We start from the raw sequence: 72,089 nt of genomic DNA on the forward strand, positions 1-72,089 counted from the left end.
TGTGGTTCTGTTCGCCGAGCTGGGAATTTGTCTTGCAAACGTTTCGTCCCCTGTCTAGGTGACATTCTCAGCGCTTGGGAGCCTCCTGTGAAGCGCTTCTGTGCTGTTTTCTCCGGTATTTATATTGGCCTGTCTCTGCCGCTTCCGGTTGTCAGTTCGAGCTGTCCACTGCAGTGTCCGGTATATTGGGTCCAGGTCGATGTGTTTGTAGATAGAGTCTGTGAATGAGTACCATGCCTCTAGGAATTCCATGGCTGTTCTCTGTTGGCTTGCCCTGTAATGGTCGTGTTGTCCCAGTCGAATTCATGTTGCTTGTCGTCTCTGTGTGTGGCTACTAAGGATAGCTGGTCGTGTCGTTTCGTGGCTAGTTGGTGTTAGTGTATACAGATCGTTAACTGTCTTCCTGTTTGTCCTATGTAGTGTTTTCTGCAGTCCTTGCATGGGATGTGTACACTACATTAGTTTTGCTCATGTTGGATATCGGGTCCTTTGTTCTGGTGAGTTGTTGTCTGAGCGTGGCTGTTGGTTTGTGTGCTGTTATGAGTCCTCGTGGTCGCAGTAGTCTGGCTGTCAGTTCAGAAATGCTCCTGATGTATGGTACCACATGGGGATATGACTACAGTGTTTTTAAGGTTGTTGGTCTCCGACCGGTGCCTGCGTAGTCACCTTTGTGATTCGTTTATATGTATTTTGTCGATCACAAAGTAAGGTCGAACCTCCACGTGGTTCCCCCTGGTAACGGCTTGTATGAGGAAGCTCTTGCCGGGAAGGCGATTTTAAATTGTTTTGTGGTTGTTTTAGTCTGGTCTTATCAGTGTTTTTACCATCGATTTTATCTTTGGTCTTAACTTGATTTCACCAGTGCTATACGCCACTGGCTGATTTTATTGTTTTCTCCATCGTTTGAGCATTACTCAGACCAGGCCGGCTAATACGACCTCCAGAAAAGATAAGAGACGGCTGGTGACCATTCAGTCTGGTTGAAACCAAATTTGGCAGAGGCGATTATGGCCAATTCCAAAATTTCTAGTTGAGTGGGAGACCGGGAAAATAACCGCCCCCCACGGTTGCTTTTGGCGGCTCCATGCGCTAAATGTATGAGCCAAAAACGGACTGGGCAATCCGTCTTGACTCAGACTCAGACGGAAGAGACCATAAGAATTATTCCGGCAAGGCTGTCCTCGGGAAGGCACGAGGGAGCTGTTAACATTGTCCAGAATAATCAGGACAGAATTCGAAGGGAAGGGCATGTAGAGGAGGCCCCTCGACAGCCAAGTCCTTTTAACAGCCGGATGATTTTAAATTCAAATTTTAAAGGGCCATTTGTTTTTAGTCGATGTGGAGATTTAGAGAGCAATGAGGAGAGGTACAAAGGAAGAATTATTCACCCGGTAATTAAAGAAACAGATAAACTAGAGTTAATAACTAAATACCCTAAAAAAGATTTTAAATGTAATTATTGTAATAATATCTACAATACCACAGGGGTGTTTAGGAAACACTTGAAAATATGCAAGGGAATTAAATCAGTGAGGATTAGGTGCAGTAAATGCGATTGGGAAGGGAACTATCAGGCGGTAGCGTGCCAATATCCAAAATGTAAGATGAGTGATAATGTTAGTAGTAGTAGTAATCGTACCAGTAATAGTAATGAAGGAGGTGGATTAGAAAAATCATACCAGTGTGAAGGATGCCCGTTAAAATTTAAATCAGCCAGAGGGTTGGGGCAACACGAAAGACATGCTCAACCCATCTTGAGAAATGAGAGAAGGAAAGAAGGGAAGACGAGGAGTAAGGATAAGATAGATAAGAGAGAGGGAAACAAGAGGGGAGTATGGTCTAAGGAAGAGGTGGAAAAGTTGCAACAACTAGAAGTAGAATTTAGTGGCTGTAAGAATATTAATAAAAGTATTGCAGAGAGAATCGGTTCCAAAACCGCTAAACAAATTTCGGATAAAAGGAGATTATTGAATAAGAAGAATAAAACTAGCGATAATAATACGGGTATAGAATTAGAAATGATCTTTAATAGTAATGACAATAATGAAATGCAAGATAGCGATCTGGGGTCAGATAGGTTGTTGGAGGAATTAAGATTGAATGAACAGAGGGACCAGGAGAACGCTAATATTATGGATTGTCAAGATTATAATGGTAGGTCGATATTAGAATTGATAAAAATAATTGAAGATGACCTGGGTAAGAATAAAGGTGTTAATAAGGATCAGGAGAATATTATGGGTGTAAGAATGAATAAAGTAAGAAAGAAAAAGGACGATGGGACAGGTAAGAAGGTAACTCATATTAAAAGAGTAAGTTTTAAGCTAAGGGATAGTGGGCAAAGAAAGAAGAAGGAAAACAAAGCTAAGAAAAGATATAGTAAAAAGAAGGGAGAATTTAAAGAAATGCAAGTTCTATATAAAACTAAGAGGCAGTATTTAGCAAGAACCCTAATGGGGGGGCCCAGTTAAGAGTGAATGCCCCCTGAGCAAGGTAGAGTTAGAGGAATATTTTAAGGAAAGACTAACAAATTTGAATGAAAAGAATAATTTAAGGGATTTTGCTAAATATAAAAATCAAAGTGAGGGTTCCTTGAGTGGCATTCTGACTGGTTCTGTGACGGTGGAAGACGTGGATCTGGCCATGAACGTGAAAACCGCTGCAGGGCCGGACAGGGTAACACAAAGAAATAATTAAGATATTTAATAAGGATAATTTATTATTTCCTCGACTATTTACAATTTGGATAAAAACCAGTAAAATTGCAGATCACTTTAAAATAAGTAGAACGGTTCTGATTCCTAAGGTGAGCACAGAAGATGAGATAAAAGATATAAAAAATTGGAGGCCGATTATTATAGGGCCAATTATGTTTAGAATTTTTACAAAAATCGTTGCGAATAGACTTAGTAAAGTCGTAAATCTGAATAAAAGGCAGAAAGGATTTATGACTGGCGTAGCAGGATGTGAGGAGAACATAAAAATCCTGGAAAATATTATGAAAGGTGCTAAAAAGAATAAGAGGAATTTAGCTGTGGTTTTTGTAGATTTAGTGAAAGCCTTTGATACCGTCGGTCATAGATTAATTATTACAGCATTGAAAAGATTCCAGCTCCCGCAAATTTTTATTATACGAATTACAAACTTATATGAGAATAATTTTACTCAGGTGGAAGGTTTTAAATGCAAAACCATTCAAATTTGTTAGTTTTTACTTAAAATATTCCTCTAACTCTACCTTGCTCAGGGGACATTCACTCTTAACTGGGGGCCCCCATTAGGGTTCTTGCTAAATACTGCCTCTTAGTTTTATATAGAACTTGCATTTCTTTAAATTCTCCCTTCTTTTTACTATATCTTTTCTTAGCTTTGTTTCCTTCTTCTTTCTTTGCCCACTATCCCTTAGCTTAAAACTTACTCTTTTAATATGAGTTACCTTCTTACCTGTCCCATCGTCCTTTTTTCTTTCCTAAATTATCCATTCTTACACCCATAATATTCTCCTGATCCTTATTAATACCTTTATTCTTACCCAGGTCATCTTCAATTGTTTTTATCAATTCTAATATCGACCTACCATTATAATCTTGACAATCCATAATATTAGCGTTCTCCTGGTCCCTCTGTTCATTCAATCTTTCTTCCTCCAACAACCAATCTGACCCCAGATCGCTATCTTGCATTTCATTATTGTCATTACTATTAAAGATCATTTCTAATTCTATACCCGTATTATTATCGCTAGTTTTATTCTTCTTATTCAATAATCTCCTTTTATCCGAAATTTGTTTAGCGGTTTTGGAACCGATTCTCTCTGCAATACTTTTATTAATATTCTTACAGCCACTAAATTCTACTTCTAGTTGTTGCAACTTTTCCACCTCTTCCTTAGACCATACTCCCCTCTTGTTTCCCTCTCTCTTATCTATCTTATCCGTACTCTCCGGCTTCCCTTCTTTCCTTCTCTCATTTCTCAAGATGGTTTGAGCATGTCTTTCGTGTTGCCCGAACCCTTTGGCTGATTTAAATTTTAACGGGCATCCCTTACACTGGTATGATTTTTCTAATCCACCTCCTTCATTACTATTACTGGTACTATTACTACTACTACTAACATTATCACTCATCTTACATTTTGGATATTGGCACGCTACCGCCTGATAGTTCCCTTCCCAATCGCATTTACTGAACCTAATCCTCACTGACTTAATTCCCTTGCATATTTTCAAGTGTTTCCTAAACATCCCTGTGGTATTGTAGATATTATTACAAGAATTACATTTAAAATCTTTTTTAGGGTATTTAGTTATTAACTCTAGTTTATCTGTTTCTTTAATTACCGGGTGAATAATTCTTCCTTTGTACCTCTCCTCATTGCTCTCTAAAACTCCACATCGACTAAAAACAAATGGCCCTTTAAAATTTGAATTTAAAATCATCCGGCTGTTAAATGGACTTGGCTGTCGAGGGGCCTCCTCTACAAGCCCTTCCCTTTGAATTCTGTCCTGATTATTCTGGACAATGTTAACAGCTCCCTCGTGCCTGCCCGAGGATAGCCTTGCCAGAATAATTCTTATGGTCTCTTCCGTCTGAGTCTGAGTCGAGACGGATTGCCCAGTCCGTTTTTGGCTCCTACATTTAGCACATGGAGCCGCCAAAAGCAACCGTGCGGGGCTGTTATTTTCCCGGTCCCTCACCCAACCAGAAATTTTGGAATTGGCCATAATCGCCTCTGCCAAATTTGGTTTCAACCAGACTGAATGGTCACCAGCCGTCTCGTATCTCTTCTGGAGATCGTCGTGGACGGCCTGGTCTGAGTAATGCTCAAACGATGGAGAAAACAATAAAATCAGCCAGTGGCGTATAGCACTGGTGAAATCAAGTTAAGACCAAAGATAAAATCGATGGTAAAAACACTGATAAGACCAGACTAAAACAACCACAAAACAATTTAAAATCACCTTCCCGGCAAGAGCTTCCTAATACAGGTCGTTACCAGGGGGAACCACGTGGAGGTTCGACCTTACTTTGTGATCGACAAAATACATATAAACGAATCACAAAGGTGACTACGCAGGCACCGGTCGGAGACCAACAACCTTAAAAACACTGTAGTCACATCCCCATGTGGTACCATACATCAGGAGCATTTCTGAACTGACAGCCAGACTACTGCGACCACGAGGACTCATAACAGCACACAAACCAACAGCCACGCTCAGACAACAACTCACCAGAACAAAGGACCCGATACCTAACATGAGCAAAACTAATGTAGTGCACAAAATCCCATGCAAGGACTGCAGAAAACACTACATAGGACAAACAGGAAGACAGTTAACGATCCGTATACACGAACACCAACTAGCCACGAAACGACACGACCAGCTATCCTTAGTAGCCACACACACAGACGACAAGCAACATGAATTCGACTGGGACAACACGACCATTATAGGGCAAGCCAACAGGGAACAGCCATGGAATTCCTAGAGGCATGGCACTCATCCACAGACTCTATCAACAAACACTTCGACCTGGACCCAATATACCGGACACTGCAGTGGACAGCTCGAACTGACAACCGGAAGCGGCAGAGACAGGCCAATATAAATACCGGAGAAAACAGCACAGAAGCGCTTCACAGGAGGCTCCCAAGCACTGAGTATGTCACCTAGACAGGGGACGAAACGTTTGCAAGACAAATTCCCAGCTCGGCGAACAGAACCACAACAACGAGCACCCGAGCTACAAATCTTCTACCAAACTTTGAACATAGGTCTATTGGGAAAAAAAAAGGGCGCCCAAGAGGCGATGCATGTCGGCACGCACCGCAGCGACCGAGGCAGGATCTCCTCCACTATGTCGCCCGCTGAGTATCACGAGGCATGCAGCAGCTTTGCCCGAGGAAAAGCAGAGGCGGAAACGGGACCAGCAATCGGTTCGGCAGCGTCACTGACCCGTGCACGTGGCGGAGTGTCGGCGAGCGGACTTCTGCGAGGAGTCGGGGGCTGCAATAGCCAGAGCTGACGGCCGCCCGGCCCTGCCACTGCCAACGTCGGACAGGAAACGCGGCAACGTGGGCTGAGAAAGAGAATAGATGGAGGAACAGAGGGATGGAGAGTAGAGGGTGTGGGGGAGAGAGAAAATGCATGGGGAGTCAGAAGATGGGAAGAGGGACTGGACAGGGATGCAGAGGATGGGGGTGAGAGAAAGAAAGAGAGAGAGAATGGAAGGTGTGCCGGGGGCGGCGAGGGAATGGACAAGGGTGCCGTGGGTGGCACGGGGGAATGGAGAGGGCGGAGCCATGAATGGCGGGGGAGAATGGATGGGGGTCCCGTGGGAGCTACAGGGGAGAATGGGCAGGTCGTGCATGGTTGGTGGGGGAGAATGGACAGGGGATGCAGTGGGTGGCGGGGAGAATGGACTGGATGCTGTGGGTGGCGGGGAGAATGGTCAGGGGGCACTGTGGGTGGCGAGTAGAATATAAGGGGATGCTGTGGGTGGCAGAGAGAAAGGACAGTTGCACTGTGGTTGGCAGGGTTTAAGGCCAAAGGCACTGTGGTGGTGGAGGAATGGACAGGTAGTGCTGTGGGGATGTTTGGGTCTTGGAGGGAGATGGTGGTGTTGAAAGCATCCCACTCACTCCCAGCATCCCCTTCTCTGCACACATGCGGTGCACATTTTTGTGAGTCTGGATGGGATACTGTTTGGAGGGTCAGTGTTGACTCGATGGGCCAAATGGCCTGCTCCCACACTGTCGGGATTCTATGATTAGGAGAGCTGTCAAACCAACAACTTCTAATTGGTGAAGTAAAAGACCAGCAGCCAATCTTAAAGCAGTTTTCCATTTATTCACTCAAATTGCCCTTTCAATTGAATTCCTTGAATTTAATGTGTTCCGTTGTAGTTTAATTATGATCCATGAAAAGCAACATCCAGTCACATCTGAGGGAAGAACCAACTCAACAGACTGAACAAGTGTAACAACTCTTCTGTATGCACTTTAGATGTGACATCCTCTCCCTCTCTCTCTCTGTTTACCCAACGGGATTACCAGGGCTAGAATTATCACTCTCAAAATATAATTGCTGATCTACTGTTGCTTCTGCTGCTTAACATAAGGATTTAAAAGCTGCTAGCCTGATCTCACAGGAAGCACAAAAACAGACTGTTCACTTGTGCCTGCGCAGAGATAAAACTTCATTTGGAATACATCACAAAATAACAACAAGTGCCAATCCCTCAACCCTGTGTTACATATGGAGGGAGGGGAGGGGAAGTAAAGTGTTTTACTCTCAGATGTTAGCGGGCAGGACAAAGTTTCAGCCAGTGGTAAGTTAAAATTAAACCCTGTGCTGTTTTCTGTTATAAAAACTCAAACCACATGGATTTGGTGGGATTAAAAAATGAAGGAAAGGGAGCTTGCAAAGTTTCCAAGCCCCCACAACACGCACACACAATTCCCTCTGCTTAGCTGGAGACAGTGCTGCCCCCCTCTGTTTAGGAGTAAACTCTGCAAAGGTGGTGGTATTGACAGTGAGGAGGATGGTCTCTGGCCACAGTTTGATCCCAATCAGCTGGTAAATGGGGCAGAGAGATGGAATTTAATCTCCAGGCATTCTGGGAAATGTAATAATGGAGGAAAGTAATCAATAAATAGTAGGTCCCTACAGAGTGCTGAGGAACAAAGGAACCTTGCTGTCCAAGTCCAGAGATCCCCGAAGGTATCAGTACAGATAAAACTAGGGAGTGAGGAAGGCATAGATTTGTATTTTTTTTTCATACAGAGGGCGGTGCGTGTGTGGAATGGGTTGCCAGAGGAAGTGATGGAAGCTGGTACCATTATAACATTTAAAAGGCATCTGGCTGGGTATATGTATTGGAAGGGTTGGGAGAGATATGGGTCAAATACTGGCAAATAGTTCACAAGATTAATCTAGGGTTTCCAGTCAGCATCGGTGAGCTGGACTGCAGAGTCTGTTTCTGTGCTGTATGACTTTACCCGCCTAATTCAATGCAAGTTTCCGCAACATGTCTGCAGCTTTATGCTTTTAGACATTAACAATGTTTCTGAATATATCATTTCAGCTGTTCTCAATTTTAAAATCAGCCATTTCTTGTGCACCCCTGTCTTCCAGGTTGATTCATCACCATCCATTCTCTATCTTTCCCGAGAAGGGATTGATACAGCAATCAAAGAGGGCTCGAGATACGAGAAAGGATTGGGGGGGGGGGGAATGGACAGGGGCACAGAGGCTGGGGGAGAAGAGAGAGAGAGAGAATGGATAGGGGAGCAAAGGGTAGGGAGAGAGAGAGAGAAAATGGACAGGGGACAGAGAGTGGAGGGGATCAGAAAGACTTGGGGACAGTGATTGGGGGGCAGAAAATGAGGGGGAGAGAGAGAGAATGGCTGGGCATTGAGATTTGGTGAGTGCAGACTGTGAGGAGAGAGAGAATGCATGGGGACAGTGGGTTGGGGAAGTGACAGCACCAATCCCACCTTACCCAGGAATGGTGTCAGTGTTCCATGAACTGGAACCCACTCCATTAACAGCAGACTTGGGGGCAATCGTTTCTCAATAGACACATGGCTAAGACGGTAGATTCATATAATCCCTACTGGCCATTCGGCCCATAAAGTTCAGACTGACCTTCCAAACACCCACTTTCCCCATAGTTAACCCACCCTAGGTTGCAGATCCCTGGACACGTCAGCATGGCCAATCCACCCTAAACTTCAGATGGTTAGACTGTCGGAGGAAACTGGACCACCCAGAGTTCACCCATGCAGACGCAAAGGTGAGAACATGCCAAAGTTCACACAGAGAGCTGCATGAGAGTGGAATTGAACCCAAGTCCGTGGAACTGTGAGGCAGAGTGCTAACCACTGAGCCACCATACCACCCAGAGCTTTGAAGTTCTGCTATGTCTTTGTAGCTTCTGACTTCTCATTAGCCTCTCCTCCTGACATTGTTAGACCACTCCTGCTGCAACCTCTCTTTTCCATTTCTCCAGCCCTGAGCACACCAGTTCCCAAATCCTGGCACCAGGCAATCTGGTCTTCTGCTGCCAACTGCAGAGAATGGTGACAATCCCTGCCACTATTCTCTCCCTGACCACCACTGCCCCCTCCCCAACATTGTTCTTAATCCCAAGACGCAGCCAGTTAGCTCCTCACTCGTGCAGACCTCTCTCAGATCCCCTTTATCTGTCTGACCTGTGCTGACACCCTCCTGACCCTGTCCACTGACCCAGTCAGAAGGCTTTGTCTGTCGAGGAATAACCATCTCCCAGAATAAAGTGTCCAGTTCACTTTCCCCTTTTCCCCGATACATATCTGCAGCCCGGCTTCCAGCTGAATCTTTCTGAGCCGAAGGTCCTCCAGCCTGTGGTTGCCGTGGATCACAGCATCCAGAGCATCTCAACTTCTGCAAATCGAAAGACAAGCCAACCCTTGGAAGAGAAGGGGGAGAAACAGAACAGACATGAACGTGAAATTTTTGTTGTGCGATTACTTCCTTTAAGCATGAATAGAGGCTAGCAGCCGTCCGTGAGCTTGTGGCGCAATGGTAGCGCGTCTGACTCTAAATCAAAAAGTTGCGCGTTCAAATCAAGTCAGGCTCACTGCGATCAACTTCTTACATTTCAAATCAAGAAAGGAGTACGTTCTTTCCGTATATCGGTCGTGTCAAATCTTCTTTGCGGTAACTTTCGATCACACGTGAATCTTTGCTGTCAGTTTGATTTGTGAACACTGTGTCAGGGAGGTGGTGTGCCCATTGTTTGGGTAAATGCTCAGCTCCCCGCAATGTGAGAAGTAAAATACAGACTGTTCGTTCAGTTGGTGACGGCGGGGTTTGAATAACATTATACCGATATTTTTACAACATAATCTAGAGATTGCCATCCATGTTTTAGTCACATCAAACTGCCAGACAATGCTGTTATGGCCTCAGTAAACTATAATAACGTGAAGATCGCTGGGATGATTTTCTACATCCGACTGCAATATAAACACAGATCATTGCTTCCAGTTTTGGTGGAACAAAAGACATCGTATTGGTAGATAACTACAGTTAGTGCAAACACAGCTAGCCATCGATAAATATTAATTCTATTCACTTCAATGGCCAAATTTCAATTCAGAAACCAAGTGCACTCGGCTGCTTGTAACATAGACAACATGACAAAATGGCTCATAGGAGGAGAAATGGGACATTGAGGAGAAGTGAAATGTTTGCTTTTGGTCATCTCCACAATTGTTAGAAAAACAGGTTGAAAGGATTCTTAAAAGGTGGCTGAAGGAGTGGTGTGGGATAACACTTCAGACAGCGCAAAGGGGAAGACCACTTTCTAGTGGAAGAAAAAGACATTCCTTATTTCTGAAAGAACTGGGAAACAGAAGAGGGAATGGAATCTGACTGGGAAGCTATTTCCTATTTGTTGAGGATGTTGCTTCATCACAGTCTTGGTTTAGAGCATAAGCTCTTCATCAGGAATAAAGGGTGGCCCAAGGGGGCTGAGAGATAAATGGGAAGGAAGTGGGGCTGGAGGGAAGGCAGCTGGGAGTGCAACAGGTAGATGGAGGTAGGAATTGATGGTGATAGGTCAGAGATGAGGCTGGAGCAAATAGGTGAGAAGCAAGGTGGACAGGTATGACAGGTCAAGAGGTTGGTGTCGAATTGGAAGGTTGGCTCTGGGACAAGGTGAGGGAGAGGAAATAAGGAAACTGATGAAATCTGCATTGATACCATGTGGTTGGAGGGTCCTAAAGCAGACGTTGACGTGTTTTTCCTACAAGTATCGGGTAAGCAAGTGTTTGGCAGTGGAGGAGGCCCAGGACTTGCATGTCCTTGGCGGAATGGGAGGGGAGTTAAAGTGTTCAGCCACAGGGCGGTGTGTCGGTTAGATTTAGAGTCTCAGAGTTGTTCCCTGAAATATTCGGTTAGTTGGCGTCCAGTTTCCCCAATTTTGATGAGACCATATTGCGAGCAATGGATATAATCTTATTAATAGATTGCATAAGTCTTAGCCTGCCAGAATTATTTTCTTTAATTAAATTAAAGAAAATTTTTATTCAATTGGATGACTGCATGAAACGGTTTGTTGGTCAGATTTGAATCATCACTCCCAAATGAGACGATGCCATGAATATCAGTGAACTGCTCTTTTTGTTAAAAACCACAAGTTCTTGATTTATTTTCACAACTTACTGGTATTCACACCTGCACATTCAATGTCAAACTCTGACATCAGAAATTAAATTACAGCATTAATTTTGACTTGAAATATTCGAACAAACAAATTAATAGCACACAGTGGATCGCAAGTCTGATCAATATGAAATTAAATTTGACCAAAAAAATATAAAATCAAGATGGGAGATAAGAAATGGGGGAAGAGCAGAAGGCAAGAAATGCAGCATCATAGAAAGTGCTCCTCCAGAGAGTGCATTTTACCAACTCCCACTGCTAAATATAAACACTCTGATATGATCCTCCTGTTTTAATGTAAACCATCGCCCCATACAGTAGGTACCATTTAAATGAGTTAAAAATACAAGCCTTGAGCAAATCCAGCTTCCAGCCTTACCACCCGCTTCTTGGAGCTTGGACCTTCCTCCAGCACCGGGGGGTTGTTGAACTCCTGGGCTCCAGCAGCCACGCCTCCACTGAAGAAGCTTTGGGAAGCAGATGCGAAGGCAAGATGCAGAACAGAGAACATTTGTATATGAAAGCAGCTTACAGAGACATTGAGCAATAGCATCACATGGTTTTTACCCATCGACCTCTGGGTTATCTACTCGGCACACTAACGCAGCACTACTCTACTTCCGTGCTCCCAGCAGCTGGATTGTCGATCAGTTTAAAGTAGGTCCTATATCTCTGATTACATCGGTACACAAGGCAGTGAAGAAAGGTTTCAGCACACTGGCCTTCATCAGTTCGGGAATTGAGTATAGATGTTGGCAAGTTATGTTGTAGTTATACAGGACGTTGATGAGGCTGCACCTGGAATATTGTGATCAGTTTTGGTTCCTCTGGTGTTCTGACTTCTGACTTCTCCAACTCTGGGTTTGTGTTGAACTTGATGGGATACTTTGCCCAACTCAGCATGTTTAAACAGTATCTCTCAGAGGGATTCATCTGAAACTTTTCAGGAGGTGAGCTCAACAAGATTGAACAAGTTGCTTGGACTCTATTTTAAATTTACATCAGGACCAGTATTCAGAGACACGTACAGCATGGAAACAGACCCTTCGGTCCAACTTGTCCATGCTGACCTGATATCCTAAATTAATCTACTCCCATTTGACAGCACCTGACCCATATACTCTGGCAGCTCATTTCATATATGTACCACCCTCTGAATGAAGAAGTTGTCCCTTTAATATGTTTCGCCTCTTACCCTAAACTTATGCCCTCTCGTTCTGGACTCCCCCACCCCAAGGAAAGGACATTGTCTATTACACTGTCCATGCCCTTCATGATTGTATAACCGCTATTAGGTCACTTCTCTGCCTCCGATGCTCCAGTGAAAACAACCCCACGCTATTCAGCCTCTCCCTGTAGCTCAAACCCTCCAACCCCCACCAACATTCCTGTATATCGTTTCTCATGGAGAAGTCAACGTTTCAGTCCTGAAGAAGGGTTAATACCCAAAACGCTGACTACTCCACATTCTGGTGCTGCCTGTCTTGCTGTATTCTCCCAACCTCGGGTTGCAATATGTAGTGGCTCAGTAGTTACCACTGCAGCCTCACAGTGGCAGGGACCCACGTTTGATTCCAGCCTTGGGTGGCTGTCTGTGAGGAATTTGCACTTTCTCCCATTGTCTGCGTGGATTTTCTCTGGGTGATCCTGTTTTCTTCCAAATTCCAAAGATGTGCAGGTCATGTGGACTGGTCATGCTTAATTGCCCAGAGAGGTAGGTACATTAGTCAGAGGGAAATGGGTCTGGATGGGTTACTCTTCGGGGGGTCGGTGTGGACTTGATGGGACGAATGGCCTGTTTCTGCAGTGTCGCTAATCTCATCCAATACCTTTGTTACTAACGAATGGCTGAGTAGGCCGAATGGACTAACTTCTGCTCCGATGGTCTTGCGGTCTTAGGTTTCTCTGGATCATTTCATTGGCAATGTGCAGTCCCGGGCTCAATGAGCAGCAGTGTCCACTGAAGGCAAAGCTCATAGGATCGTAGATCTCCCACAATGTGGAAACAAGTCCTTCAGCTGAACACATCTGCACTGATCTTCCGAAGACTAACCCACTCAGATCAATTTTCCTACCCTCCACAAATTGCACACAGAGCCCCAAGCGTGGAAGTATTCCTGGGTTCCTGGTGCCATGAGGCAGCAGTGCTAACCCTGAGCCACCATGGAGTTGTGAATGTGGGGTGTAGGGGAGGCAATTGCAGTCCAGCAGAAAAGAAAAACAGCCCACCTACTCTCCCACTGCACCCACTGTCAGAACTGGCAGGAGGTTCAGTCCTGGGAGGTGACCGAAGGCAGCATCAATGGTAGGATCTGATTGCTGGGAGCGCTGGTGCCCCCGCTGGGGCTTCTGCAAGTTGTTGGAAAACATGAACCTCTTCCCACACTCGGGCCAGCTGGAGGGCATCTTCCCGGTGTGGGCACATTGGTGATTCAGTAGGGCGGAGGAATTGCTGTAGGCCTTCCTGCACTTCGGGGAGCAGAATGGCCTCCCCCCTCCGCCACTGCCCCCCCCCCACCCCCCCCACCCCCCACAACATCCCCGTGTGGTCCAGCTGGTGATTCAGCAGTGTGGAGGAGCAGGTAAAGACCTTCCCACATTCGGGGCAGGAGAACAGCTTCTCCCCGGTGTGGATGGACTGGTGCCTCAGCAGGGCAGAGGAATTGCTGACGGCCTTCCTGCACATAGGGCAACTGAACGACCTCTCTACCATTTGGACACACCAATGGGCCAGTACGTCAGAGGAAAGAGCAATGCCCCTCCTGCAGTTGGGGCAGAAGAACGGCCTCTCAGTGTGGACCCACTGGTGTCTCAGCAGGTGGGAAAAACATCTGAAGGCCATCTCGCACTTGGGGCCGGAGAACAGCCTTCCCCGGTGTGGACCAACTGGTGCGTCAGCAGGGCAGAGGAATCACTGAAGGCCTTCCAACACTCAGGGCAGCAGAAGAGCCTCTTCCCCTCTGTGGACCCATTTGTGCTTCAGAACCCTTTCAAATTTCACAATATCCTTCTGATTGGAGGGAGACCAGAATTGCACACAATATTCTAAAAGTGGTCTCACCAATGTCCTGTACAGCCACAACATAACTTCCCAACTCCAATACTCAGTCAGAGAATTGCGAAAGCTTTCAAAACCCACAAAAAATCAAACAGGAAAGAATGGAGGTTCAAACCAAATTTTTGAGAGTGAGCTTGGAAGCATCAATGAGAAATCGGCGGCCTGGGTTTATTGGGGACCTGTTCTCCTTAAATGCACTATATACGTATTTCTCTTGTGGTCTTCGTAGATTCTCTGTGCTGCAGTGTGTCGTGGCTCGTTGAAATAATGTCCTGATGCAGCTTCTTTTGTGGGTGTTGGGATGATTGCTTCTGTGGTTAAGTATTTGGTTTTTGTGTGTTGTTTTTCTGTAGATGCTAGTTTGAAGTTCCCCATTGACTGTTCGCTGTACTGTGACATCTAAGAATGGCAGTTTATTGTTGTTCTCCTCCTTTTCAAACTAGGAGCCCCCCTCAGGCCATAGTCTCACGACTTGGAACACCAATATACAGACTAGTCAAAGGCCTCCACTGAGGAATAAAACACCAAGTCGAAGATTCATGCCACTCTATTTACTCCATCCAAGTATTCCTGAACACCAAATACACGAAGATAGAAGAGGATGGAATAATGTTGTCCTTTGACATAACAGCCCTGTTCACATCCATTAACATCAACGTGACCAAAGAAAACTGAAGACACTACTCGAACAACTAAAGACAAAAACACAGAACCAACTTCAGCAGCAAAGATAGCACTGTCAACCTCGTGGAACTGTGCCTTACCACCCACTTTATATTCAGTAACAAGCCCAACAAACAAATCAACGAAATACCCATGAAACACTTCTGTCATCAAAAAATGAAACAAATTAGAGTAAACCTACAACAGCATCAACAATCTCCTTACTGGCATAGAATTCACAAAAGAGGAGAACACAACAAAGTGCCATTTCTAGATGTCACAGTAGAGCGAACAGTCAATGATAAATTCAAAACAGCCTCTACAGGAAAACACCACAAGCGAACGAAGTACTCAGCGACAGAAGTAATCATCCCTGCATATGCAAACAAATCTAAACGAGAGCACTATTTCAACGAACCACTGCACACTGCAGCACCCAGTGCCTGCAAAGACCAATAAGTAACTGTACAGCGCATTTCGGGAAAATAGGTAGCCAAAAAAGACACTAAAATTTGCTTCCTTGACCGGGAATTGAACCCGGGCCGCAGCGGTGAAAGCGCCGAATCCTAACCACAAGACGACCAGGGAGACATGGGAGAAGCTTGACAGCTCTACTGAAAATTGCTTTCCTGCCCAGAAATCGAACCCGGGTCACAGTCGTTCGAAGACTTCCACCAAAGTCATTTCTTGATTCCATTGCTCCCAATGCGGTCTCCTCTACAGTGGGGAGACTGGAGCCCCGTCGCAGTGTCAAGTCACAGCGTTTGAGGGAACATCTCCAGGACACCCGCAACAATCAACCCCATCGCCCTGTGGCTGAACATTTCAACCTCCCCTCCCACTCTGCCTGGGACATGCAGGACCTGGGCCGCCTCCATCGCCGCTCCCTCACCACCCAATGCCTGGAGGAAGAACGCCCCAACTTCTGCCTCGGATACATTCAACCCCAGGACATCAATGTGGACTGTACCAGTTTCCTCATTTCCCCTCCCCCCCACCTTACCTCAGTTCCAACCTTCCAGCTGAGCGCTGTCCTCATGACCTGTCCTACCTGCCAATCTCCCTTCCCACCAATCCGCTCCACCCTCCTCTCTGACCTGTCACCTCCGTCCCCACCCCCATTCACCTATTGTACTCTTTGCTACCTTCGTCCCAGCACCCCCCAATTTATCTCGCCACCCCTGGAAGCGTCCTGCCTCTATTCCTGATGAAGGGCTTTTGCCCGAAACGTCGATTTTCCTGCTCCTCGGAAGCAGTCTGACCTGCTGTGCTTTTCCCTCACCACTCTGATCGAAACTCTGGTTTCCAGCCTCTGCAGTCCTCACTTTTGCCTACCCAATAAACCCAGTGTGCCAATTTCACATCAACAAACTGACACAAGCAGACACAACGTCTACAAAACCCTCGCACATTACTTTACATTAAAGACATCTGGGAAATGATGTCCAGACAACTCAACCCTCTCAGCATCATGGTAGCCCACAAACTTACCTACACACTTAAACAGCGGCTAATGAACCTGAAATACCCGATACAAACAACCAGCAAACAAATGTTATTTACAAAATAACATACAAGGAAATATATACTTGAACTCTGCCACACAGTTCTCTGTGGCAAGAAATGCTGGGATGACATAAGGAAGATTTGTTTTAGGCAAAACGAATCGGCACTGACTGGACAGCCATTCAAAATCAACGCTGTAAGCCCAGGATGGAAGACCCGAAGGGATGAACAGTTTTCTTATTTCCTGAAGATATACAAAGCTGAGACTGGGTTTTGGTGTTTGTTCCCTTTCCACTCCCAACAGCCGCAGTGGTTGGGGCGGTGAGTTGGGAAAAGTAAAATGTGCCCATGAGCAGTGTGTGGGTCTATTTCAGCTTCCTCTCCTCTGACAGCGCTATGACTTGACTCGTGATGTTCTCAGGGACACTTACTGACGCGAGAGAGTGAAAAGAGTCACGTTCCTGCAGATCAGGAATTCAAACCGTATGCCGGCTTCAGGACAATGAGAAAGATTAATTGGGGTGTGTGAAGAAGCTGTGAGCTGCATTTCAAACAGGTAGGTGGAGTCAGATGCGTCATCCATTGCCTCTGTCACTGTGCGGATCTGACGTCACCATGGTTCAGAGTTTTGACGTTAACACGGACATGCGCAGCAATGGGAACATTCACAATAGGAACAGCCAAAGATAATCACCGTCACTGCTTCCCTTCCATCGTCCCAACTTTGTGAAGCAGTATCTTTCACTGGCAAATAAAACACCTTTGTCCTCAGGTGCCTGCTTAACTTCGATCACGATTTCAAGCACCTCACTGTTCAAGTCTCACTTCCAAACTCTTGGCTCATCGCCTCAAAAGCAACTCTGTGGGTATCTGCTTTTTTTACACGTTGACAGACAGTGGGCTACAGATTCCCGACCAGTCCCAATGTGATTGAAATACTTCAAACACTCCACTGATTTGCTTCTTTAAAAAAACCGTGGAGCAATCTCCCTTTCTTTTTGACGTTGTTTCTCAACTGTAGTCGGCAGGGTTCACACCTGCGTGGGGAAACCGCAATGGATTTCATGTCCATCGCATTCACCACTCGGCCCATCAATACAGAACCACAATGACAGCTTCATTTCCCAGGTCTCTCTGCCTGTGGAGCTGAGAAAGTGTGAATCATTGCAGAGTTTGTTTGAATCCAATCACTTCACAGGTTTTGAAAGGGTTAAATATCTGCAAATGGCGAGTCTACGTGTTCCATCCCGAAAGATGAAATGGATGCTCAGTTGAAAACAAAAACAGAAATTACAGGAGCAACTTAGCAGGTCAGGCAGCATCTGTGGAAAGAGAATCAGAGACAACATTTCAGAACTCGTTTTTTACCTCATCCAGGTCCAGCCAAACCTGCTGAGTTTCTCCAGCAGTTTCGCTTTCTGTCTCGGATTCTCAGCATCCGCAGTTCTTCACGTTAGAAATTCAAACAATTCAGAAACCCCTTTGTGCTAACTCAGTGGAGAAGATTTCCGTTTGGGAAACATTTTCCTGAAACGATTAAAAACGTGCACTTTCGGAGCCAAGAAAGCAGTCGGAGCAAGAACAGGAAACACACCGTCCCTGGGTGATTTCGAACCACCAACCCTTCGGTTAACAGCCGAACGCGCTGACCAATTGCGCCACAGAGACAGACCCGAAAGCCACCCGCACAGTGTCTTTGAGGAATCTACTAATCAATTCATAATTCAACCCGCCCCGCCCAAAATTACCATTGTCTTCTATCAGTTTTACTTTTCCATAATAAAGACTTGGACATTCATAGTGGAGACATGGGTAAAGCCTGATCCCACCATCTGCAGGCACATCCATGTCACGAGGAACGAGCTCTCCTACACCGGGGCCATCGCCCTCCGAGCATTTCAGTGTTTTGCCTCTTCCCGAATTTTCTCATTGGCCCCGAGCCGAGAATGGGTTTGAATTCCTCATGTGCAGAGAATTCTTTCAATGTCTCAGACCAGTTCATGTCCCGAGAATATCAGAGTCAATCAGCCTCTTAAACAAGGGGACGGTGTCTGGACTGTCTCTGCTCTGTCGGACAGTTCATCCTTCATTCTCCTCTAATTCCACTTCCCAAAAAGTTTCGAAAGATTCACAAAGCTGGAGACTGGGATTTATGCTTTACTTCCTGAACATTTTTCCACCTGCTAACTGACGATATTTTGCCAAAACCTCTTCCCCATTGTAACACATGCATCATGTCCAGGGATGAGCAATTTTCATTTTGGAGCAAAGAAGGTTAACTGGATATTTCCAGGGGCTGTTGTCAATGATGGGAGAAGACGTGGTGGGAATGGGCAGATTAATGATCAGAAGAACCTATTGCCACTGACTAGGGTCAGTTACCAGAGGACAGGGATTGCAGTTCTTTAATGGAAAGCAACATTTGTGTCGAACAAACACAGCGAATACTGCAGAAAGCCAACGGGTCGAGCAGCATCTGTGGAAAGGTGAACAGAGCCGACGTTTTGAGTGTGCTACGGGTTTTGTTCAGAACTCAGTCTTTTGCCTCTTCCCGAAGTCGGTCAGGTCTGTGTCTCAATTGGCAACACATGGCAAGTGCAGTGCCGCAATGTGAAGTTATAAACTTTGGTATTTAAAAAAAAACAGTGCATTGTTTAAATGATGATATATTGGAATGTGGAGAAAGTGTGGACTAGAGGTGAATGTTGAAAAATGTGGCACTGGAAAAGCACAACAAGTCAGGCAGCATCTGAGGAGCAGGACAGTGAACATTTCGGGCACAAGCCCTTCATCAAGGAATGATGTATGGATGTACAAAGGGGTCTCAGTGTCCCGCCACCCCAGTCAATGCCAGTTGTAGGGCAGATGCAGCAGGCAATGAGCAAGGCAAGTGGTCTATTACGAAGAGGAATTGAGTTCAGAAGTGGGGTCATTGAACATATTCAAGGCAAAGTTCATCTGAGTTTTGAACAACAAAGAAATGGATGGTTATGGGGGGAGGTAAGAAAATGGTTTTAAGACCAGTACAGGTCAGTCACAGAGTCAGACAGCATTGAACAGACCCTTCATCCAACTAGTGCATGCTGAGGCCTTCAGCTATTCCTCCGTCCTACTGACCCACCTCCGGGTCCACATATTAGAGAAGCCCTTCAGCTGCTCCAAGTACGGGAAGGCCTTCAACGATACCTCTGCCCTGCTGAGTCAACAGCGGGTCCACAACGGGGAGAGCCCGTTCTCCTGCCTCAAGTGTGGGAAGGGTTTTACCCAGGCATCCCACCTTCGGGTCCATACAGGGTAGAGGCCCTTCCCCTGCCCAGAGTGCGGGAAGGCCCTCAGCAATTCCTCCCACCTGCTGAGGCACAGGTGGGGCCATACCGGGGAAAGACCGTTCACCTGCCCCGAGTGGAAGCGGAGGTTCTCATCATTGTGCACCACACCAGTGCTCCCAACAATCTGATTCTGATGGTGAAGCTGCTCTGGGTCACTGAGAGGACTGAACCTCTGCACATTCTGACAGTGCTTATAGTGGGAGAGACGGTCGGTTTTTTTGGTTTTATGCCGTCGTGCTCCCCCACCCCTGCAACTTTGCTTCCATTGGGCACTGTTCCCCGTTGAGACCAGGAGCTGTTCACTCTAGATTCTACTGTCCAGTTAAAGAACTGTTGGCTCTTTCTGGGAATGAGTCCCAGCCTGTAAGAAATGGCTGAATACTGGTGTGTGTATTCACATTCATCAGTGATTTTGAAATTAGATTTACAGTTACGTGTCTGTGAAACAGTCATAGTCCAAAGATTGCACAAAGGCTTGGCAATCCATTGTTGGAAACTGTTTGCTTGAATTGGTAAGTTTAAAAAACATTCTTTCTTAATTTGGCGCTTAAGTCTCTGTCTCTGAGATGGTGGGGGACTTGATCAAAGGGTTTAAATAATTGCTATTAATGAGATTATCTTCTTTAACTTTGGCCTAGAAAATTTGCCATATTTATAATTGTTGTTTTTTGCTTAAATTATAATGTTGATGTGCAAAATCTGTTCTTCATCAAGTCTGTTTCGGGACAGTTGAGAAATTGAGGGACATTGCATGATTTAATTTCACTGTGTTGTGAATCTGGTGACAGTGACACTCATTTGTATTGGGTTGCTTACCCTCAGTTGTAGTGTATTCCACTCCAACTATTCACTATGGTAGTGAGTTCCGCAGTCTCTCCACACTCTGAGGTTTTTCATGAAATCCTTAGTAGAGAATTGTAAGGGAAAATGTTGACGAGGGCAGAATGTAGGGTCTTAACTGCAAATACCAGGAAGACATTCGACAAAGTAAAAACATGACAATGTAGAGACGAATAAAGAACTTTGACAGCAGTGAGGAGGTCACACGTCAGAGTTCAAGATAATGGTCTTGACAAAAAGAAAAAAGTACTCTGCAGATATTGGATATTGTAATTAAGCAAGTTTCAAGATGCTGCAGTTGGTTGAATACGATAATAAGAGATGAAATAACCAAAACCACTCATGTAATTTGATGTTGGTAACCATAAAGCAAGTGCATACTATTGATTGATATAGGCCAATTGCGTGCAAGTAGGCCATTCAGCCCATCGAGTCAACATTGACTGACCGTCCCACCCAGACCCAGTTCGTTACCCTATCCCTGTAACCCTGCATCTCCCATGGTCAAACTACCCTCAACTGAACGTCCTTTGGACTGTGGGAGGAGGCCAGAGCACCACAGGAAGCCAACGCAGATACAAGGGGAGAATGTGCAAACTCCACACAGAGAGTCGGTCCGAGGGTGGGATCAAATCCAGGTCACTGATGCCGTGAGGCAGCAGTGCTAACCACCGTGCCACCACCACATGCTGCTCTCTAAAGAAGTGAATTTCAAAGACTCGGGAACACTTGTGAGAAAAACAAAACTCTCCTATCTTAAATGAGAGACTAATCTCTGGCTGGAATTGAGTTGACATTAGATTTACATTAAGTCCTCTCCAGATGTTATACAGCTACATCGGATCATCTGTTTCTTCTAAACTCAAACTTATACAAGCCCAGCCCATCCCCTTGTCCCCGATTATAAGTTGAGTAAATGAGCGACCCTCGACCTCATTGCCATGACAAAGGATGCCCTCAATCCAAGTTGACCTTAACTCTCTAACCTCTTGACCCCCACGCCACAATGTGGTCAACCGCAACTCAGGCCTGAACGAGAGCAGAGGATCTGAATAGACAGCAGTGAGGTGGACGTTGCATTCCCAGAGAATATTGTTCAAGTGTGAAAATTATTCAGCTCACATTCGGATCACTGCAGGGACTCTGTCTCCTGTCATTTAAATGTCTTTGATTCCAATAACAGTCTAGTTTTGTTGTACATTGTGTGTGTTTTATCTGTGTGTCACGACATGATTTTCTGTTGCTGTCATTCCCATTAGGATGTGTGAATTCAATACCAGATAATACTTCAGTTCGGAATTTTCCTTGAGGATTGGTGTAGGACGAAACCAGTGTCAGTCAGAATGGAAGAAGCTCTCCTGTTTATTTAACCCTTTGCTGTCCTTCTCCTGGGAATGTATGAATGGGGGAGTAAAGAGGAAGTTTTACTCTGTATCTAACCCAATGCAATCTCTGTCTTGGCAGTGTTTGTTGGGGACAGTGTTAAGGTAGCTTCACTTGCAATTGAAGAGTAGAGGAAGCTTTACTCTGATTGTCATCCCATGCTGTCCTTGTCCTGAGAGGTTTAGATGGCATCTATAATTGAAGTGAATGCAGACTTGGCTGTGGGAGTGGAGGGTACTTCTACCTGAGCACACCCAACTTTGAGATTGCTGTGCTGATCAAGACAATCTCAGACACCTTCATGCACTTTTCCAACCAACCACAGGGTGGTTAAGGATGGGTATAAATGCTGGCATTGCCAGCGATGCCCACACCCCATGCATGAATAAATACTTTCTGTTTAAAAGTTATATTCACGTTAAAAACACTCTAATGTACGATTACTTACATGGAAAATTCCTGTCTGCTGGAATTTCATTTTAAAACATAGGAATGTGTCAACCATGTAGAAATATAACAAGAACAACAAATGGAGAATTTAACAGGTAATAAGCATGACCAGAATGCTGAGTCAGCTTGACCCCCAAGGCTGAGAGAGTTCTCCCAGATGTTGAAGTCACACCAGTGCCTTTTACTCTTGCAGCTTCCCCAAAAGATTTTCCCTGATGTACGATCATTCAATGACCCGAAGTACTAACTGTTTTTATCTCCATAACTGGTGCCAGACTTGCTGATTAATTCGAGCCCTTCTGCTCTACCCTTTTATGGGATTTGAGCTTCCCTTCGTCAGTGTAATGAAGAACTGCAGATGATGGAGATCTGAAACACAAAAATGCGTCAATTGCTGGAGAAACTCAATAGGACAGTCAGCACATGTGGAGAGAGAAGCAGAGTTAGCATTTCAAGTGCTGTGACCCTTCTTCACAACTGTTCTGGACTCAAGCCAGGATATTGTCTTTGTTTCTTTCTCTCTCTCTCCACCAGTGTTGCCAGACTGGCTGAGTTTCTACAGTAATTTCTGTTATGACACTTTCACAAGGTTGATGTTTGTTATCCATCCCTAAGTGAAAGGTGTCTTGCTTGTGCCAATTCAGAGGGCAGTTTAAGAGTCAACCCATGTTGCTGTGGGTCTGGAGTCACATGTAAGTTCGACCATGCAAGGATGGCAGTTTCCCTCCTGAAATGACATTGGTGAACATGGGTTTTTAGGACAATTGACGTCAGTGCCATCGATACCATACTGAGACTAACTTTGTGTTCCCCATTTATGATTTGAATTATTCACATCTTACCTCTTGCTGTGGTGGGATTTGTACTCATGTTCCCTGGATTAATCATCCTGCGACATTAGGACTACACTGTTGTTCCAATTCTTTGCTATTTTGTGTTTGCTGTTCACGTCTTTGTCCTCTGATGTTTGGGAAATTGAACCTGTTTAAAAGATTGCCCTGAACTTGTCCCTTTGACCAAGTCTTTGGTCACCTGTCCTAATCAGTGCTCCGGTCTTGTGATGTTTAAAGGAATTCTCATTATGTTCATGTGAAGGACTTTGACATTGTTAAGTGTACCACAGGTATTACTTTAATGCAGCTTGTGTCCCTATCTAAATATCTGAAAGTACACGGTCATATTTTAAATGTAGAAGACAAAACTGAGGATGATTTCTTTTCTTTCTGAGGGTTGTGTGTCTTCTTCAAAAGGCAGTGGGTTCAAAATCTTTAAGACAGAGGTAGATAGGTTCTTGATAACCAAGTGGATGAAAGATTGTCGGGGATGTGTTGGAATGTAGAGTTGAGGTTGAATTCAGATCAGCCATGATCTTATTGAAGTCTCGAAGTGCCGGTGGCCTCCTCCCGCCCATTATATGTTTGTGTCAAGCAGTCTGTGTCTCCCCTCTTATAGCTATGAACTGGGTAGTTCCTTTCCAATATTGCCCCTTGTAGAAAGTTAATTTCACACCGATGGCCCCCTATTGGGAACAGGTACATTGTAGCAATTGCAGTATTTGTTGTTTTAATTTTGTTGCTTCTTACTCAGTGTTGCTGAGAATCTTCTAAATAAAAACCAAAACACTTCTATTATTATCGCACCAATGGAAATGTTGATTTGAATGTAACATTGTTGAATTAGCCATTCACATCTCTTCCAGAATTTTGTGTTTAAAGACCTCGAGTCTGGTTTCCACCCCTGAAACAGTTCTTATCATGGTCATATTTGACATGCTTTCTAACGGTGATAGGGATGAACATTTCCTCGTCGACCTGAGGACAGCCTTGATCAGAGTTAATGACAGTACTGATCCTCTACAGCATCACTCTATCCTCTGGGAGGGCCCGCTTTTAGCGTCTTCCGTTCTGACTTGTTTAACCGGAGCTGCTGGTGCTGGCATCTGTACTGATGATATCCAACTGTGCCTGAACACCACTTCTCTCCCGACTCCTCTGTCATTCATAATTTACCAATAATTTCCTCTGAATGCCTGCCCAATTTCCAGCATTGGATAACCATAAACATCTTAGAAGCAAAGAGGTGCTTCTGCAGCTGTACAGGGCCCTGGTGAGACCACACCTGGAGTACTGTGTACAGTTCTGGTCTCCAAATTTGAGGAAAGACATTCTGGCTATTGAGGGAGTGCAGCGTAGGTTCACGAGGTCAATTCCTGGAATGGCAGGATTGCCTTACACGGAAAGACTGAAGCGACTGGGCTTGTATACCCTTGAGTTTAGAAGACTGAGAGGGGATCTGATTGAAACGTATAGGCTTATGAAAGGACTGGACACTCTGGCAGGAGGGAACATATTTCCGTTGATGGGGGAGTGCCGAACCAGAGGACACAACTTAAAAATACGGGGTAGACCATTTAGGACAGAGATGAGGAGAAACTACTTCACCCAGAGAGTGGTGGCTGTGTGGAATGCTCTGCCCCAGAGGGCAGTGGAGGCCCAGTCTCTGGATTCTTTTAAGAAAGAATTGGATAGAGCTCTTAAAGATAGTGGAGTCAAGGGGTATGGAGATAAGGCTGGAACAGGATACTAATTAGGAATGATCAGCCATGATCATATTGAATGGCGGTGCAGGCTCGAAGGGCAGAATGGCCTACTCCTGCATCTATTGTCTATTGTCTATTGTCTCTTGTCTATTCCCTTAGTTAAATATTGTGAAGTGTGAAGCCATTGTTTTAGTCCCCAAGTTCGAACTGAGACCCCGTTCCGCCCCCCCGTCCCTCCCCCGCCCGAGTAACTCTGTTGACAGTCTTCGTGTCACTTTAAAACTAGGATCGATAGATTCGTGAAGAGTCGGGGGATGAACAGTTGCAAGAAAAGGGCAGGAAAGTGAATGTGGGGAATGCCAGATCACCCAGAATCCTACTGAATGGAGAAGCAGGCTCAAGGGGCTGAATGGCATATTCCTGTTCCTACTTCTTCTGGTTCCCGAGCCCTTACCTCTGATACAGGACACCGACTTCAGTATGTGCCATTACTGAGAGTGCTGATGTTCCCTTGTGTAATATCAACAACTGAGCAGCTGCTGAAACCTCTTGCTCCTTTGTTACCTCCAAACACAATGAGCCAATGTGTTCAGGGGAGGCGATGGCCGACTTTATTGTCACCAGACTATTCACCCAGGTCATGTTCTGGGGACCTGGGTTCAAAACCTGCCACGGCAGATGGTGGAATCTGAATTCAATATAAATCTGGAATTCAGAGTCTAATGATGAAATCGTTGTGGTTTGTTGTAAAAACTTATCTGGTTTCCTGCTGTCCGAACCTGGTCTGATCTACATGTGATTCAGATTCACTGTCAGCTGGTTGAATCTTCACTGCCCTCTCAATCAAAACCTCCACTATAACCTCCCTACTCTTATACTCTATTTAAAGGCCAATCTCCCTTTTGCCTTCCCTATTAGTCACTGTGTTTCCAGAAGCAGGATTGTGGATCAGTTTAAAGTAGGTCCTATATCTCTGATTACATCGGTACACAGGGCAGTGACGAAAGGTTTCAGCACACTGGCCTTCATCAGTTAGGGAATTGAGTATAGATGTTGGCAAGTTATGTTGTAGTTATACAGGACGTTGATGAGGCTGCACCTGGAATATTGTGATCAGTTTTGGTCCCCTTGGTGTTCTGACTTCTGACTTCTTCAACTCTGGGTTTGTGTTGAACTTGATGGGATACTTTGTCCAAATCAACATGTTTAAACAGGGATTCATTTGAAACTTTTCAGGAGGTGAGCTCAACATTATTGAACTATTCAAAATTACTTGAACTCTATTTTAAACTTACATCAGGACCAGTAGTCAGAGACACATGCATCATGGAAACAGACTCTTTGGTCCAACTTGTCATGCTGACCTGATATCCTAAACTAATCTAATCCCATTTGACAACATCTGACCCAAATCCTGTGGCACCTCATTTCATTTCAGTACCACCCTCTGCATGAAGAAGATGCCCTTTAATATATTTTGCCTCTCACCCTAAACCTATGCCCTCTAGTTCTGGACTCCCCCATCCCAGGGAAAAGACCTTGTCTATTACCCTGTCCATGCCCCTCATGATTTTGTAACCTCTATTAAGTACCTCCTCTGCTTCTGATGGTCCAGTGAAAACAGTCGCAGCCTATTCAGCCTCTCCCTGTAGCTCAAACCCTCCAATCCCCAGCAACAATCCCGTAAATCGTTTCTCAAAGAGAAGTCAACGTTTCAGTCCTGAAGAAGGGTTAATACCCAAAACGCTGACTACTCCACATCCTGGTGCTGCCTGGCTTGCTGTATTCTCCCAACCTCCTGCTTGCCAACTTGGGGTTGCAATATGTAGTGGCTCAGTGTTTACCACTGCAGCCTCAAAGCGCCAGGGACCCAGGTTTGATTCCAGCCTTGGCTGACTGTCTGTGTTGAGTTTGCACATTCTCCCAGTGTCTGCGTGAGTTTTCACTGGGTGATCCTGTTTTCTTCCATAGTCGAAAGTTATTCAGGTCATGTTGATTGGTCATGCTTAATTACCCATAGAGTTCGGTGTATCAGTCAGAGGGAAATGGGTCTGGTTGGGATACTCTTCGGAGGGTCGATGTGGACTTGTTGGGACAAATCGCCTGTTTCCACACTATAGCTAATCTCATCTGCACTATCTTTTGTCACTAACGAATGGCAGCGTCGACTCGACAGGCCGAATGGCCTAACTTCTGCTCCGTTGGTCTTGCGGTCTTAGGTTTCTCTGGATCATTTCATTTGGCAATGTGCAGTCCCTGGCTCAATGAGCAGCAGCTTCCAATGAAAACAAAGCTCATATGATGGTTGAACTCCTCCAGAGTGGAAACAGGTCCTTCAGCCCAACACATCAGCACTGATTCTACGAAGGGGAACCCACTCAGATCCATTTTCCTACCCTCCATAAATTGCACACAGACCCCCAAGGGTGGAAGTATTCCTGGGTTCCTGGTGCCATGAGGCAGCAGTGCTAACCGTGAGCCACCATGAAGTTGTGGTTGTGGGGTGTAGGGGAGGCAATTGCAGTCCAGCAGAAAACAAAAACAGCCCACCTACTCTCCTACTGTACCCACTGTCAGAACTGGCAGGAGGTTCAGTCCTTTGGGGTGACTGAAGGGAACGTCACTGGTGGGATCTGATTGCTGGGAGCGCTGGTGCCCCCGCTGGTGCTTCCGCAAGTTGCAGGAAAATATGAACCTCTTCCCACACTCAGGCCAGCTGAAGGGCCTCTCCTCGGTGTGGACACACTGGTGCTTCAGCAGGGAGGAGGAATTGCTGAAGGACTTCCCGCACTCAGGGCAGCCGAAAGGCCTCCCCCCCTCTGCCCCCATCCCCCCATGTGGACCAGCTGGTGATTCAGCAGTGTGGAGGAGCGGGTAAAGCCCTTCCCACACTCGGGAAGGAGAATGGCATCTCTCCGGTGTGGACGGACTGGTGCATCAGCAGGGCTGAGGAATTGATGAAGGCCTTCCTGCACTTAGGCAACTGAACGGCCTCTCCCCCATGTGGACCCACCAATGGGCCAGCAGGTCGGAAGAGAGAGCAAGCCCTTCCTGCACTCGGGGCAGAAGAACGGCTTCTCCTCAGTGTGGACCCACTGGTGTCTCAGCAGGTGGGAAGAACTGCTGAAGGCCATCTCGCACTTGGGGCCGGAGAACAGCCTTCCCCGGTGTGGACCAACTGGTGCGTCAGCAGGGCAGAGGAATCACTGAAGGCCTTCCCACACTCAGGGCAGCAGAAGGGCCTCTTCATCTCTGTGGACCCATTGGTGCTTCAGAACCTTCTCAAATTTCACAATATCCTTCTGATAGGAAGGAGACCAGAATTGCACACAATATTCCAAAAGTGTTCTAAAAAATGTCCTGTACAGCCACAACATTACCTCCCAACTCCAATACTCAGTCAGAGGATTGGGAAAGCATTCAAAACCCACACAAAACAAACAGGAAAGAATGGAGGGACAAACCGATTTTTTAAAGTCAGCTTGAAAGCATCAATTAGAAACCGGTGGACTGCGTTTATTGGGTCGCCGTTCTCCTTCAATACACTATATGCGTATTTTTCTTGTGCTCTTCGTAGTTTCTCTGTGCTGCGGTGTGTAGTGGCTCGCTGAAATAATGTCCTGATGAAGCTTCGTTTGTGGGTGTTGTTATGATTGCTTCTGTGGTTAAGTACTTGGTTTGTGTGAGTTGGTTTTCCATAGATGCCAGTTTGAAGCTCCCCATTGACTGTTCGCTGTACTGTGGCATCTTGGAATGGCACTTTGTTGTTGTTCTCCTCCTCTTTAAATCAGGAGCCCCCCTCAGGCCATAGTCTCACGACTTGGAACACCAATATACAGACTTGTCAAAGGCCTCCACTGAGGACTAAAACCCCAAGTCGAAGATTCACACCACTCCATTTACTCCATCCAAGAATTCCTGAACACCAAAGACACTGAGATAGAAGAGGATGGAATAATGTTGTCCTTTGACATACCAGCCCTGTTCACATCCATTAACATCAACGTGGCCAAAGAAAACTGAAGACACTACTCGAAGAACCAAAGACACAAACACCAAACAGCACTAACTCCATTAGCAAAGATAACACTGTCAAGCTCGTGGAGCTGTGCTTTACCACCCACTTCATATTCAGTAACAAGCCCTTCCAAACAAATCAATGAAATACCCATGATACCACCAGCAGCATCAGGATTCCGAGCAGAAGCAATAATGCAGAGACTCGAACAAATAGCCATTCCAACGATCCAACCCAAACTTTGAGTCCGGTACAGCGATGACACATTTGTCATCAAAAAATGAAACGAATTAGAGGAAACCTACAACACCATCAACAATCTCCTTACTGGCATAAAATTCACAAAAGAGGAGAACAACAACAAAGTGCCATTTCTAGATGTCACAGTACAGCGAACAGTCAATGGTAAATTCAAAACAGCGTCGACAGGAAAACAACGCACGCGAACCAAGAACTTCACTGCAGAAGCAATCATCCCGACACACACTAACAAATCTGCATCAGGACACTATTTCAACGAGCCACTGCACGCTGCAGCACCCAGGAACTACGAAGATCAATTTAAAAAAAACTGGACAGAGCATTTAAGAAGAACAGGAATCCGATAAACCCCCTGAACATAGCTTCCCTGACCGGGAATCGAACCCGGGCCGCGGCGGTGAGAGCGCCGAATCCTAACCACTAGACGACCAGGGAGATGCGGACATGCCTTGACAGCTCTCCTGAAAATTTCTTACCTGCCCGGAAATCGAATCCGGGCCGTGGTAGGTAGAAGGTTTTCACCTGTGTATCCAACAATGTCATTTCTTGTATCCATTGCTCCCGATGCGGTCTCCTCTACATTGGGGAGACTGGAGACTCCTCGCAGAGTCAAGTCACAGCGCTTGAGGGAAAATCTCCATGACACCCGCACCAATCAACCCCATCGCCCTATGGCCCAACGTTTCAAACCCCCTCCCACTCTGCAGAGGAAATGCAGGTCCTGAGCCTCCTCCATCGCCGCTCCCTCCCCACCCGATGCCTGGAGGATGAACGCCTCATCTTCCGCTTGGGGTAAATTCAACCCCAGGCCATCAATGTGGACTTCATCAGTTTCCTCATTTCCCCTGCCCCCACCTTACCTCAGTTCCAACCTTCCATCTCAGCGCTGTCCTCATGACCTCGCCTACCTGCCAATCTCCCTTCCCACCTAGCCGCTTCACCCTCTTCTCTGATCTGTCACCTTCATCCCCACCCCCATTCATCTATTGTACTTTTCGCTACCTTCGGCCCAGCACACCCCACCCCCAATTCTTCGCTCCACCCTGGAGGAGTCCTGCCTCTATTCTTGATGAAGGGCTTTTGCCCGAAACGCCGATTTTCCTGCTCCTCGGAAGCTGTCTTACCTGCTGTGCTTTTCTAGCACCACTCTGATCTAAACTCTGGTTTCCTGCATCTGCAGTCCTCACTTTTGCCGACCCAATAAACCCAGTGTGCCAATTTCACATCAACAAACGGACACAAGCAGACACAACGTCTGCAGAAACCCTAGCCACATTACTTTACATTAAAGACATTTGGGAAATGATGTCCGGACAACTCAACCCTCTCAGCATCATGGTGGCCCACAAATTTACCAACACACTTAAACAGGGGCTAATGAACCTGAAATACCCTATTCAAACAACCTGAAAAGTTTGTTGTTGACAAAATACCATACAAGGAAATATATACAAAATACCATGCAAGGAAATATATACATGAACTATACCACACAGATCTCTGTGGCAAGAAATGCTGGGATGAGATAAGGAATATTTTTCTCAGCCAAAACGAATCGGCACTGACTGGACAGCCATTTAAAATCAACGCTGTCTGCCCAGGATGGAAGACCCGAAGGGATGGACAGTTTTCTTATTTCGTGAAGACTTACAAAGCTGAGACTGGGTTTTTGTGTTTGTTCCCTTTACACTCCCAAGAGCCGCAGTGGTTGAAGCGATGTGTTGGGAAAATGAAATATGCCCGTGAGCAGTGTGTGGGGTCTTTCAGCTTCCCCTCCTCTGACAGCGCTGTGACTTGACTCTGATGTTCTCAGGGACACTTACTGACACGAGACAGTAAAAAGATTCTCATTCCTGCAGATTAGGAAACGTAAACATACGCCGGTTTCAGGACAATGAGAAAGATTAATTGGGATGTGTGAAGAAGCTGTGAGCTGCATTTGAAACAAGTAGGTGGAGTCAGATACGTCATCCATTTCAAGCCCTCCACTGATTTGCATCTTTAAAAAAACCGTGGAGCAATCTCCCTTTCTTTCTGACGACAGTTCTCAACTGTCGTCAGCAGGGTTCACAATTGCGTGGGGGAACCGCAATGGATTTCATGCCCATCGCATTCACCACTCGGCACACCAATACAGAACCACACTGACAGCTTCATTTCCCAGGTCTCTCTGCCTGTGGAGCTGAGAAAGAGTGAATCATTCCAGAGTTTGTTTGATTTCAATCACTTCACAGGTTTCGAAAGGGTTAAACATCTGCAATTGGCGAGTCTGAGTGTTTCATCCCGAAAGTTGAAATGGACGTTCAGTGAAAAACAAAATCAGAAATTGCAGGACCAACTCAGCAGGTCAGGCAGCATCTGTGGAAAGAAAATCTGAGACGACATTTCAGAACTCTTTTTTTTCTCATCCAGCGACAGCCAAACCTGCTGAGTTTCTCCAGCAGTTTCTTTTTCTGTCTCAGATTCTCAGAATCCGTAGTCCTTTACGTTAGATGTTCAATCAATTCAGAAATCCCTTTGTACTTCCTCAGTGGAGAAGATTTCCTTTTGGGAAACATGTTCCTGACACCATTAAAAACGTGCACCTTCGCAGCCAAGAAAGTGGTCGGAGCGAGAACAACAAACCCGTCCCAGGGGGTTCTGGAACCACCAACTTTGCAGTTAACATCCGAACGGGCTAATTAATGGCGATGCAGAGACAATCAAACACGCAGCTTGCACAGTCTCTTAGAAGAGGCTATTAGCCAATTCATAACTGAGCCTCCCGTGCCCAGAATTATCATTGTCCTCTGTAGTTTTACTTTTGTATAATAAAGCCTGGGCCATTCATTGTGAAGACATGGGGACAGTCTGATCCCACCATCTGCAGGCACATCCATGTCACGAGGAACGAGCTCTCCGACACCGGGGCCATCACCCTCCGAACCTTTCAGTGTTTTGCCTCTTCCCGAATTTTCTAATTGGCCCCGAGCCGAGAATGGGTTTGAATTCCTGATGTGCAGAGAATTCTTTCAATGTCTCAGACCAGTTCATGTCCCGAGAATATCAGAGTCAATCTCCCGACCTCTTAAACAAGGGGACAATGTCTGAACTGTCTCTGCTCAGTCGAACAGTTCATCCTTCATTCTCCTCTAATTCCATTTCCCAAAGAGTTTCGAAAGATTCACAAAGCTGGAGACTGGGATTTCTGTTTTACTTCCTGAACATTTTTCCACCTGCTAACTGACAATATTTTGCCAAAACCTCTTCCCCATTGTAACACTTGCATCATGTCCAGGGATGAGGAATTGCCATTTTGTGGAGACATTCCCAAGTTTGGGAATGTTCGCTTTGGAGCAAAGAAGGCTAACTGGAGATTTCCAGGGGCTGTTGGCAATGATGGGAGAAGAAGTGGTGGGAATGGGCAGATTAATGATCAGAAGAACCTATTGCCACTGACTCGGGTCTGTTACCAGAGGACAGTGATTAAAGTTCTTTAATGGAAAGCAGCATTTGTGCAGAACAAACACAGTGAATACTGCAGAAAGCCAACGGGTCGAGCAGCAACTGTGGAAAGGTAAACAAAGCTGACGTTTTGAGTGTGTTACGGTTTTTGTTCAGAACTCGAGTTTCCTGCATGGCAATAAATTCCCATTCGTGAGAAAACGTGGCTTTATTGAAAAGGGTTTTGTGAATTTTGAGCGATATTGCAACCAACAGGTAGTTAATTAAAATCGCCAGCGAAGAAAGCACATTCAGCAGGATTCCAACCTGGGCGGGGAATCCCAAAGAATGTCTAAGGCGGCAACGTAAATGTTCGGCCACAACTAGAGGCCCCAAGTTATGGTCTAAATTTCTCATGGAATGGGTCCAATAGGAAAGGTGAGTATTGGGCTTGTCATGGCCGCGTCTTAACCCCAATGCTCCCTGTTCTCCTGGATTTGATCAGAACAGAGGAGGCTGATGGGGAATTTACCTGAACTGCACACATTGATGAGAGATAGAGCGGGTGGAAAAGATCAATTTCCAAGTTAAGAGAGATTAATAATCAGGGCCGAAAATAAGGTGCCACTTCAAGAAATTTGGGGTTCATTCAGGAAAGCTAAAGTCGAATTGTTCACAGAAAATTGTGATGAAAGTCTCTCGAATTATTTTGATGGGAAGTGTTGATGATGCTAATACAATCGATAGGATGAACGTATATTGATAAATGTATTTGGTGACAGTCCTGTTCTAGCCCTGTGAGCGAAACCTGGATCTGAAGGAGTAGAAGGGACATTAACAACATCGATCTGAAATTGGACACGTGACAAGAAACAGAGCCATCATTAACAGTTCGCTTTTGAACTGTAGGAGGTTTCCAGTGAAATTATCTTTAGGCTTGAGATCTGCAAGATCAAGCTAATTTAGGTAAAACACGGAAATGTTGTTCTCATTAGCAGAGAGTGAAAGGATTGCGAGACACAAATTAAACATCTTCAGCAAGTGATACAGGGGACTGGGAAGATAAGTATCATAAACTGTGAAAAACAAAGTTCTGGAGCACAACACTTACATTCAAAGATCGAAAACTTCCAGGTCCTGATTAATCAAGTGTCACTCTCAGATTGTATTGTGGGGCTTTTCTGCAAAACATCCACTTGCAAAGTTCTCCAAAAAGAGTGACAATCCTCATTCCTGTCAGTCCAGGATAGAAAATCCGAAGTAATGAACACATTTCTTATTTTCTGAAGATTCACAAAGCTGAGACTGGATTTTGGTGTTTGTTTCCTTTCCACTCCCAGGAGCCGCAGTGGTTGGGGTGGTGAGTTGGAGAAAGTGAATTGTGCCCATGAGCAGCCTATGGGGCTATTTCAGCTTACCCTCCTCTGACAGCGGTGTGACTTTACTCTGATATTCTCAGGGACATTTACTAACGCGAAACCGTGAAAAGAGTCTCGTTCCTGCAGATCAGGAATTCAAACCGTATGCCGGCTTCAGGACAATGAGAAAGATTAATTGGGGTGTGTGAAGAAGCTGTGAGCTGCATTTCAAACAGGTAGCTGTGGTTAGATGCGTCCACCATTGCGCCCCTGGCACTGTGCGTACCTGACGCCACCATGCTGCAGAGTTTTGACGTGAACATGGACATGGGCAGCAATGGGAACATTCACAATGTGAACAACCAAAGATAATCAACGTCACTGCTTCCCTTCCATAGTCCCAACTTTGTGAAGCAGTGTCTTTCACTGGCAAATAAAACACATTAATCCTCAGGTGCCTGCTTCATTTCGATCACATTTCAAACCCCTCACTGTTCTAGTCTCATTTCCAAACTCTTGGCTCATCACCTCAAAAGTAGCTCTGTGGGTATCTGTTCCACTCTGACAGGCAGTGGGTTGCAGATCCCTACCAGTCCCAATGTGAGTGAAATATTTCAACCCCCTCCACTGATTTGAATCTTAAAGAAGAAACCGGGGAACAGTCTCCCTTTCTTTTTGACCACATTTCTCATTTGTCGTCGGCAGGGTTCACAACTGCGTGGGGAAACCGCAATGGATTTCATGTCCATCGCATTCACCACTCCGCCCACCAATACAGAACCACACTGACAGCTTCATTTCCCAGATCTCTCTGCCTGTGAAGCTGAGAAAGAGTGGATTATTGCTGGGTTTGTTTGAATCCAATCACTTCACATGTTTCGAAAGGATTAAACATCTGCACATGGCGAGTCTGGTTGTTTCATCCCGAAAGATGAAATGAACTTTCAGTTAAAAACAAAACCAGAAATTGCAGGAGCAACTCAGCAGTTCAGGCACCATCGGTGGAAAGAGAATCAGAGACAATATTTCAGAACTCTGTTTTCTCCCACAGGTACTGCCACACCTGCTGAGTTTCTCCAGCAGTTCCTCTTTCTGTCTCGGATTCTCAGCATCCGCAGTCCTTTACGTTAGAAATTAAATCAATTCAGCCTCATGTGCAGGAATGAGAATCCTTTCAATTTCCCAAAAAAATGACAGAGATTTCAAGGCATTTGGAAAAAAAGTAAAAGTGACATTAGGAAGAACATTTTCGCACAGGGAGTGGTTAGGATCCGTAAATCCCTGTCTGACCGTGACAAAGAGGCAGATTCACGAACACAAAAGGGAATCCGGTGGTCATGTTCAAAGTAACAATGTGGAGATTTACAGGGAGAACCCAAGAGAATGATACGAATAGAGACTCTCATTTACTTGCTGTGTCGAACCAGCAGAGCTAAGGTGGGCCTACAAATGCGCTGTGACACGTGTTGTGATTCAGAATTAACTCACAGTTCGACCAATACAAGGTAGGAATTTAGAAAAATTTTGTACTTACACAATCTCCTCACGTCAGCGCAACAGCAAAATAGTTTAATTATCCGCCAGTCGAAAGAGCCCTGTTCCTGGATTTGGGACAAACAGCTGGCTCAGGGATACCAGTCCACATTGCTCTCTTTGCCGCCAGTTCAGAGGGAGAACATTGGAGGGCCAAAGGAGTGTAGGACGGTGACTAACGTAATGGAGACTGTTCCTGGTTCACAATAAGTGGTGTGTAACAGCAGACTATGTGATAACAAGGCCTCGTGTGGGTGTGGTAGGCGTCAAAGGCACGGGGGAGTTCGGGTCCAAACAGTATTGAACTCGATGTTGAAGACTGGATGGTTATAGGATCTACAAGTTTAAAATGAGGCGTTGCCCTTCAATCTGGAGCTTCGCTTTCATGGAACACTGTTACATGCCTGACACAGAGATGTTGGCCAGGGAACAGGGTGGCGTGTTAAAGTGACAGGCAACCAGATGCTCAAGACCTTTTTTTGCGGGAAGAACCAAAATGTTCTGCGAAGCAGTCACCCAGTTTATGCTTCATGCTACTTTGGGGAAACCACACTATGAGCAACGAATGCAGTAGACTAGGTTTTTGCAAATGTGCAGGTAAATGGGTAGGTGTTACACATTCGGCGGTTCCAGCGGAAAGTGCCTTGGGACAATGGGAGGTGGGTGTGGGGTGTTGCGAGTGAAGGAAGAGTGGACCCGAGGTGTAAGCCCTGACGACTTACCTCCTCTCATATATAAATCCGTGAAGTTGGAAGAACATTCCATGGAATGATTCAGTACTACGTGGCTCATGAACTAATTCATATTCATGTTCCGGGGCCAGTATCATTATTGCGTCACAGCAGCTGCAGGCCATCACTGGGAGCCCGCCCTATGACGTCACGGTACGGCTGGAAGCCCCCGGGACAGTTTATCAAAGAAACCTCCCTGTGGTTCAGGGCAACCCTGCATCGGGAAGCATTGGGATGGACAACCACTATCAGTTAACATGGGGAACACATCTCCACATTACGCAGCCTCGAGGCAAACTTCCCTTCCTTCTACTTAAAGTTCAAAAGCCCTCAGACCGAAATTCGCCTGGTCAGTTTGGACGAATTTCTTCCAGGTGTTCGCTAAATATATCTATGAGCACTTTGTTAAAGTTTGAATTTTGCTAGTGTTGAAATTTTGTGCTTTTGAGTGAATTCACAGTTCGAAAAAACAGAATGTGGGAATTTAGACAGAGTTTATATTTGCACGACGGCGATATGTCTGTAGGTGCATGATGGGAGCATCACCCAAAAGGGAAACCATCTCTCCTATTCAGTCAATGTCGTCTTTAGCAGCTTTCCCGTATAACGGCGCTCTGTTCTGCACCTCGCCTTCTCATCTCTTTCCCAAAAAAACTTCGACATAAATATTTCACATTGATACACAGGCCCAGTATGCACAATTGAGATGACACCCTCGTGGAGGTCTGAGTGGTCTTCTGTTGTTCTCTGTACCCTATGTTGAGGAGGGCAATGCTTGTCATGGGCCACTCCGGTGTCAGAGAAAGGTTTATAAACAAAACGGTTTAATTTTCTGCTAGTAGAGATGGTCCGGTACCTGGGTCCAGGACAAACGGCAGCAGGGTGACAGAATGAGAAGCAATTGTTCTGGAAACTCTTCGCCACTTGCAATTTTCAGAGCAATGTCAAGTGTATTTCACACTGAGCAAGACTCAGCTGGTTAAAGAGGTGGAGCGGGGCTGCTTGTGTGATCTCAGTGTGGCTCGTTGGTCTCGGGGTATGATTTTCGCGTTGGGTCTTCTACTACGAAGACTTGCGCGAAATCCCGGACGAGCCCAGATTTTCTGGCTTGTGCAAGAGTGCCCGGTTAACTTTCTCAAAAAGCACATTCGCTAAAGTCGGTGCTTTTGCCCGAAACGTTAATTTCACTACTCCTCGGATGCTGCCTGAACTGCTGTGTTTGTCCAGCACCACTAATCCAGAATCTGGTTTCCAGCTTCTGCAGTCATTGATTTTACCTGCTTGGAGTCCGAATTGGGCAGAAAACAAGGAAGTGAAATGATGGAATATTGCGTTGACGTGAGTGGTGCCGTGTTTAAGGAATGTCAGCAATGAAGCAATATTGGAAAATTAGGACACCTCTCCTCGGAGAACAGAAGTTTGAATTCTGGCCTGATGGAAGTTTTCCAAATCATGCGAAGTCTTGACAGAGAAAGTAATGTAGTCAAAATGCTCCCACGCCTGAAAGGGTTGGCAGAGTATTAAAATCATGAGGAAAATAACCAAAAGTGACATTAGGAAGAATGCTTTCGTACAGGGAGTAGTTGGTGTCAGTAAATCCCGAACTGACACTGACAAAGAGGCAGATTCATTGGACGCAAACAGGAATTCGGTGGTCATGTTTAAAGTAACAATGTGTAGAATTACATGGAGAAGGCAAGAGACACATGTTTACTTACTGTGTCGAACCAGCAGAGCGAGGTGGCCCGCATGGCCTCTGTCTGCGTTGTGTAACATGTTGTGATTCAGAATGAAATCACAGTTCAACCAACAGAATGTGGGAGTTTAGAAAACAAGTTTATATTTGCACAGCCTCCATACGTCTGCGCAACAGCATATGATACGACAGCGGTGGAGATCTTCAACATCAGTGTCGAAGGGACCTGTGGATAGCACTCGGCGCGTGGGTGCAGAGTGGCGCAGCAGTAGTGTGCTGGGATAGCCATGGGCACACGTATGGGCCCAAGCTATGCCTGTCTCATTGTTAGCTACGTAGAACAGTTGATCTTCCATAATTCCACCGACACCACTCTCCACCTCTTCCTCCCCTACATTGATGACTACATTGGCGCCACCTCCTGCTCCCGTGAGGAGGTTGAGCAATTCAACAACTTCATGAACACATTCCACACTGTCCTTAAATTTACCTGGACCATCTCTGACACCTCCCTCCCCTTCCTGGACCTCTCCATCTCCATTAATGACGACCGATTTGACACTGACATTATTTACAAACCCACTGACTCCCACAGCTACCTGGATTATACCTCTTCCCACCCTACCTCTTGCAAAAATGCCAGCCCGTACTCCCAATTCCTCCGCCTCCACCGGATCTGCTCCCAGGAGGACCAGTTCCACCACAGAACACACCAGATGGCCTCCTTCTTTAGAGACCGCAATTTCCCTTCCCACGTGGTTACAGGTGCCCTGCAACACATCTCGTCCACCTCCCGCATCTCCGCCCTCAGACCCCCACCCCTCCAAACGTAACAAGGACAGAACGCCCCTGGTGCTCACCTACCACCCTACCAACCTTCGCATAAACCAACTCATCCACCGACATTTCCGCCACCTCCAGACCCCACCACCAGGGATATATTTCTCTCCCCACCCTTTTCTGCCTTCGGCAAAGACCTTTCCCTCCGTGACTACCTAGTCAGGTCCACGACCCCCTACAACCCACCCTCCCATCCTGGCACTTTCCCCTGCCACCGCAGGAACTGTAAAACCTGCGCCCACACCTCCTCCCTCACCTCTATCCAAGGCCCTAAAGGAGCCTTCCACATCCATCAACATTTGACCTGCACATCCACTATTATCATTTATTGCATCCGTTGCTCCCGATGCAGTCTCCTCTACATTGGGGAGATTGGGCGCCTCCTAGCAGAGCACTTTAGGAAACATCTCCGGGACACCTGCACCAATCAACCACACTGCCCCGTGGCCCAACATTTCAATTCACCCTCCCACTCTGCCGAGGACATGGAGGTCCTGGGCCTCCTTCACCGCCGCTCCCTCACCACCAGACGCCTGGAGGAAGAACGCCTCATCTTCCGCCTCAGAACACTTCAACCCCGAGGCACCAATGTAGATTTCACCAGTTTCCTCATTTCGCCTTCCCCACCTCACCCTAGTTCTAAACTTCCAGCTCAGCACTGTCCCCATGACTTGTCCGGAATGGTCCGACCTGCCTATCTCCTTTTCCACCTATCCACTCCACCCTCTCCTCCCTGACCTATCACCTTCATCTCCTCCCCCACTCACCCATTGTACTCTATGCTACTTTCTCCCCACCCCACCCTCCTCTAGCTTATCTCTCCATGCTTCAGGCTCACTGCCTTTATTCCTGATGAAGGGCTTTTGCCCGAAACGTCGATTTCGCTGCTCCTTGGATACTGCCTGAACTGCTGTGCTCTTCCAGCACCACTCATCCAGAATCCGAGGACCATAGTTATAAGACATGACAGCCCTACTTGAGTTATTTGGATTTCGATTTGTCAGTTATCTTAACGAGGGTATTTGTTTAACCAAGATGGTTAGGTTTGTCACCCTGGGCCCTGGAGGAGGTCTCCTGAGTTAATACGGCTATATATACAATGGTCCCGTTCCTTTATTTGGGAGCATTGCGCCGAGCACAGCTGTTCTGTATTCTTGTGGTTTTTTTGCTCTATCATTTATATATATATTTATTGGTGTTGCTTTGCACAGTATTCGGGTTTGTTTTGTATTATAGGGTAGGTTAGTAGTTAATGGACAGTAGGTGTATTGTGATTTGTGTTTTTATCTTTTTATTATACTGATATTAATAAATATATTTACAAAATAAAGGGGTACAGGCAAGGTCGTAAAGCTTCAGGGATCAGACTCCCGTGAGCGGCCTCTCTCACCCACCAATACAATATCTTGTTGAATGCAGTTGGACATCTCTTACTTTTACTTTGGTTCAGACCTTTATCCCGCCCGGATCCAATACCATGACCAGCTTCTCGAACCTTCCTCCAGCTGCGGGGCGTTGTTGAGCTCCTGGGCTCCGGCTTCCGCCGAAGAAGCCGTGGGCGCCGGCTCTCTCTCCTCCACCGCCGACATTTTTAATTTATTTTCTCGTTCACCCGGTAACCGTCACCTCCCCCTTCCCGGGCCCTGGAAATTATACAAAAATAAACAATAAACCCCACCGGGACTGTCTCCTTTTCTTCACAGCTTTTGTTTGAAAAGTTCCGGCTTTAATTTGAAATGTAGTTTAAAGGTATTTTCTGAGGTAAACGATGCCTGTCTGCCCCCCTCCCTCCGTCAGAAACCGCCCGCTGAGTCGATGAGAAAACTGCAGCCTCGCGCCGCCATCTTTGTTTTACTTCTTCTTTTCGTCTCCTCCTTCTGTGACGCGCGTCATCCGCGCTCCCTCCAATCAGACGCACCTTATTCCACCTGACCAATGGCGACCGGGTGTGCGGACAGTAATGGTCCTACCCCCGGAATGTCGCGCTCCAATTATTCCGCACGGACCTCAGGCTTTGGGATTGGTGGAGAGGTTCGCAGGCCTTTCACTGTCCTCGCCCCTTTAATACAAAGGGCTCGAGGAGCACAGAATGAGCGTCCCATGTTCAGGAGGAAGGTGTTCTCACTCATTCATTCAACAAGAGAATGGCTCAATTTAATATAATGGTCTCGGAGGGAACAATGGTCGTGTCCTATGTTGAGGAGGAAGGTGTTTCCATTCATTACCAGACAGGCTTTTGTATGATGCAGTGGTAGTGTCCCTCCCTCTGAGCCCTGAGTCCCAGGTTGAAATCCCATTGCTCCAGTATGTTTAATATCATCCTCAATCAATTTTTTTTTGTCATAAGTCACGCAACGCCAAATTATAGTTCAACAGGTTTATTTAAAACTCACAAGCTCTAGGAGCGTAGCCCATTCATCAAGTGAAGTCGTGGAAAAGTATGGAGAGAGAATTTTGCCATGGATGGTGAAGAAAGACAGAGCATCTCCACAGTCAACTGCCTACTCCCATTCCTATTTCTGATCTTAATACATGCAAGTTGTGTGTTTTCCAAACATTCATTTATGCCCATTGTTTAAAAACAAATATTTAAGGATGGTCAGTTCTTTCTCACTTGGGCACATTGTGACCCAGAAAAATTTATATGGCACTGTTAATATCATACACCCTCTCATGAGATATCACAGGAGCAATTCATTTAAAAAGTCACTGAATCACTCAAGTAGAGAAAGAACCCTGCAGATATTGGGAATCTAAACGTTATCGATGTGAAATGTTAACAAAAGTAGGGGAACACCCCAATAAGGGAACTCAGCTGACTGACAATACCCAGTACGACTCTTCAACACGCGGCATGATATCGAACAATTCTTCCGCCGCCTTCGTCTCCGTGCCTTCTTCTTCAACCAGGATTCCCGCCCACCCTCTGACGACCCCTTCCCCCGCCGCCAACGCCTCCAACGCACCCCATCCATCTGGACACCCACTGCTGGCCTCTTACCTGCCCTCGATCACTTCATAGCCAACTGCCACCGCGACATTAACCGCCTCAACCTCTCCATCCCTCTCACCCACTCCAACCTCTCACCCTCGGAACGTAAAGCCCTCCACCCCGACCTCAAATTGACCTGGACCGTCTCAGACTCCTCTCTCCCCTTCCGAGACCTTTCCATTTCTATCCACCTAACCTGCACATATTTGGACTGTGGGAGGAAACCCATGCAGACAGGGAGAAAATGCAGACTCCACACAGACACTCACCTGTGGTTGGAATTGAACCTAGGTCCCGAATGCAGTGAGGTAGCAATGCCAAGCACTGTGCCACCCCAATATGATATTAAATTTGAACAATTGCTCTCAGCTGCAAATTTGTCCATGTGAAGAACTTACTGCAAATGATTCGAAGCAAGATCCATATGAATTGTGTTTTGGGAGAGATCCAGAACTTATTTCGTTAATGATTGAAAATCTTCGACCTTTGGAATGATCTGCGAGAGAGAGTGTTGGAATCAGATTCAATTATGGAATTCAAAAGAGAGTTGGATAATGAAATTGAAATGGAAAGTAATCAGTGTTCTGTGAAGAGTATCGGGCGACCGAATCAACACGGACATTTACTATAAACTGACCAACTCCCACAGCTACCTAGACTACACCTCCGCCCACCCTGCCCCCTGTAAAAACGCCATCCCATTTTCCCAATTCCTTCGTCTCCGCCGCATCTGCTCCCAGGAGGACCAGTTCCAATACTGTACAACCCTGATGGCCTCCTTCTTCAAAGACCGCAATTTCCCTCCAGACGTGATCGACGATGCCCTCCACCGCATCTCCTCCACTTCCCGCTCCTCTGCCCTTGAGCCCCGCCCCTCAAACCGCCACCAGGTCAGGGCCCACTGGTCCGCACCTACCACCCCACCAACCTCCATATGCAGTGTATTATCCGCCATCATTTCCGCCACCTCCAAACGGACCCCACCACCAGGGATATATTTCCCTCCCCTCCCGTATCAGCGTTCCGAAAAGACCTCCGTGACTCCCTCGTCAGATCCACACCTCCCATCAACACAACCTCCACTCCCGGCATCTTCCCCTGCAACCACAAGAAATGCAAAACTTGCGCCCACACCTCCTCCCTTACTTCCCTCCAAGGTCCCAAGGGATCCTTCCATATCCGCCACAAATTCACCTGCACCTCCACACACATCATTTATTGCATCTTCTGCACCCAATGTTGCTACCTCTAAATTGGGGAGACAGGTCGCCGACTTGTGGAACGTTTCAGAGAACACCTCTGGGATACCCAGACCAACCAACCCAACCACCCTGTGACTCAACACTTCAACTCCCCCTCCCACTCAACCAAGGATATTCAGGTCCTTGGACTCCTCCATTGCCAGACAATAGCAACACGACGGTTGGAGAAAGGACGCCTCACCATCTGCCTAGGAACCCTCCAACCTCAAGGGATGAACTCTGATTTCTCCAGTTTCCTCATTTCCCCTCCCCTGACCTTGTCTCAGTCAAATGCCTCGAACTCAGCACCGCCTTCCTAACCTGCAATCTTCTTCCTGACCTCTCCGCCACCACCCCTACTCCGACCTATCACTCTCACCTTGACCTCCGTCCACCTATCGCATTTCTAACGCCCCTCCCCAAGTCCCTCCTCCATACTTTTTATCTTAGCCTGCTGGACACACTTTCCTCATTCCTGAAGAAGGGCTCATGTCCGAAACGTCGATTCACCTGCTCCTGGGATGCTGCCTGACCTGCTGCGCTTTTCCAGCAACACATTTTTCAGCTGAGAAACTTATCAGTCATGATTAAATTGTATGAGCAGACCAATGGGCTGAATGGCCTGATTTCTACTCCTATATCTTATGGTGTCTTGCTGTCCTGGACACAATGTGAGAGAATTGGGAGTAGGAATAGGCTATTCGGTCTTTCGAGCCTGCACCAACATTGAACAGATCATAACTGGATACGAATATACCTACATCTAGATGGATAGGCTGGAATCTTTTTCACCGGAGCATAGGAGGTTGAGAGGTGACCTGAAACTGAAAAAATCATGGGGGCTACAGATGAAGTGAATGACTGGTGTCCTTTCCTTAGAGCGGGGCTTTCAACATTAGGAAGCAAATTTTGAAGGTGAATGGAGAAAGATTTTAAAAAGTCATGAGGCACACTTTTTTTTCTCCACAAATAGTGGTTTGTGTGTGGAATGAATGTCCAGAGGAAGCGAAGGATGCTGGCACAGTAACAATGTTTAAATGTGGATAAGGACATGAATGGGAAAGGTTCTGAGGTGTTATGGTCTAGGCTAGACCACTCAAAACATTCTGAAGCAGGTAGCTCAGACCATAAGTTTGTTATCTGTACTGTGTACAGTGAAAATTACCCAGAGTACGTTAGCTAGGTTGACTACCAGGTTTTAAAACAGAAGTGTATTCACAAGATTGTGGAAGGAATCACAAAGAACAGAATAGAGAATACCCACAGAACTCAGCCTATCGAAACTAGACTTAAATATGCTGTTCCAAATGTACACAACAGGCCCAATAAACAAACCTCTTAAACAGAGAGTAAAACTGAAACAGGTCAGAGTTAGGAAGATAGAAGGAGAGAGGGTTTAACAGCTTTTCTCCACACAGTCCACTGCTGAACTCACTCAAACAAGATTTCAGCTTTCACAACTGACCCCTCCCCTTTTATTATGCGCGTCACTTCAAAAACATAAAAGCTTTGACATAAAGTCTTATCTGTTTACATAAAAACAAAAAGGCCTCCCGATATACTTTTAATCTCTGTACTAAACCAGTCATTTTGGAGCCTGGGACTGTTTTACAACCCCTCTGAAAGAAGCCAAGGACATAGTATCCTTGAGAAGAAGGTCCAGCTTTTAGAAAAAAGAACCAGCTTTGCGACAGAGGGATATGAACCAAACAGTGGCAAGTGGGATTGGTTAAGTATGATAACATAGCATTGGGCTAGTTGGGCGGAAGTGTTTATTTCTGTACTGTATGACTCTGTAACTGTTCTATACTGGCCTCAAAACCATTTTTTGCTTTTCCTCATCACCATCCACTTCTTTATTGTTCAAAATTCAGATTAACTCAGGCTTGAATATATTCAATGACCACCCCCCACCGCCCAAAACTGCAGGAGACATCCCCATTTTTGAACTCCTCTTGCTAATATACCGCCTTGCTCATTGCTTGCTGGACCTGTCTGACAACTGGCATTGACTGGTGTAGAAGGACAGTGACGTCCATTTGTACATCCACACATCATTCCTGATGAAAAGTTCGTACCCAAAACGTTGACTTTTCTGCTCCTCGGATGCTGCCCGACCTGTTGTGTTTTCCAGCGACACACTTGACGCTGATCTCCAGATTCTGCAGTCCTCACTTCCTCCACATCCCAGTCTATTGACATTTAAACCCTGCACCTCCTTCCTGCTTATTTTTTTCCAAAGCAAAGTCTATAACTTTACATTGTGGTACTGCATTTGCCATGCGTTTGCCAATTGAAACACAGCCCTGGACCAACTTTTCCAGAGTCTGTCTCCTCCCTGGATTCACTCTCTTTCCCTTCAGTTCGTGCAAGACAGCAACTGAAACCCAGAATGAAAAATAAATGGAAAAGTGGGTGAGAAAAGAGGATGCCGTACCCACAGATGTTGGACAGAGTAAAGATGTGGCAGTCTGGGACTAAGTTCAATCTTCTTTAGAGAGAGGGGAGCAACAGCAGGTTCAGAAGCTCATGGCCCAACTTCCACATGCAGACAAAGGGGTCTCTCTGATTGGCAGGAGGACCAGGCTTCTGCCGGTCCTCCAGGTCTCACCATTGGTCCTCCACAAGAAAGTCAGGGGCCATTTCCGCGGACAGCGACTAGCATGCTCAGTGCTTTTGCTGACACCGCAGCATATGTGCAGTGCTAGCTGACACCACGAAGCATGTGCAATACGCTCTGGGAGAGGCTGGTTTCACTGACAGGTTTTAATCATCCAAATGTCAATAGGAGAAAAAAAGCTGGAGCCATAATTTTATTTTTCCCTGTGGCTCGACATTTTATTCCTGTTGAAATTTGTCTTGCTGCTCAACTTGATATGTCTATTCCCCATGGTAGCGGAAGTCCAAAGCTAGAGAAGAAGGAAATGTAAGAATTGTATTATAAATGGCAGAACTCATAGCAGCACTGGCATACAGAAGGATTTGGGCATATTGATCCGCCGAAGTGGTAAAGCAGGTCGGTACGGTGGTCAAGAAGAAACACTTGAGTGTAAGAGTTGGCGAGTTATGTTACAGCTATTTATTCTGGCCACATTCGGAATACTACGTTCAGTTCTGGTCTCCACACTACTGGAAGGATGTGGGTGCTCTGGCAGAGGGTACAGACAAGGCTCACCAGGACATTGCCTGGTCTGAAGGGCTCTAGTTATGAGGAGAAGTGGCATAAACCTGATTTTCTTTTCTCTGGGAAGACAGAGGCTGAGGGGAGACCTCGAAAACATGATGAGACACAGATTGGCTGGACTGGGGTGGCAGGGTAGCTCAGTGGTTTGCACTGATGCCACACAGTGCCAGACACCCGAGTTCGATTTCAGTCTCGGGTGACTGTCTTTGTGGAGTTTGCACATTCTTCCTGCACGCCACCTCTCATGTCTGCAAGGGCTTCCTCCTACATTCCAAAAATGTGGAGGTTCAAGTGGATTAGCCATGCTAAATTACCCATCGTGTCCAGGCAGGTTAAGTTGGATTGTCTGTGTATAAATTGCCCCAGTGTTGAGGGATGTGTACGTAGGTGCATTAGTTAGGGATAAATATAGAGTAATAGGGGTAGGGGAATGAGTCCCTGTGGGTTAGTCTTTGGAGGGTCGGTGTTGACTTGTTGGACTGAATCGTCTGTTTCCACCCTGGAGGGATTCTATGATCGTCAGAGGCTTTTTTCCCTCCAGGGTGAAAAGGTCAACTAAAATAGGGAACAGGTTCGAGACGAGAAGGGGACTTTCAATGTTGTGAAACTTGAAAGGATTGAGAAAAGATTCACAAGGATGTTGCCAGGGTAAGATTTTAAACCACAGGGAGAGGCTGATTAGGATGGGGCTATTTTCCCAGGAGCATCGCAGTCTGAGTGATTTTTTTCAAAGAGGTTTATAAAAACTTGACGGTCGTGGTTGGGGTAAATAGACAAGGTCTTTTCTCTGGGATGGGGGAGTGCAGAACTAGAGGGCATAGATTGAGGGCGAGAGGGGAAACATTTAAAAGGGACCTTGCAGTCAACCTTTTCATGCAGAGGGTTGTGCATGCATGGAATGAGCTGCCAGAGGAAATGGTGGAGGCTGGTGGCAGCATCTGGATGGGTGTATGAATAGGAAGGGTTTAGTGGGATATGGGTCAAGTTCTGGCAAATGGGACAAGATGAATTTTGCATATCCGGTCGGCATGGACAATTTAGATTGAAGGGTCTGTTTCTGTGCTTTATGTCTCCGACTCTATGGCTGGTGAAAAATATTGGCATTCGTCGAAACATTTATGCAACAGAAAAGTATAAGCGGGTAAAGATAAGCCTCACGTCATTGATCCACAAATCCCGGTGTAGTATGGATGTATATCCAGTAATAGAGTTAGTATGACATGGAAGGAGTCCAAAAACATGGCTTCTTTTATAAAAATTCACACTTGATACTTAAATCCGAGTCTTCTGGGAATCTAAGACAACCGTGCGTTAATATAAGACAGATAAGTCTGGGGTATATGGTACATATTTGATGGATTGTTTATGGCTCTAAAAGCCTGATTTGCAGTTGGTTCTGGGCTCGTAATATTGTACCGCAGCATATTGTATATCTTCAGTCAGAACGTCAACACCGCACGATAGATGTCCATTCAACAACTTGAGTCCATGTGAAGTCTTCATGGAGTATGCAATCTACCACATTACTCTGCTGTATACATTTACATATAGATCAGCACAAAGATCTTGGGTATTAAGAGAGGAAAGAACGTTCCACAGAAACTAGAATTGTGTGTTTTGATTTTCTATTGTGGACTGACAGCGATGACCTTTGCAATCTCTTTCACAGGAATATTATCAGAGAAGAATTTGGAGGCCGAAATCTCAGAACAAACATCACATCGAAGTCTGACAGTCGATTGATTCACCAGGACTTGGATATTGATGGCTTCGACAACAAGGAGGAGGCGGTCGGTCTGCTCAGTTAGGTTTTAAACGTCAATGTGACTGGAAACTCGGAATCTCACATACCCACACACCAGAGTAGTGACCCGAACATGAACAATGGCTTCCCTGACCGGGAATCGAACCCGGGCCTCGGCGGTGAGAGCGCCGAATCCTAACCACTAGACCACCAGGGAGACACGAGCATATGTTGGTATCTCTGCTGAAAATTGTTTCGCTGCGCGGGAATCAAACCCAGGTACAGCCACCAATGTAATTTTATGTATCCATTGCTCCCGATGCGATCACTCCAACACTGGGGAGACTGGAGAGTCAAGTCACATCTCCGGGACACCCGCAACTATCAACCCCATCGCCATGTGCCCCAACATTTCAACTCAGCCTCCCACTCGGCCGAGGACATGCAGGTCCTGGGCCTCCTTCGTCGCCGCTGCTTCCCCACCCGACGCTTCGAGGAAGAACACCTCATCTTCCGCCTCGGAACATTTCAACCCCAGGGCATCAATGTGGACTTCGCCAGTTTCCTCATTCCCCCTCCCCCACCTTACCTCAGTTCCAACCTTCCAGCTCAGCACTGATCTCATGACCTGTCCTACTTGCCAAGCTCCCTTCCCACCTATCAGCAAAACACTCCTCTCTGACCTGTCACCTCCATCCCCACCACCATTCACATTTTTTACTCTTTGCTACCTTCGCCCCAGCACACCCCCACCCACAATTTATCTCTCCACCCTGGAGGCGTCCTGCCTCTACTCCTGATGAAGGTCTTTTGCCCGAAACATCGATTTTCCTGATCCTCGGGAGATGCTTGACCTATTGTGCTTTTCCAGCACCATTCTGATCTAAACTCTGGCTTCCAGCATCTCCAGTCCTCACTTTTGCCTACCCAATAAACCCAGTGTGCCGATTTCACATCAACAAATTGACACAAGCAGACACAACATCTGCAGAAACCCTAGACACATTACATTACATTAAAGACATCTGTGAAATGATGTCCAAACAACTCAAACCTCTCAGCATCATGGTGGCCCACAAACCTACCAACACACTTAAACAGCGGCTAATGAACCTGAAATATCCGATACAAACAACCAGCAAACGAATGTTATTTACAAAATACCATACAAGGAAATATATACATGAACTCTGCCACACAGTTCTCTGTAGCAAGAAATGCTGGGTTGAGATAAGGAAGATATTTTCAGCCAAAAAGAATCGACACTGACTGGATAGCCATTTAAAATCAACGCTGTCAGCCCAGGATGGAAGACCCGAAGGGATGAACAGTTTCGTTATTTTCGGAAGATTCACAAATACGAGACTGGGTTTTGGTGTTTGTTCCTTTCCACTCCCAAGAGACGCAGTGGTTGGGGCGGTGTGTTGGGGAAAGTGAAATGTGCCCGTGAGCAGTGTGTGGGGCTATTTCAGCTTGCCCTCATCTGACTGCGCTGTGACTTGACTCTGATGTTCTCAGGGACATTTACTGACGCGAGACAGTGAAAGGTTTCTCATTCCCGCAGATCGGGAATTCAAACCGTATGCCGGCTTCAGGACAACGAGAAAGATTAATTGGGGTGTGTGAAGAAGCTGTGAGCTGCATTTCAAACAGGTCGGTGGAGTCAGATGCATCATCCATTGCGCCCCCGGCCCTGTGCGTATCTAACGCCACCATGCTGCAGAGTTCTGACGTTAACACAGACATGCGCAGCAATGGGAACATTCACAAGGTGAACAGCCAAAGATAATCACCGTCACTGCTTCCCTTCCATTGTCCCAACTTTGTTAAGCAGGACCTTTCACTGGCAAATAAAACACATTAATCCTCAGGTGCCTGCTTCATTTCGATCACGACTTCACACCCCTCACTGTTCTAGTCTCATTTCCAAATACTTGACTCATCGCCTCAAAAGCAGCTCTGTGGATATCTGCTTGTACCACCCTGACAGGCAGTGGGTTGCAGATTCCCGACCAGTCCCAATGTGAGTAAAACATCTTTCACCCTCCACTGATTTGAATCTGAAAGAAGAAACCGGGGAACAGTCTCCCTTTCGTTTTGACGACATTTCTTATTTTATAGTCGGCAGGGTTCACACCTGCGTGGGGAATCTGCAATAGATTTAAAGTCCGTCGCATTAACCACTCGGCCCACGAATAAAGAACCACACTGACAGCTTCATTTCCCTGGTCCCTCTGCCTGTGGAGCTGAGAAAGAGTAAATTATTGCTGGGTTTGTTTGAATCCAATCACTTCACAGGTTTCGAAAGGGTTAAATATCTGCACATGCCGAGTCTGGTTGTTTCATCCCGAACTTTCAGTTAAAAGCAAAAACAGAAATTGCAGGAGGAACTCAGCAGGTCAGGCACCATCGGTGGAAAGAGAATCAGAGACAATATTTCAGAACTCTGTTTTCTCCCACAGGTACTGCCAAACCTGCCGAGTTTCGCCAGCAGTTCCCCTTTCTGTCTCAGATTCTCAGCTTCCGCAGTCCTTTACATTAGAAATTAAATCAATTGAGCCTCATGTGCAGGAATGAGAATCCTTTCAATTTCCCAAAAAAATGGCAGAGATTTCAAGGCATTTGGAAAACAAGTAACATTAGGAAGAAAATTTTCGCACAGGGAGTGGTTCGGATCCATAAATCCCTGTCTGACCGTGACAAAGAGGCAGATTCAAGAACACAAAAGGGAATATGGTGGTCATGTTCAAAGTAACAATGTGTAGATTTACAGGGAGAAGGCAAGATAATGATACGAATAGAGACTCTCATTTACTTGCTGTGAAGAACCAGCCGAGCTAAGGTGGGCCTCCAAATGCGCTGTGACACGTGTTGTGATTCAGAGTGAACTCACAGTTCGACCAACGGTAGCTGGGGATTTAGAAAAAGTTTATATTTACACAGTCTCCTCACGTCAACACAACAATAAAATAGTTTAATTATCCACCAGTGGGCCAGTTTATCAATGTGAAATATTTATGTCGAAGTTTTTTTGGGAAAGAGATGAGAAGGCGAGGTGCAGAACAGTGCGCCATCGTACGGGAAAGCTGCAAAAACGACATTGACTGCACCACCAGTGCTTCATTCGGAGGCTCACTGAAGATGTTACCTGTTCCTGGAGATGGAACAAACAGCTGGCTCAGGGATACCAGTCCACATTGCTCTCTTTGCTGCAAGTTCAGAGGGAGAACATTGGAGGGACAAAGGAGTGAATAACGATCTGTGTAGGAGGGTGAATAACTATTAATGGAGACTGTGAGCAACGAATGCAGTAGACTAGTTTGTGGCAAAGGTGCAGGTAAAGTGCTGCTTTACCTGGAAGGTATGTTCGAGCCTGGAAGGATATTCAGGAGGGAGCAGGTAAATGGGCAGGTGTTACACATTCGGCGGTTCCAGGGGAAAGTGCCTTGGGACAATGGGAGGTGGGCGTGGGGTGTTGCGAGTGAAGGAAGAGTGGACCCGAGGTGTAAGTCCGGCCCATTTCCCTCCTCTCAGATATAAATCCGTGAAGTTGAAAGAACATTCTATCGAATGATTCAGTAGTGACTCACGAACCAATTCGTATTCATGTTCCAGGGCGAGCATCATTACTGTGTCACAACAGCTGCAGGCCATCAGCGGGGGCTCGCCGTATGACGTCACGGTACGGCTGGAAGCCCCCGGGACAGTTTATCAAAGAAACCTCCCAGTGTGTCAGGGCAACCCTGCATCGGGAAGCACTCGGATGGTCAACCACTACCAGTTAACATGGGGAACACATCTCCACATTACACAGCCTCGAGAGAAGCTCCCCTTCGTTCCACTGAAAGTTCAAGAGCTCTCAAATTTCTTCCAGGTGTTCGCTAAATATATCTATGAGCACTTTGTTAAAGTTTGAATTTTGCGAGTGTTGAAATTTTGTGCTTTTAGAGAAATCACAGTTCGAAAGAACAGAATGTGGGAATTAAGACAGAGTTTATATTTGCACGACGGCGATTTGTCTGCGGGTGCGTTGATGGGAGCATCACCCAGAGGGGAAACCATCTCTCCTATTCAGTCAATGTCGTTTTTGCAGCTTTCCCGTACGACGGCGCACTGTTCTGCACCTCGCCTTCTCATCTCTTTCCCAAAAAAACTTCGACATAAATATTTCACATTGATAAACTGGCCCAATGTGCACAGTTGAGAAGACACCCTCGTGGAGGTCTAAGTGGTCTTCTGTTGTTCTCTGTACCCTATGTTGAGGAGGGTAATGCTTGTCACCGGTCAATCCGGTGTCAGAGACAAGTTTAGAAACAAAATGGTTCAACTTTCTGTCAGTCGAGAGGGGTCGTTTCCTGGGGCCTGGACAAACAGCAGCAGGGAGACAGAATGAGAAGCAGCTTTTCTGGAAACTCTTTGCCACTTGTAATTCTCAGATAAATGTCAAATGTATTTCACACTGAGCAAGACTCAGCTGGTTGAAGACGTGGAGCGGCAGGGGCAACTCATAGCGCGTGTGGCTTCTTGGACTAGGCGTATGATTCTTGCTGTGCATTTTCCACTGCGAGACATCCTTGCTTCAAATCCTCAACGAGCCCGCGTTTCCTGATTTGTGCACGAGTGCCTGATTCATTTTCTCAAAAAGCACCTTCGCTAAACTCGGTTGGAAAACGAATTGGGCAGGAAGCAAGCAAGTGAACTAATGGAACATAGCGTTGACTTCAGTGGTGCCGTGTTGAAGGAATGTCAGCAGTGAAGCAAGATTGGAAAATTAGGACAGCTCTCCTCGGAGAACAGAAGTTTGAAATCTGGCCTCAATGAAGCTTTCCAAGTCATGCGAAGTCTCAACAGAGAAAGTAATGCAGTTAAAATGCTCCCATGCCTGAAATGATCGGCAACAATTTGGCAGTGTTTTAAAGTCATGAGGATAGTAACCAAAAGTGACATTAGGAAGAACGCTTTCGTACAGGGAGTGGTTAGGGTCAGCAAATCCCGATCTGACATTGACAAAGAGGCAGATTCAATAGACGCAAACGGAAATTCGGTGGTCATGTTTAAAGTAACAATGTGTAGATTTACACAGAGAAGGCAAGAGAATGATACGAATAGAGACACACGTTTACTTACTGCGTTGAACCAGCAGAGCGAAGGTGGGTCACATGGCGTCCATCTGCGCTGTGACACATGCTGTGATTCAGAGTGAAATCACAGTTCGACCGACAGAATGTGGGAATTTAGAAAAAAGTTTATATTTACACAGCCTCCATACGTCTGCGAAACAGCATATTACACGACAGTAGTGGAGGTCTTTGACATCAGTCTCGAACGTGCATGCCACATGCCAGACGAAAGGCTGAAGGGACCTTGGAAAACGGTAGCGTGCTAGGCCCATAACCTGGCGTCGATGGATCGAAACCATCCTCTGCTATTGCTCGATGTCCCCTTGAGCAGCGTCGTTTTGAAATGGTGCTGTACTCTGTTCTGTACCTTGCCTTTGAACCTACTTCCTGAATGTCTGAATGTCCCGTATCAGACCGATACACTCGCGAACCTCACACGGTTCAAGTAACATGCTTTGGGAGGTCTGAGTGGTCTATTCCTGTTCTTCGTCGGTTTCCTATGAACTGAATCGCAAACCCACTTCTCTGAGCTGCCAATGTGCTGAGACGCATACCTTGTGGTTTCGTGCCTTCCCTGCCGTAATTCGCCCCGCTGGTTCGGACGTGAATGACAAGACGATCAGCATGTCAGAAACTGTATCACCACTCAGACACAGTCCCTTAGTATTCGGACAGATATCACTGATTGTGAATCACCTCAGAGAGACAAGTGGCAGAGAATCGCCGTGGACTCGATGGGATGAACCTCCTCTGTCGGCGGGAGAATGATGCTTCATGTTTATGCCTTCCCGCTGCTTGTCTCTGGGACAGACAGGCTGAGGAACAAAAATGGTTCAATTTTAACCGTCCCTTCCATGTTGGACCGCCTGCAGTCCCTCAGCTCAGGGCCGTGGCGATGACTCTCAGTGAGTGAAGGTTTCACACGGATTCTCGTCATCTGGGACACTTGGGGCTCAGATGTTAACTGCTGCGCGGTCGCAGCAAAGAAAGCGATGCCCACTTTGCAATACACTTTCCGTAAGATTGCTGTGTGAAGACGATTTCTGAACACCAAGCAGGCTGTACAACAATGTGAATTTAACTGGGCGAAGAGTCCTCGGTGTTCATTTCTCTCTGTCCTGCCAGCACAGCATCTTTCTGTCTCTCTGATAACAGACCTTTGGAGAAAGTTCACAATTAAAGTTGTTCATGTTCCCCGCATTAATGAAACTGACACCTCTCACCCCAAGAGTTTCAGAGAGAGAGAGATAGAAAGAGGGAGAGAGAGCAGAATAGCGAACGACTCTTACCCTCCCCCAACCCTACATTCCCCCCAGAACAACGTGCAAGTTGAAATAAAACGGGTTAATTATCCGCCAGTGGAGATAGTCCAGTTCCTGCGGATGAGACAAACATCAGCCCCCCGGGGACAGAATGACAAGCAGATGTTCTGGAAAGGCTTTGCTGCTTGCAATTCTTGCAGCAATGTGGAATGTACTTCACACTGAGCAAGTTTCAGCTGGCTCAGAGTCTCCAATGTTCATTGCTGTGTTTGCCGCCAGCTCACTCCATTCGAACTAATTCTCCTGAAGGTGCTGATTCAGGATCTGACAGGGACAGAACAGCAAAACAGTCACAACTGACATCTCTCTGAATTTTGGATACCTCCACCTGAAAATTAATATCTTCCATGACATTGGGAAACTGCTGAGAGTGAGCAGATCTGATTTTGGGAAGCAAAAATATAGTGTGTAAATTCAGGATGTACCTGCAATGTAACTTCTTGACAAACAACCAGGCACAAACTGGTTAACGTGCCCCCATGTGGGTGCGGGTGAAGTTTGGAATGAGACATCAAGGCAATGACACCAGAGAGAAACTGAACATACTGACTTAGCAAACCAGAGTCATTTAGATATACAGCACAGAAACAGGTCCTTTGGTCCAAGTGGTCTATGCCGACCAGATATCCTCAACGAATCTAGTCTCATTTGCCAGCATTTGGCCCTTATCCCTCTAAACCATTCCTATTCATACATTTAAAGGGCATCTGGATGGGTATATCATGATTATACCAGTATCCACTACTTCCTCTGGCAGCTGTTTCCTTACATGTACCATGTTCTGCATGAATTGCCCCTTAGGTTCCTTTTAAATCTCCAGACACCCCCCCCCCATCCCGACCTCACCCTAAACCTATTATTCTCTAGTTCTGTACTTCCAGAGAAGTGACCTTGTCTATTTACCCTATCCATGCCTCTCTTGATTTTATAAACAAGCGAAGCACCAACGGCTCAGGGTGGGGGTTGGGAGAGGACAAGGAAGCCAAATGTGCTGGAACCAATGCAGAAGAAGAGGACGCAAAACCTTGAAGTTGCAATGAGGAATACTGCGTGTGCTGTACTTGTACCTGTTCCATTTATTTGTGGGAATCAAGTGCATTTTAAAAATAAAAACAAACAAGATATCTACTCCTCCCCTTTCCCAATCTCTATTCTTCCATCCCTGTCTGTGTGAAATTTGCACATTCTCCTCGTGTCTGCGTAGGTTTCCACCGAGTGCTCCGGTTTCCTCCCACAGTCCAAAGATGTACAGGTCAGGTGAATAGGCCATGTTAAATTGCACATTGTTAGCTGCATTAGAGAGAGGGGGAAATGGGTCTGGGTAGGTTATTCTTCAGAGGGTCAGTGTGGACTTGTTGGTCCAAAGGGCCTGTTTCCACACTGTAGGGATTCTAAAATCTAATCTCTCTCCCTCCCAGAATGTGGAGTTGCCCAGATGGAGGGAGTTTTACTCTGAAACCAACAGAGCCACTTCCGCCTTGTTACATCATAATGGGTCTGGGGCGGAACAACGTCAACAGCTGTCCCCCTCACTGCGTTTGCTCCGTTTGACCTGCAGTGCGTCTGCGCTGCCCTACAGCAGAACTTCATAGAATCCCTACAGTGTGGAAACAGGCCACTCGGCCCAACGAGACTACACCGATCCTCCAAAGACTAACCCACCCACACCCATTCCCCAACTCTTATTATTTTACATTTACCTCAGACGAATGCACCTAATCTGCACAACCCTGAACGCTTATGGGTAATTTATCATGGCCAATCCACCCTAACCTGGAGAAAGTTAAAAATCACACAACACCAGGCTACAATCCAACAGGATTATTTGGAAGCACTAGCTTTCGGAAGGACTGCTCCTTCATCAGGTGGTTGTGGAGTATAAGATCATAGGACACAGAATTTACAGCAAAACATTACACAGTATCATGCCATTGAAATGATATATTGAATAACCTGGATTGTTAAGTCTATCACTATTTAGAATGGGTTGCACGTATCATTAACATGCATTATCTGAGCTGAGAAGTCACCTTCTTGGAGATAAATTAAGGTTTTAAAACAAAAGGTGACAGCTCAGATAATGCATTATGGGTGTATGAAAAGGAAGGGTTTTGAGGGATATGGGCTTGGTTCTGGCAGGTGGGACTAGATTGGCTTGGGATATCTGGTCCACATGGACGAGTTGGACTGAAGGGTCTCTTTCGGTGATGTACATCTCTATGACTAGAAACAGGCAGAGGGAGGAGCAACAACGGATGCTGGAAACCTGGCTGCAGATAGCTGAGGAAGTATATTATAATAGGCCTTCACTGGTCAAGCTGCAGCTCTCCAGGCTGCTCTCGACTCATTGCACACACAGGTGGCAAAAAAGGGTCTCCTTTGCCAAACAAAGATTGTTTGAATTTTGCAGAATCTGCCCCTCCCCAATATAAACACAGCACTTGTTTCCACGTTAAATGTGTCTATGAAGATGCAGGAGGTGCAGGAAGCAATAAAGCATCTCCAGGGTAGAAAAGCACTGGGGTCAGATGGATTCCCAAGTGAATCCCATAAGGAATTCATAAATGTGTTGGTGGAACCACCTCTGGGGATGTATTACTATTCATATACACGATTGTCTTCTGCCCTCTCTTAGGGAGGCTAATATCTCCCTCATTTTAAAGAAGGGGAAAGAGCCCGAAGAATGTGCTTCATACAGACCAATTTCACTGTTGAATGTAGATTTTAAAATTCTATCCAAGATGCTGGCCCTGAGGTTGGAAAAGGTGTTGCCCTATATTATCAAAGAAGATCAGATGGATTTTGTTAAGGGCCATAGCTCCTCCAACAATATCAGGAGGGTACTGAACATAGTGCAGGTATGCCAGCAAAGATTGGTCCAGGGTTTGGTGGCCTCCCTAGACGCAGAAAAGGCATTTGATAGAATGGCCGTACCTGTTTGTGGTCCTCGAGCATTTTGGTTTGGTGGGATCGTTTGCTAGATGAGTGGTGGTGTTGTATAATGATCCGAAGACAGCAATCATCACAAATGGCACTAATTCAGTTAACTTTAATATTCACCACTGCTATTTACCTTGGCAATTGAGCCAATAGCTGAGGCTATCAGGAGGAATCCTGAAATACTGGGGCCAAGAGTGGGAATGGGGGAGAATATGATCACCCGATATGCTGATGAAGTCCTTTTGTTCTTGGCCAATCAGGAGGAGTCCGGTCCTCGATTGATTCAAACAATTAATTTATTTGGTAGTTTTCCGGACTACAGGATCAATTTACAAACTCAGAAGCCATGCCGGTAGGGGGATTAGTGGAGTTGCCTGATCTGAAGGATGGAATGCAGTTCCTGTTTAAATTGTTTTCAAAAGGATTTTTTCTATTTGGGAATGTTTATTACTCCTGCCTTCCACCAGCTGTATAAAGCTAACTATGTACAATTACTGGGGAGGATAAAACAGGATTTGCAGCAGTGGGAGGGATTACCGTTATCATGGTTAGGCCAAATAGCCCTGATTAAAATGCATGTTCTTCCTCGCCTGTTGTACCCCATGAGAATGCTCCCGTTGTTGCTACCCAGATGAGTATTACTGAGGCTCAATGGTTGGCTAGGTTCTTTTATTTGATGTCCTAATTAAGTTTACCAAATTGCAGCTCTCCTCGGGTGAGGGAGTGGGGTGGATCTTTCAGACATAAAGAGATATCAAGTAAGTGCTTTCTTGGCATATGTGGGTGACTGGGCACGGGGGAATACGGGGTCAATTTGACTTGACGCTTAAGCCTTTCAGTCGAGATGACCCCTAGTCAATCTATTATTCATGGATAAGATGAAATCCATGACCGAGCAGTGTAAGAGTCCACTCATTTTAAATACAATGAAAGCCCGGACGACAATGAGGCATTATGAGGGCAATTGGCTTAAGACCTTGCCATTTACCCCATTGGTGCGAGCCCAAGGATTTAAACGTGGGGCAATGGACTCCGGCTTGAAGTCATGGGAGAGTAAGGGAATCTCTTGTCTGGGAGAATTATTCGAGGGGGAGGTCTTGATGTCGTTTAGCCAGCTAGGTCAGAAATATGGATTGCATAATAGGAACCTTTTCCAGTACTTTCAGATAAGGGATTACATACAGAGCAAGTCAATGCTCCTGGCTCAGCTTTACAGGTCAGACATGGAGAAAAGTGTATTCCAGTGTATGGGTGCTCTTTCAGTTAGTACTTTGTATCATTTAGAGAAGTGATGTGCCTTAGGGAATGTGAAGGGAACTGCGTTCCATCCTTCAGATCAGGCACCCCCACTAATCGCCCCCACCAGCATGGCTCCTCTGGAATCGGGAGCTAGGAGAGGATATTTCGTTGGAAGTACGGGAAGACATATGGGAAAATGTAAGGGAAATTTCAATATGTAACAAAACATGCAATTGAAAATTTCACAGAGGGCTCATATGGCGCCAGAGAGGCTAAGTTCAAGAGAGGAGTGTCACCAGGGTGTCCCAAATATAAAATTAGTATAAGCACTCTCACACACTGTTATTGGTCATGTTGTAAGATCCAGACATACCGGAGTGCTATAGTTATGGAGCTGAAGGACATCCTGGGGATTGAAGTTAAAGTGGATCCGGCATTTCTTCTTCTGGGGTTGCCGTCTCTGGGGAACAAGGGAGGAGACTCTGTAACCTTCTTACCCACTGTGCAAGGAATAATATTTTAATGAATTGGACATTGGAAACCCCCCTAGGTCTTATGGGGTGGCGTAGGCTGGCGATGGAGCATCTCCCCCAAGATTACCACACGAATTTGGTGCACCACAAAACAGAGCAGCTTTACAAGACGTTGTGGCCCTTTCTAAATTATATTAATGCAGACTTATCAGCAATATTAAGTAGGGCCGTGGTACAGCCATGGGAATCAGTTTGGGCATCCGTGAGGTCCTGGGAGGGGGAGGCTGGGGGAAAAGAATAGGGGTACAATAACTGGTGCACCCAGGGACGAGACCCTCGCTGGAGATGTGGTGAGTGAAATAGAATAAAATAATGTGATTTAAGCTAATTTGAATTCAGTTTAATTTAATTTTTATTTAATTTGATTGTAGTTTAGTTTAAGCTATGTTGATTCAATAATTCTGGTAGATAGTAGGTAGATCATTATTAATAGTATAGCGATATGACATTGTTGTCCTGCCTCTCTCTTTCTGTATTTTGGTTTTTTTTTGTTTATAGATGTTTTGTAAAAGATTTGAAAAAGTTTCTAATAAAAATATTTATTTAAAATCATTTTCTTGACTTCCCCCATAACTACTTTTGAAGTTCAAAAGTCAGATGAACTCAGCTTTGAATATATTCAATGACAACTAACTGCAGGAAGATCCCCATTTCAGAACTCAATTCCTCTTGCTCAGATACCACTTGCCTTGCTCATTGCTTGCTGCACCTGTCTGACAAATGGCTTTGACTGCAGTAGAAAGCCTGAGTAGAAAGTAGTTGAGGCACCTTTGCACATGCACACACCATACCTGATGAAGGGCTTGTGCGCAAAATGTTGACTCTCCTGCACCACGGATGCTGCCTGACCTGCTCTGCTGTGCTGTGCTTTTCCAGCGCCACACTTTTCAACTCTGATCTCCAGTATCTGTAGTCCTCATTTGCTCCACATCCCAATATCATCATTTAAACAATGCACCTCCTTCCTGTGCTTATTTCATAGGAAAGGCTATAACTTCATACTGCGTCACTGAATTTGCCACGTGTTTGCCAATTAAGACACAGGCCTGAACCAACTTTGCTGCAAGTCGAGTTGAACTTCAGAATGAAAAATGAAATAGAAAAGGGGGTAAGAAAAGAGTGTGTTGTACTCACAGATGTTAGACAAAGGAAAGAGGTTGCAGTCTGGGGTGAACCTCAATCTTCATTCAGAGAGAGAGAGAGAAGCAACAGAAACTCATGGTCCTATTTCCGCGTTCAGACAATGGGGGCTCTCATTGGCAGGAGGACCGCATTCTTTTCGGTCCTCCAGCGCTTTCCATTGGGCCAAAAAAACAATGTCGCGCGCCGTTTCCGCTGACAGACATGAGCGTGCACAATATTTTCCTGACACCGGCGTACATGCGCAGTGCTTGCCGTCACCGAGAAACATGCGCAGTATGCCCCTTGGAGATCCTGGCGCGACGGACAAATTTTAAGTGTCCAAATGCCAACAGAAGGAAAGAAAAGGCGGGAGCCACAATTCTTTTGATTCCCTGGTGCTCAACATTTTATTCAGCATTTTGTCTGGCTGCTCAACATTTGTATGTTTATCCCCAGAGTAGAGGAAGTCCAAAACTAGAGGGGCATAGGTTTAAGGTGAGAGGGGCAAGGTTTAAAAGGGACCGAAGGGGTAACGATTTCACGCGAGAGTGTTAAATGTATGCAATGAGCTGCCAGAGGCAGTGGTCGAGGCTGGTACAATTACAACATTTTAAAGGCATCTGGATGGATATGTGAATAGGATGGGTTGAGAGAGATATGAGCCAAATGGTGGCAATGGATCATGAGATTACTTTAGGATATGTGGTCGGCGTGGACTGAAAGGTTAGTTTTCGTGCTCTGCAAATCTATGACTCTATTTTTACATAATCTGAACCAATTTCACAAGACTAGGAATTGGCCATTTCACCCTTACAGGCTGTCCTCAACTGTGGCCTAACTGCGCAGATTTCAATGCAAGTTTCAAAAAGATGGCTGCAGCTTTTTTTTTTAAACAATTGAATATGCTTTCTGACTTTACCGATGTTCCTGAATACATCATTGTAGCTATTCTCAATGTTAAAGATCAGCCATTTCTCACACCACCCCCTACCGTCTCCCACGTCGAGTCATCACCATCACATTCTCTCTCAATCCTTAGAAGGGATTGATACAGTCATCAAAGAGAGCTCGTGGCACGAGAAAGGACGGGGGTGGGGGAGTGGGAGAGAGATTAGACGGGATGCAGAGGTTGGGGAGGAGAGAGAGAGAAAATGGACACGGGGACAGAGCATCGGGAATAGAGAAAGCCTGGGGGCGCACAGGGTTGGGGCAAAGGGTTTGGCAGAGAGAGAGAATGGGCGAGGGGGAGGTGCAGAGTGCGAAACGAGAGAATGAACAGGGATCATTGGTTGAGGAGAGAATGGGCGAGGGGACAGAGGGTGGGGTGAGAAAGAGAGAAATAATGAATGGCAGGACAGAGAGGGAATGGACAAGGGACAGAAAATAGGAGGGAGCAGGTAAATGGCAGGCGTTGCACATTCGGCAGTTGCAGGGGAAATTGCCTTGGGACAATGGGAGGTGGGTGTGAGGTGTTGCGAGCGAAGGAAGAGTGGATCCGAGGTGTAAGCCCTGCCCATTTACCTGCTCTCATATATAAATCCGTGAAGTTGTAAGAACTTTCCAAAGAATGATTCAGTACCACGTGACTCACGAACTAATTTGTATTCATGTTCCGGGACCAGCATCATTATTGTGTCACAGCAGCTGCAGGCCATCAGCGGGGGCTCGCCTTATGACGTCATGGTGCGGCTGGAAGCCCCGGGACAGTTTATCAAAGAAACCTCCCTGTGGGTCAGGGCAACCCTGCATCGGGAAGCACTGAGATGGCCAACCACTATCCGTTAACATGGGGAATACATCTCCACATTGCACAGCCTCAAAACAAACTTCCCGTTCTTCCACTTAAAGTTCAAGAGCCCTCAAAACGAAATTCCCCAGGTACGTTTCGAAGAATGTTTCCAGGTGTTTGCAAAGTATATCTATGAGCACGTTGTTAAAGTTTGAACGTTGCAAGTGATGAAATTGTGAGATCACAGTTCGAAAAAACAATGTGGGAATTTAGGCAGAGTTTATATTTGCACGTGGATGATATGTCTGTGGGTGCGTGATGGGAGCATAACCCAGATGGGAAACCATCTCTCCTATTCGCTCAATGTCGTCTTTAGCAGCTTTCCCACCTAACGGTGCTCTGTGCTGCACCTCGTCTTCTCATCTGCTTCCCAAAAACTTTGACATAAATATTTCACGTTGATATACTGGACCAATGTTAAAATGACACACTCGTGGAGGGCTGCGTGGTCTTCTCCTGTTCTCTGTACCCTATGTTGCGGAGGGCAATGCTTGTCACTGGTCACTTCGGTGTCAGAGAAAAGTTTAGAAACAAAACGGTTGAATTATCTGCCAGTGGAGAGAGTCCCGCTCCCGGGGACAGGACAAACAGCAGCAGGGAGACAGAATAAGAAACAGCTGTTCTGGAAACTCTTTGCCGCTTGCAATTCTTGGAGCAATGTCAAATAAATTGCACACAGAGCAAAACTCAGTGCGTTCAAGAGGTTGGGCGGGGTGTGCATCTGTTCCTGGTGTGTGATTCGTGTTTCGGGCCGACTTCGACGCAGAATTCCGAGAGATCCCGCGTTCAAATCCCAGACCACCCCGCATGTCATGATTTGCGCAAAAGTGCCCGATTACTTTTCTCAAAAAGCAACTTCGCTAAACGAGGTTTAGCTCCCTGGAGTACCAATGGGGCAGAAAGCAGGGAAGTGAAATGATTGGAGACAGCGTTGAACAGGTTCTCGTGAGTGGTGGCGCTATTTGAGGGAAGTCAGAGATGAGGGTTGATTGGAAAATTAGAACAGCTCTCCTCGAAGAACAGAAATTTGAAATCTGGCCTGATTGAAGTTTTCCAAGTCATGTGGGGTCTAGACAGAGAAAGTCATGTAGTCAAACTGCTCCCACCTCTGAAAGGATCGGCAACAATTCGGCAGTGTTTTAAAGTCATGGGGGAAAGAACTAAAAGTGACATAAGAAAGAACGCTTTCGTACAGGGAGTCATTAGGGTCAGCAAATCCCTGTCTGACATTGACAAAGAGGCAGATTCAATAGACGCAAACGGGAATTCGGTGGTCCTGTTTAAAGTAACAATGTGCAGAATTACATAGAGAAGGCAAGAGAATGATATAAATGGACACGCACATTTACTGACAGTGTCGAACCAGCAGAGCGAAGATGGGCCGCATAGCATGCGTCTGCGCTATGACACATGCTGTGATGGGTATGTGGGAAGTTAGAAAAAGTTTATATTTACACACCCTCCATACGTCTGCGCAACACCATATAAGACGACAGCAGTGGAGATCTTTGACATCAGTCTCGAATGTGCATTTCACGCGCCAGACGAAAGGCTGATGGCACCTGTGGAAAACGATGCCATGGTTAGAAGCAGAGTGGCGCAGCGGCAGTGTGCTGGGTCAATAACCCAGGGTATCGATGGATCAAAGCTATTCTCTGCAATTGCGCAATGTCTCCTTGGGCAGTTTTTCTTTGCAATGATGCTGTGTTTTGTTCTGTATCTTGCACGTACCCAAAAACTCGCGAAACTCACACGGTTCAAGTCACATTCTTTTGGAGGCCTGAGTGGTCTTCTCCTGTTCTTCGTCGGTTTCCTATGAACTGAATCACGATGCCAATGAGCTGATAAAATTGAAATGCATACCTTGCGATTTCGTCCATTCCCAGTAATTTGCCACACCGGTTCCGACGTGAATGACAAGACGATCCGCATGTCAGAAACCGCATCCCGGGGACAGAATGAAAAGCAGATGTTCTGGAAACTCTTTGCTGCTTGCAATTCTTGGAGCAAAGTGGAATGTATTTCACACTGAGCAAGTATCAGCTGGCTCAGAGTCTCCAGTGTATATTGCTCTCTTTTCCGCCAGCTCAGAGAGAGAACAATAGGAGGGACAAAGGAGTGAATAACGATCCGTGTGGGAGGGTGAATAACTGTTAATGGAGACCGTTAGTGGCTAACAATAAGTAGTGTGTCGTAGCAGACTATGTGATAACAAGTACTTTAGGTACTTGGTTCTTTGCAAGTTGCATCTCTGGTAATTTCAGCACACTTGCCTTCATTGTTCACACTGGGGTAAAAACAATGACTGCAGATGCTGAAAACCAGATTCTGGATTAGTGGTGCTGGAAGAGCACAGCAGTTCAGGCAGTATCCAAGTAGCTTCGAAATCGACGTTTCGGGCAAAAGCCCCAATTATTCACACCGTTGAGTATAGGAGTTGGGACATCATGTGGAGGTTGTACAGGATGTTGGTGAGGCCATTTTGAGTACTGCATACAGTTCTGGTTGTCCTGTAATAGGAAGTATAGGGGTAACAGGGTTTGGTAAAGATTTACCAGGACGTTGATAAGACTGGAGGGTTTGAGTTTCAGGAGAGACTGGGACTTCTTTTCCACTTTATTAAGATTTATAAAATCATGAGTGGCGGAGGTAAGGTGAATAGCAATGGGTTCTTCCTTAGCGTAGGGAGCTCAAAACAAGGGGGCTTTTTATAAGGTTAGAGTAGAGAGATTTACAAGGAACCTGAGGGGCAACGTTTTGACTGAGGGTGGTCTTTGTGTGGAATGAACTTGCTGAGGAAATGGGAGATGCAGGTGCAGTTACAACATTTAAATGATATTTGGATGGGTGGACGGAGAGAAAGGTTTTAGAGGGGTATGGGCCAACTGCACAAAAGTCGGACTAGTTTAATTTGGGAATCCTGGTCAGCATGGGCGAGTTGGATCGAAGGGTCTGTTTCTCTGTTGTACACCTCCATGAACCAGAAGTGATCTTATTGAAACCAGTAGAATTCTGATAGATGCGGATGAAATACTCCTTTGTGGGGAGGAATGTCATAGAATTCCAAGAACGTGGAAGCAGGCCATTCAGCCCATCTATTCACACTGGCCCTCTGAAGAGCGTCCCACTCATACCCACCACCTTACTCTGTATTCCCCATGGCCAATCCACACTAACCTGCACATCCCTGGGCACTATGGGTAATATAGTACAGCAAATCCTCCCTAACCTACACCCTAATCGATAAATTATTTTAGTCCACAAAGATAAAAAGCACAAGGATTTAAAAAGTGACCCTAAAAAGCACAAGCCTCAGTAAAAGCAGATGGAAAGTCAGTGTAAAATGTCACTACGACAGGACAGGCCACACATTCCTTCCCCTCCGTCCCCCCCCAAACTGCCTCACCTTTCACCTCCCGGGCCCAGTACCTTCCAGGTGGCCCCAGAGTTGACACAGGGGCCGCCCCACGACCAGTAGAACTCCACCACCCAGGCGGCCGACGGGTTCCCAAACAGGCCCTTAACCCCATCCGCCTCCAGAATGGTCACCGGCTCCTGTCTGCTGTACAGCCGGGCGGTGTGGCCGTGTCACAGCAGCTGCGCCAGGAAGGCAGCGGTGCCCAGTAACGGGTGCCTGCCCCGGGTCGCACGGCGCCATTTTCCTAACGGCCGCCGCTTCACCGCTCGAGCAACTTCTCCTCCCAACCACCTTCGCTCCCGCGTGACGTCAGTTCAAGAGGGATGGGCGGGGCGGGGGAGCCTCACCGTCACCAAGCAACAGCCACCTCGCGCTGCAACTGCTCATTCACAAAAACAAACTCTCCTGTCTCGCTCTGCAGCTGCAGGGGGGACACTGCCACGTTTCGAGGAGCCCTGTCGACATTGTGAAAGCTCACGGCTCAATTTAAAGGGATACTCCGACATATAACAAAACATCGTCATATCAAATTGGGGAAATCCGCATTTGAATGGGACATGGACATTTTAACGGGCTATTTCTGCAAATAAAGAGATTTAAACAGACATGAGTATATTTCAAAGGGATGTAGTTCGAAGAGATGTTGCCCTATTTATAATCCGAAATATCCCTTTAAGAGACATAGTCATATCTAAAGGGGTAAATATACATTATCGAGGGGCAAGATTGCACCTCGTGGAACATAACACCTTTAAAGGGCTTAGCTACATGTAAAGGGACATTTTTATGTTTGAAAAGATATATTGAAACCTAAAACGACATGGTCATAATTAAAATTACATGGTAATATTTAGAAAGCGTGACCATATTGGAAATAGTGCAGCCGCTTTTAAAAAAGGGGTTGGGCTGGGGTGAGACGGTTCCACTTTTAAGAAAATAAGCAAGTTAATACGATTTGGAATGATCTTGAAGAGGTGATGGAGCCAGTAAAAGGCAACGATAATTGCAAAATTCTTGAAAAGAAAATGATTCCAGATATATGTGGATATAGGGAAATAATTCAATAAAAGAGCCATTACAAATTTGATGGACGAAACAACCTGAAGAAGAAATTTCAAATTCTGTTCTTCTCCCAAAGTTTCTGTCTTGTCAAGGTACAATTCAAGCCAGTACAATATGTTATGCCACAATAGGCATTGCTCCTCAATCTCATCTTGTCCTCACCCAATATTCATATCTGCATTATTAGCAGTCAAGTTTTCAGGGGAAATAAGGCATGAAGATGTGATGCTCACATTCCATGAACAAATTGTGTTGGGGATTCTGTAGTCAAAGGTACAGACAGACGTTTCTGTGGCCAGCAGAGAAAAGGTTGTTTCCCTGGTGCCAGGATCAAGGATGTCTCAGAGAGGGTGCAGAATGTTCTCACGGGGAAAAGGGGTCAGAAGGGGGTCATTGACAACATTTGAACCAACGACACTGGAAGGGAAATGGTTGAGACTCTGAAGGGAGATTCCAGAGAGTAAGGCAGAAATGTAAAAAGGAGGTCCTCAACGGTAGTAATATCTGAATTACTCCCAGTGCTACGAGCTAGTGAGGACAGGAATAGGATGATAGAGCAGATGAATGCATGGCTGAGGAGCTGGTGTATGGGAGAAGGATTGACATTTTTGGATCATTGGGATCACTTTTGGGGTAGAAGTGACCTGTAGAAGAAGGACGGATTGCACCTAAATTGGAAGAGGACCAAAATACTGGCAGGAAAATTTGCTAGAACTGCTTGGGAGGATTTAAACTGGTACGGTGGGGAGGGTGGGACCCAGGGAAAAAAGTGAAGGAAGAGATCGATCTGAGACGGGTACAGCTGAGATGGAAATGGATAGACCAGACCTAAAAGTCAAAGTTCTAAATTGGAGAAAGGCCAATTTTGACGGTATTAGGCAAGAACTTTCGAAAGCTGATTGGAGGCAGATGTTCGCAGGTAAAGGGACGGCTGAAAATGGGAAGCATTCAGAATTGAGATAACAAGAATCGAGAGAAAGTATATTCCTGTCAGGATGAAAGGGAAGGCTGGTAGGAAAAAGGGAATGCTTGGATGACAAAAGAAATTGAGGGTTTGGTAAAGAAAAAGAAGGAAGCATATGTCAGGTATAGACAGGATAGATCGAGTGAATCCTTAGAAGAGTATAAAGGAAGTAGGAGTATACTTAAGAGGGAAATCAGGAGAGCAAAACGGGGGCAAGAGATAGCTTTGGCAAATAGAAATATGGAGAATCCAAGGGGTTTTTACAAATATATTCAGGTCAAAAGGGTAACAAGGGAGAGAATAGGGCCCCTCAAAGATCAGAAAGGCGGCCTTTGTGTGGAGCCACAGAAAATGGGGGAGATCCTAAATGAATATTTTGCATCAGTATTTACTGTGGAAAAGGATATGGAAGATAGAGACTGTAGGGAAATAGGTGATGACATCTTGCAAAATGTCCAGAAGTGCTGGATGTCTTGAAACGGTTAAAGTTAGAGAAATCCCCAGGACCTGATCAGGTGTAACCAAGAACTCTGTGGGAAGCTGGAGAAGTGATTGCTGGGCCTCTTGCTGAGTTATATGAATCATCGATAGTCACAGGTGAGGTGCCAGAAGACTGGAGGTTGGCAAATGTGGTGCCACTGTTTAAGAAGGGCGGTAAAGACAATCCAGAGAACTATAGACCAGTGAGCCTGACCACGGCGGTGGGCAAGTTGTTGGAGGGAAGCCTGAGGGACAGGATGGACATGTATTTGGAAAGGCAAGAACTGATTCGAGATAATCAACATGGCTTTGTGCATAGGAATTCATGTCTCAGAAACTTGATTGAGTTTTTGAAGAATAACCAAGAAGATTGATGAGGGCAGAGCAGTAGATGTGATCTATATGGACTTCAGTAAGGCGTCCGACAAGTTTCCCCATGGGAGATTGATGAGCAAGGTTAGATCTCACGGACAACTTGCAATTTGGATACAGAACTGGCTCAAAGGTAGAAGGTAGAGCGTGGTGGTGGAGGGTTGTTTTACAGACTGGCGGCCTGTGACCAGTGGAGTGCCACAAGGATCAGTGCTGGGCCCTCTACTTTTTGTCATTTACATGAATGATTTGGATGCGAGCATAAAAGGTACAGTTAGTAAGTTTGCAGATGACACCAAAATTGGAGGTGTGGTGGACAGTGAAGATGGTTCCCTCAGAATAAAACAGGATCTGGACCAGATGGGCCAAGGGGCTGAGAAGTGACAGATGGAGTTTAATTCAGATAAATGTGAGGTGCTGCATTTTGGGAAGGCAAATCTTAGTAGGACTGATACAATTAATAGTAAGGTCCCAGGGAGAGTTGCTGAACAAAGAGACCTTGGAGTGCAGGTTCATAGCTCCTTAAAAGGGGAGTCGCAGGTAGATAGGATAGTGAAGAAGGCGTTTGGTATGCTTTCCTTTATTGGTCAGAGTATTAAGTACTGGGAGGTCATGTTGCGGCTGTGCAGGACATTGGTTAGGCCACTGTTGGAATATTGTGAGCATTTCTGGTCTCCATCCTATCGGAAAGATGTTGTGAAACTTGAAAGGGTTAAGAAAATATTTGCACGGATGTTGCCAGGGTTGGAGGATCCGAGCTACAGGGAGAGGCTGAACAGTCTGGGGCTGTTTTCTCTGGAGCGTCAGAAAGCTGAGGGGTGAACTTATAGAGGTTTACAAAATTATGAGGGGCGTGGATAGGATAAATAGACAAAGGCTTTCCTCTGGGATCGGGAAGTCCAGAACGAGAGGGCATAGGTTTAGGGTGAAAGGGGAAAGATATAATGAGACCGAAGTAGCAACTGAATCACGCAGAGGTTGGTACGTGTATGGAATGAGCTGCCAGAGGAAATGGTGGAGGCTGGTACAGTTGCCACATTTAAGAGGCATTTGGATGGGTATATGAATAGGAAGGGTTTGGAGGGATATGGGCTGGGTGCTGGCAGGTTGGACTAGATTGGGTTGTGATATCTGGTCGGCATTGATGGGTTGGACCGAAGGGTCTGTTTCCATGCTGGACATCTCTGTAAATCCATGCTTTTGTCTGGCAGCTCAACTTTTGTATATCTATTCCCCAGGGTGGAGGAAGTCCAAAACTAGAGGTGTTTAGGCTGAGAGGGAAAAGGTTTAAAAGGGACTGAACAGGGTAACGTTTTGACGCAGAGCGTGGCATGTGTTTGGAATGAGCTGCCAGAGGCAGTGGTCGAGGCTGGTAGAATTACAACATTTAAAAGGCATCTGGATGGAGGTATGAATAGGAAGGGCTGAGTGAGATATGGGCCAAATGCTGGTAAATGGATCACTAGGTTAATTTAGGAAATTATGCTGGCGTGGAACGAAAGGTTTGTTTCTGTTCTCAGCCACTCTATGACTGTATTTCTACATATTCTGAACCAATTTCACAAGACTAGGAATAGGCCATTCCAAGCTTACCGCCTGTCCTCAACTGTCACCTAACCGCGCAGATTTCAATGCAATTTTCAGAAAAATGTCTACAGCTTTTTTAAAACATTTGAATGTGCTTTCAGACATTACTGATGTTTCTGAATACATAATTTTAGCTATTCTCAATGTTAAAGGTCAGCCATTTCTCACGCTTCCCTTCCCACGCCCACCCCAGGTCGCCATCACCATCCATTCTCTCTCTATCATTAGAAGGGTTTGATACAGTGATCAAAGAGGGCTCGAGGCACGAGAAAGGGCGGGGGAGGGTACTCAGAGTGAGTTTGGACGGGGGGCGCAGAGACTGGGGGAAGAGAAAGAGAGAAAATGGGCAGGAGAGCAGAACATCGGGGGTAGAGAATGCATGGGGGTACACAGGGTGGGAGCAGAAAGAGAGAATGTGGTGAAGAGGATTGGGGAGGAGAGAGAGAATGCGGAGTTACAAAGTGTGAAGTGAAAGAAATTGGTTGCAGAGGGTGGGGAGAGAGAATGGATGGGGCAGTGGGTGGGGAGAGAATGGACGGGGGCCTGTGGTGGGGAGAGAATGGACGGGGGCAGTGGGTAGGGAGAGAATGGCTGGGGCGCAGTGGGTGGGGAGAGAATGGACAGGGGCAGTGGGTGGGGAGAGAATTCATGGGAGCAGTGGATGGGGAGAGATTGAACGGGGAGCAGTGGATCAGGACAGAATGGACGGGGCAGTGGGTAGGGAGAGAATGGACGGGGGAAGTGGGTAGGGAGAGAATGGACGGGCAGTGGGTGGGGAGAGAATGGACGGGGCAGTAGGTGGGGAAAGAATGGACGTGGTCAATGGGAGGTAAGAGATTGGACAGGGAGCAGTGGGTGGGGAGAGAATGGGCGGGGCAAAGCTTGGTGTGAGAATGGTCGGGGTAGAGGGTGGAGAAAGAGAGCAACAATGTATGACGGGAGAACGTGGGGAGAGAAGGAATGGATGGGGGCAGCGTGTGGGAGGTGAGAAAAAATGAGTGCAAAGGGGGGACTGGATTGGGGAAGGCAGAGGGTGGAGCGAAATAGGGAATGAATGGGGACAGAGGGTGTATGAGGGACTGGACAGAGGGCAGAGGGTGCAGAGACAGAATGGACGAGGTGGGGAGAGTGGTATGTGTGGGAGAGAGAGAGAAGGGACTGGTAGGTAAGAGTAGAGAGAGAGAATGGACAGGGGATGCTATGGGTGGCGGTGAGGGAATGGACAGGGGACGCGATGGGGATGATTGGATGGGGAGGTGAGAATGCATCCCACCCACTCCCAGCATCCCCTTCTCTGCACATGTGCAGTGCAGACTTTTCTGAATGACACGAGAGACGAATCTGGAACACTGTGTGAGTGCAGTCACCCTCACATCCTGGCATTAGCAAACCACTGCCTTTCTGTTTTAAAAACTAAATAAAGATGTGGGCTATACACTAAGGAAGGCGAGATGTGGCTGAGAAACTGAACAGAGGGTCAGCACTTTCAGGAGAGGGGAGCTGGGCAAAGGCAGGAGGATGGAAGGATGAATTTGGGTTGGAATCCAATGAAAGGTGGAAGAATTGAGAGACAGAGATTTCGGGGAGAAGATAGAGAAGGTTGCTCTGTGCAAACCAAAATTCTCTCATCCTATTTTCTGCCCTGCACTGACAGCAGTGATCTGTTTTCTCACGTTATTAGCAGAGGAGGATTTGCTTTTCAGGCATGGAATAGAAATTTAGTCAGGGCCTGAATATCTGCAGTGTTTGAATCCAGGAGGGGAAATGTTTGTCTGCAGGAAATGATTTCAAATATCAACATGCATTGAGAATCCCCGTGAATACACGCAGCCTGCGTGGGAGTGCTCAAGGGTTCTAATTCCGGAGAGGACTTTAATTTTTCAAGGAAATGTGAACTAGTGTTCTCGCTATAGACGAGGCCTTCATTGGATCATTGAATCTGCCGAGTAACAACGACCCCTGCCCCGTGGAAACTCTATGGGAGCAAATTGAATTCCTCAAACTGATTGTAGTGTCACCATGATTGGGGAGAAGCCAATGGATTGCCGAGAGCTGGAGAGGGGATTACTCGCAGCGCCAGGGACCTGGGTTCAATCCCACCCTCACAGTGACTGTGTGGATTTTGCACGTTCCTAC

General features: G+C 46.1%; 3 non-coding genes across 3 annotated transcripts; all 3 read right to left on the reverse strand.

Moving 5' to 3' along the window:
- Window positions 1-18,037: 18,037 nt before the first annotated feature.
- Window positions 18,038-18,111, reverse strand: trnan-guu (transfer RNA asparagine (anticodon GUU)). Its single transcript has one exon. It is a non-coding gene; the product is annotated as a tRNA-Asn (tRNA).
- An 11,515-nt stretch (window positions 18,112-29,626) lies between these two features.
- Window positions 29,627-29,698, reverse strand: trnae-cuc (transfer RNA glutamic acid (anticodon CUC)). Its single transcript has one exon. It is a non-coding gene; the product is annotated as a tRNA-Glu (tRNA).
- Window positions 29,699-48,150: 18,452 nt separating this feature from the next.
- On the reverse strand, window positions 48,151-48,222 carry trnae-cuc (transfer RNA glutamic acid (anticodon CUC)). Its single transcript has one exon. It is a non-coding gene; the product is annotated as a tRNA-Glu (tRNA).
- Window positions 48,223-72,089: the final 23,867 nt, after the last annotated feature.

Source organism: Chiloscyllium punctatum, chromosome 36, assembly GCF_047496795.1.
Source record: "Chiloscyllium punctatum isolate Juve2018m chromosome 36, sChiPun1.3, whole genome shotgun sequence".
NCBI lineage: Eukaryota > Metazoa > Chordata > Chondrichthyes > Orectolobiformes > Hemiscylliidae > Chiloscyllium > Chiloscyllium punctatum.